Source organism: Lithobates pipiens, unplaced genomic scaffold, assembly GCF_037356315.1.
Source record: "Lithobates pipiens isolate NorthernLeopardFrog02 unplaced genomic scaffold, aLitPip1_a1.2 Scaffold_28, whole genome shotgun sequence".
In the NCBI taxonomy this organism is placed as follows: domain Eukaryota; kingdom Metazoa; phylum Chordata; class Amphibia; order Anura; family Ranidae; genus Lithobates; species Lithobates pipiens.
Genome location: NW_027507789.1, coordinates 228,436,997 through 228,509,085, shown reverse-complemented (window position 1 = coordinate 228,509,085; position 72,089 = coordinate 228,436,997). Strand labels below are relative to the sequence as shown.

The 72,089-nt window shown below is 49.8% G+C and overlaps 3 protein-coding genes across 3 annotated transcripts in view; 1 reads left to right on the top strand and 2 right to left on the bottom strand.

The window, feature by feature from the left end:
* Positions 1–14,544: 14,544 nt before the first annotated feature.
* On the bottom strand, positions 14,545–49,502 carry APOH (apolipoprotein H). The gene is made up of 8 exons (XM_077460659.1): positions 49,388–49,502; positions 41,790–41,966; positions 38,282–38,378; positions 33,650–33,726; positions 29,712–29,900; positions 17,899–18,078; positions 17,482–17,679; positions 14,545–14,832 (listed from the first exon to the last, which is right to left on the bottom strand). The coding sequence occupies exons 1-8, from the start codon at positions 49,449–49,451 to the stop codon at positions 14,759–14,761; spliced, it is 1,056 nt and encodes a 351-aa protein (XP_077316785.1). The 5' UTR covers positions 49,452–49,502; the 3' UTR covers positions 14,545–14,758.
* LOC143934958 (uncharacterized) lies at positions 34,903–38,253 on the bottom strand. Its single transcript, XM_077458503.1, has 2 exons — positions 38,248–38,253; positions 34,903–36,038 (listed from the first exon to the last, which is right to left on the bottom strand). Exons 1-2 carry the CDS (start codon positions 38,251–38,253, stop codon positions 35,040–35,042), a joined length of 1,005 nt encoding a protein of 334 aa, XP_077314629.1. The 3' UTR covers positions 34,903–35,039.
* A 14,829-nt stretch (positions 49,503–64,331) lies between the features above and the next one.
* The window catches only part of PRKCA (protein kinase C alpha), a gene marked incomplete in the record, with an annotated part of 355,905 nt that continues 348,147 nt past the window's right edge, over positions 64,332–72,089 (top strand). The window contains 1 exon segment of the mRNA XM_077460653.1: positions 64,332–64,573. Coding sequence (XP_077316779.1) covers positions 64,401–64,573 — 173 coding nt within the window.

The following is a 72,089-nucleotide window of genomic DNA, read 5'->3' as shown; positions in this document are numbered from 1 at the left end:
TCCGAAAATTTGAAAACCCAAAAATTATGAAAATCTAATAATAGCTAATAACTATCTAATAATAACTATTAAATTGTAGCTATTGGAATTTCCTTTCAAATTTGGCTGTTAGTGAAACGTAACGAATACGAATTTATCCGAAGATACGAATTATCAGAAATAACGAATGCCGCATCTAAACTAATGAAACGTAACAAATTAATAATAATAAATAATAATAATAATAAAAACTATTTATTATTATTATTATTATTTATTATTATTCATTCATTGCGTTCCATTCCTTTTAGATGCGGCATTCGTTATTTCGGATATTTCTTAACTTCGGTTAAATCCGTATTCGTTACGTTTCACTAACAGCCAAATTTCAGTACCTAGAATTTAATAGTTATTATTAGCTAGTAACTAATTAGCTAATAATAACTATTAAATACATTTTATAGTTATTATGTCGGATTTTTGAATTTTCGGATTTTCGTTCTTTCACACTTTTGCATTCACTTTCTTATTTTCAAAATTGATAGATGTTAAGGATATTTTCGTTTTTTTTTTTTTTTCTTTCAAAACATAATAGTCACAGAAATTTATGGAAGAAGGGAGTGGGGATAGAGGGAGAGGAATCCCCACCTTACACATACTATATATTGAAATTAAGAAAAATAGTCACGGGGAAGAGGAAATAGTAAGGTCAAGATAGGATTTATAAGGTGATAATATAGGTCACAGGGTTGTAGAAAACATGTCCCCTCCCCCTTTCTTTTTCTTTTTTTTTCTCTTTTTCTTCTTTCTTCCTCTTTATTCTGGAGGTATAGTAGGGATTGATCCAGTCGGGTACCCAATGTAAACTCTTTTTTTTTTTTTCTCGTTTTTATATGAATTCTGAAAATATTGAATATTATTATGAATGTTATGTAAAGTGATTTGTAAAAGTATGTATAAGAACATTTTTAATACTATTTGTAAATGTGGAAAATTAAATTAAAATAAAAAAATAAAAATAAAAACTTTCTTATTTTCTGATTTTCTAATTTCCCAATTTTTGAATTTCCGAATTTTCAGATTCAGAATTTTCGAATTTATCTTTTTTTTTTTTTTTTTTTCTTGAAATAACGGATTTTGATCATAACGAATGACCCAAAAAAAAAAAAAAATAACAAAGCAAAAAAACGAAAACGAACAAATTTTTTGGCAGTGCACATGTCTACGACAGATGGAGGTTGGATGATGTGTGGGGACCAGAAGACACCTCCACACCTTCACCGCCACTTTCACTGAGCCCCTCCGTGCCAAGCTGATTGTATCTAATAAATGGTTGTCTGTCCTCTATCCGGATAAAGATTTGGAATTAGGAACTCTACGGAAAGCTGGGACATGAGAGGGTGCTTATCTGACCGGTGGCCACCAGAAGACATATCCACACAACTGGTTGGAAATCTTTAATAGCAGTCCTTGCCCCCCCCCCCCTCCCCCCCATTCCGCCATTCTCCCCACTTCACTCCATGGACCTATTTTTATTTTTTTTTAGACAGGCCCAATGCCTATCTCCATGTCTGACACTGTGGTCATAGACCTCTCCCTCCGATGTCTTCAGCCTCGGTGACATCTCCGATCTTCTCTGGTTGACCCAACAGACTTTGAGAACCCTTCTGGGTGACAGTCACAAGAGAAAGCTGGAATTTCGTTTTTCTTTCTTTTTTGTTTTTTGTTTAATAAATAACTTTTTGTTGGGCAACCAGTTGTATTACCTATAGTTCTTTTGTTCGTTTTTATGTTTATTTTTTTCACTAAAATAATAAACTCCAGTTGATAATGAAGTAATCAGCTTATAAAAACAATTTGCACATTTGTTTTGTGCGGAAAAACAAACAAAAAAAACAAACAAATGTTATTTGACTATTTCCTATGCAGGTCAAATGTTTTTCATTGATTTAAAATTGAAAACACCACATTTGGCCACTAGATGGCACTCAGTGTCACAGGAAATTTATTTTTGCCCCATTCGTGCAGGACGCATGTATATGCACTCTCACTGCGTGAATGGCTACGCAATGTCTCAAATAAATCAACCCCTCCTATAGAGTGGGACGGAGACTTCCGTAGAACCCAACTCCACATAAAAATAATTTTAACACATCCTGCCCGATGTAAAGCTGAGCCCCCCTCCCCCACCATCCAGGTCCCACACTGACTCCAAGTCCTCTTGCAGGCAATCCACTTCTGCTTGTTAACCCCTTCTTCTCCATTAGTCTGACCTCACCTCTCTTCAGGACCCTAAGAGGACCCCTCTGCCAGGCAGCCAAGGGGAATGTAATTGTTCACGTCACTCAGGCAGTGATGCGGACACCTGGAAGAAGGACTGGATGATCACATGACCCCCGGTTTCAGGTAAGTGAGGATGGGGAAATGGGGTTTATAGAGTTTTTGGTTTTGTTTTTTGTTAACCCAATGATATAATAGAGGGGGGAGGGGAGGCTGTACTGGGAGAGACTTACATTTATTCTAGAGTTAGGGGTGAGTCTTAGGGTAACACTAAATCTAGTCTAAGGCTAACCCTAACCCTAACCCTAAGGGTATACATTTATTCTGAAGTTAGGGTTGGGGGTTAGTTTTAGGGCAACCCTAACCCTAGCCTTAGGCTACATCTAACCCTAACTTTATAGGGCTACATTTATTCTAGAGTTAGGGTAACCCTAACTCTAGCCTAAGGCTACCCCTAATACTAACCCTAAGAGGATACATTTATTCTGAAGTTAGGGTTAAGGTTGGGGTTAGTCTTCGGGTAACCCTAACCCTAGTCTAAGGCTAACTCCAACCCTAATCCTAACCCTAATGGGCTATATTTATTCGGTAGTTAGAGTTAAGGTAACCCTAGACTGAGGCTGACCCCAAACCTAACCCTAAAGGGTTACATTTATTCTGGAGTTAGGGTTGGGATAACCCTAACCCTAGCCTAAGGCTACCCCTAACTCTAATCCTAACCCTAATGGGATACATTTTTTCTGTAGTTAGGGTTGGGGTTAGTCTTAGGGTAACCCTAACCTTAGCCTGAGGCTGACCCCAACCCTTTGGTGTTACATTTATTGTAGAGTTAGGGTAACCCTAAACCTTGTCTAAGGCTAACCCTAATCCTAACTAGGGTGTCCTAGCCCAAGTATAACTCTAATCCTAACCCTAACCCTAGACTGAGGCTGACCCCAACCCTGAGGGATTACATTTATTCTAGAGTTAGGGTAACCCTAACCCTAGCCTAAGGCTACCCCTAATACTAACCCTAAGAGGATACATTTATTCTGAAGTTAGGGTTAGGATTGGGGTTAGTTTTAGGGTAACCCTAACCCTAGTCTATTGCTAACCCTAATCCTAATGGGCTACATTTATTCTGTAGTTAGAGTTAGGGTAACCCTAGACTGAGGCTGACCCCAAACCTAACCCTAAAGGGTTACATTTATTCTGGAGTTAGGGTTAGGGTAACCCTAACCCTAGCCTAAGGCTACCCCTAACTCTAATCCTAACCCTAATGGGATACATTTTTTCTGTAGTTAGGGTTGGAGTTAGTCTTAGGGTAACCCTAACCTTAGCCTGAGGCTGACCCCAACTCTTTGGGGTTACATTTATTGTAGAGTTAGGGTAACCCTAAACCTTGTCTAAGGCTAACCCTAATCCTAACCCTGAGGGGTTACATTTATTCTGGGGTTACGGGTAAGTCTTAGGGTAACCCTAACCCATGTCTAAGGCTACCCCTAACCCTAAGGGGTTACATTTATTATGGAGCTAGGGTAAGGCTGACCCCAACCCTAATGGATTACATTTATTTTAGGGTTAGGGGAAAATCTTAAGGTAACCCTAACCTTTGTCTAAGGCTACCCATAACCCTAAGGGGTTACATTTATTCTAGAGTTAGGGTAACCCTAACCCTAACCCTAGCCTACGGCTACCCCTAACTCTAATCCTAACCCTAAGGGGATACATTTATTCTGGAGTTGGAGTTAGGGTTGGGGTTAGTCTTAGGGTAACCCTAACCTTAGCCTGAGGCTGACCCCAACCCTGTGGGGTTACATTTATTATAGAGTTAGGGTAACCCTAAACCTAGTCTAAGACTAACCCTAATCCTAACCCTGAGGGGTTACATTTATTCTAGGGTTAGGGGTAAGTCTTAGGGTAACCCTAACCCTAGCCTAAGGCTAACCTTAAACCTAAGGGGTTACATTTATTCTGGAATTAGGGTATCCTAGCCTAAGGATAACTCTAATCCTAACCCTATCCCTAGACTGAGGCTGACCCCAACCCTGAGGGGTTACATTTATTCTAGAATTAGGCTAACACTAACCCTAAGGGGATACATATATTCTGAAGTTAGGGTAACCCCAACCCTAATCCTAAAGGGTTATATTTATTCTGGAATTGTGTTTTTCAATAGCTGATAAATGCAATACACAATTTTGCCACCAGATGTCCTCGTAGCACCATACAGCATCTTCATAGCACCATACAAATCCATCCCGCCACTCAGAGGCGTCTTGTATAGTTCCTTGCCATGAGTTTGAAAATGATCCTTCTTTGTGGGTAACAAATCTTACTCATATTTATTTTATGTGTATGGTGACGGACAGTTTGATGTCACCAGGAGTGGAGTGGGGGGTGGGGGTGGGGGAGGGGAGGGGGTATGAATGATGAGTGAAGTGCTTCTCTGGCTAAATGTTTAATAAAATCCTAATAACTAGAGAGGATCTCCGTCTGGGGGGGTCGTCCTGCTGCTCTGACCACAGACATTCTTCCATAGGCAATGCTGCTTTTCGGGGGAATTGGGCTTGTGGGAATAAAGAGTCATTTATGTTCTACAAAGCAATGGAAGAATAGAGAGAAACGTTTGTTCCCGTCCCAGACACGGCGGAGGGAGATTAGAACCGCCATCGTTTTTTTTTTTTTATAACTGTTGGCATCTCCCTCACTCCACACCATAATCGGTGTCACCGAAACAGGAAATGAGGGAAATCCTCCCCAACGTGGACACCGACAGCAATACAATCCTGGGAGGATCCAGCCCTTCCCCCCACCACCCTTCATGAAAAAAAAAAAAAGGTTTGGCTGGAATCAGTCGTGTCCAACCTGCAGCCACAAACAAAATCATTTTTCTGATACAAACTGATACTTGTATAAATATCACAATAAAGGGTAAAAAAATATCAAATAAAAACAAAATGCAATCTAGATATACAATTGTGACACAAGTCGCATTGTAACTGAATATTATTAAAAATTCCCTTTCCTTCTCAGTCTGTCATTTTCTGTAAAATGCAATATGACCACCAGGAGGTGCTCTATACACAGATGGTATACAGAACGCTCCCCCCAGATATACAATATGACCACCGGGAGGCGCTCTATACACAGATGGTATACAGAACGCTCCCCCCAGATATACAATATGACCACCGGGAGGCGCTCTATACACAGATGGTATACAGAACGCTCCCCCCAGATATACAATATGACCACCGGGAGGCGCTCTGTACACAGGTGGTATACAGTGGTGGGGTACCACCACTGCCCGCCAGCAGGGGGGGCCCAGGCAGTAGGGTGAATTGGATATGGACAGGGAGTGTGATCGGTGTGGCGGGGCAATTACTGGAACCAATCCCCCCCCCCCCCCGTATGGCTCTCTGCAGCAGTTAAAAGCTGGCCTCTCCCTCCTGCTGGATTTCAGCCGTTACAGAGAGAGCAATAAAACAGATCAGTTCCAGTAATTGCCCCCCCCCACCATCACCATACAACAGATTAGTTCCAGTAATTGTTGCCCCCCCCACCATCACCATACAACAGATCAGTTCCAGTAATTGCCCCCCCCTCACCATACAACAGATCAGTTCCAGTAATTCCGCCCCCCCACCATCACCATACAACAGATCAGTTCCAGTAATTGCCCCCCCCCACCCTCACCATACCACAGATCAGTTCCGGTAACTGCCCCCCCCCCCACCATCGCCATACAACAGATCAGTTTAAGTAATTGCCCCCCCCCACCCTCACCATACAACAGACCAGTTCCGGTATTTGCCCCCCCACCTTCGCCATGCAACAGATCAGTTCCAGTAATTGCCCCCACCCTCACCATACAACAGATCAGTTCCAGTAATTGCCCCCCCCACCCTCACCATACAACAGATCAGTTCCATTAATTGCCCCCCCCACCCTCACCATACAACAGATCAGTTCCAGTAGTTGCCCCCCCACCATCACCATACAACAGCTCAGTTCCAGTAATTGCCCCCCCACCCTCACCATACAGCAGATCAGTTCCAGTAATTGCCCCCCCCCCCCACCATCACCATACAACAGATCAGTTCCAGTAATTGCTGTTGACGGCACCAGGCTTCCGATTTTCATGAAGGAAATTGCCCCAAGTGTCCCATAAGTCGTTCGAGAACCGGAACAAATCCCAGCGATTCCGGGGTGTATTGTGTTCCTCCTCACTTTCCCTGAGGGTTGCCATTAGGTGTTCCATCTGCTGTATGTCCTTCACCCCGGCGAACCACCAAAGGCGGAGAGCGTTGCCTCCACATGCTGATCATGATACATTAGTGTGATGGTCAGTGAGAAGAAGGGTCCTTACACTTGTGGTCATTGGGAAGAATGGTCCTCACACTTGTGGTCATTGGGATGAATGGTCCTTACACTTGTGGTCATTGGGAAGAATGGTCCTTACACTTGTGGTCATTGGGAAGAATGGTCCTTACACTTGTGGTCATTGGGAAGAATGGTCCTTACACTTGTGGTCATTGGGAAGAATGGTCCTTACACTTGTGGTCATTGGGAAGAATCACCTCCTTACACTTGTGGTCATTGGGAAGAATGGTCCTTACACTTGTGGTCATTGGGAAGAATGGTCCTTACACTTGTGGTCATTGGGAAGAATGGTCCTTACACTTGTGGTCAGTGGGAAGAATCACCTCCTTACACTTGTGGTCATTGGGAAGAATGGTCCTTACACTTGTGGTCATTGGGAAGAATGGTCCTTACACTTGTGGTCATTGGGAAGAATGGTCCTCACACTTGTGGTCATTGGGAAGAATGGTCCTTACACTTGTGGTCAGTGGGAAGAATCACCTCCTTACACTTGTGGTCATTGGGAAGAATGGTCCTTACACTTGTGGTCATTGGGAAGAATGGTCCTTACACTTGTGGTCAGTGGGAAGAATCACCTCCTTACACTTGTGGTCATTGGGAAGAATGGTCCTTACACTTGTGGTCATTGGGAAGAATGGTCCTTACACTTGTGGTCATTGGGAAGAATGGTCCTTACACTTGTGGTCATTGGGATGAATGGTCCTTACACTTGTGGACATTGGGAAGAATGGTCCTTACACTTGTGGTCAGTGGGAAGAATCACCTCCTTACACTTGTGGTCATTGGGAAGAATGGTCCTTACACTTGTGGTCAGTGGGAAGAATGGTCCTTACACTTGTGGTCATTGGGAAGAATGGTCCTCACACTTGTGGTCATTGGGAAGAATGGGCCTTACACTTGTGGTCATTGGGAAGAATGGTCCTTACACTTGTGGTCATTGGGAAGAATGGTCCTTACACTTGTGGTCAGTGGGAAGAATCACCTCCTTACACTTGTGGTCATTGGGAAGAATGGTCCTTACACTTGTGGTCAGTGAGAAGAATGGTCCTTACACTTGTGGTCAGTGAGAAGAATGGTCCTTACACTTGTGGTCAGTGAGAAGAATGGTCCTTACACTTGTGGTCATTGGGAAGAATGGTCCTCACACTTGTGGTCATTGGGAAGAATGGGCCTTACACTTGTGGTCATTGGGAAGAATGGTCCTTACACTTGTGGTCATTGGGAAGAATGGTCCTTACACTTGTGGTCATTGGGAAGAATGGTCCTTACACTTGTGGTCAGTGGGAAGAATCACCTCCTTACACTTGTGGTCATTGGGAAGAATGGTCCTTACACTTGTGGTCAGTGGGAAGAATGGTCCTTACACTTGTGGTCATTGGGAAGAATGGTCCTCACACTTGTAGCCATTGGGAAGAATGGGCCTTACACTTGTGGTTATTGAGAAGAATGGTCCTTACACTTGTGGTCATTGGGAAGAATGGTCCTCACACTTGTAGCCATTGGGAAGAATGGGCCTTACACTTGTGGTCATTGGGAAGAATGGTCCTCACACTTGTGGTCATTGAGAAGAATGGTCCTTACACTTGTGGTCAGTGAGAAGAATGGTCCTTACACTTGTGGTCATTGGGAAGAATGGTCCTTACACTTGTGGTCATTGGGAAGAATGGTCCTCACACCTGTGGTCATTGGGAAGAATGGTCCTTACACTTGTGGTCATTGGGAAGAATGGTCCTTACACTTGTGGTCATTGGGAAGAACGGTCCTTACACTTGTGGTCATTGGGAAGAATGGTCCTTACACTTGTGGTCAGTGACAAGAATAGTCCTTACACTTGTTGTCATTGGATAAGACTTACCTCCTTACAGATAGCTAAAAAGATCAATGGCGTCAGTGGGAGCTTATCTGAGAGGCAGAAATTGACCAATGCTGAAGAAACCCCTACAACCTCTGGAGGAACCTTAGGGATCCACGGAACCCTGGTTGGGAATCACTGCTTTAGTGGCTTTAGCAAACTGTGGGTGTGGGCGAATTTGCTCTTGTTGACATCCTCGCCCCTTCCTCCCAGTGATGCCAAACCTTCCCCCAGACAGCCCCCAGACAGCTCCTGAACAGCAACAGATTTGTGTGTGACTAGCTTGGTTACTTGGGGAGCCACGGTCCGGTCTGAATAATGTGTCCGGGTTTCAGCCTGCCTGAAACCCGAACACACGATTCAAAACCCGGACTGTCCGGGTGAATCACGGACAGGTGGCAAACCTATCTGACATTCCCAGAAGATGTGAAGTAATGTGCCAGTCTGGGTACCACACCTCCAGCATCAAAGAGCTATGTCCTGGGAATGGTGACGCTAGCACCGATGGGGTCCTGTACCAGTGCGTCAGGATCTTGAATGTGATCTCCTGATATTTGCTGCACAGGGATGACTTATACGTGAATCAAAGGATACGATTCTTTTGATCTTTCGTGAACATGATGTTGAGGTCTCTCTCCCGTTTCCTCAGTTACGGGGGATCATGTTGAGATGTGGCTGTCAGTAGAATATTATAAGAACAGGATAGAGGTTTCCGTACAGGCTCATCTCCTAGGCATAGATCCTCAAACGGCGTGGATTGTTAACGAAAGCAGCCATGATCTGGGAGGGATCGAAGAACGTGTGATAGTTATGAGATCTTCCTCTAACGAAACATCACACGATCCGCTTGAGTGCTTTCGTCATATACCTCTTCCACCCAGTCTGAATACAGATATCAGATATTCCAACCCCTGACAACCACACAACAAGGCAATACTCGTTTGGTAGCTGAACATGGGCAGTTTATTGAAAACAAAGGTACGTGGGTAATACTCTGGACAATCCGCCCCTTTGCATTCCGGACGGGGTAGACTGTCCAATCAGCAGTGAGAGCTGTTGGAAGAATTCGCCCCCCCCCCCCCACCAATCTCACAGCTAATCTACATACACATCCCATAATATCTAAGGCAATCAGACACATTAGAACATTGGAATACAGCCACACCTCAAACGACCCAGCAAAGAGTACACAACAAAATGAGACAATATACAATATATATATATATATATACACAGCATTCCAGTGTGGCTATACAGTGAATCAGATTAGTACAGATCAGACTGGATTTCTCACCCCTATTAGAGAGAAACAGGGTGACTTAGACATAGGAGGTGCATGGGGAGCTGAAACAAGGGATTCTGGGTTCTACGGGCCCCCCCCCTGCTCAAAGTGACTCGGTTACTCTTCCACTTGCCCAAAATGGAGAAAAATGGGGAATTAAGGGTGGGGTATAAGCTTGAGGGGTTAATCCACTCAGAGGACCCAAGAAAGGAAGAAGCTCTAACCAATCTCCTGTCAGGCTGATGCCAGGAAGCCCTGTCGGAGATCCCGGGTATAAAGTCTGGGCGGCCGATAATAGGCGTTAATGGAGAGGGAAAACCGTCCGTCTCGGCTATCCTCAAGTATCTGCGGAGCTCATGTAAGGCGGGTTCAATGAATGGGTGTGGAGAGGAAAATCATGAGGACCTGAACCCACTCCAGTATGAAGAGAAGCGGGGAAAGCGGGCGCCCTTGTCTCGTGCCGTTACTTATCGCGAAGGAGTTGGAAGCTATTCCATTTGTCTTGACCTTTGCTGTAGGGGTTGAGTAGACAGAGATCCAAGATAGGATGGTTTTCAGCATCCCAATATGCCAAAAGGTCCAATTCACCCCCTCTAACTCTTTTTCTGCATCTGTAGATAACAGGATGAATGGGGAATTAAAATGTTCGGCCCTTGCTATAACATCAATAGTCCCGATCGCATTGTCCCGCGCTTCTCTGCTGCGGATAAACCCAGCCTGACCCAAGGGGATTATACGCTGGAGGATTGACCCCAGGATTTTCGTGAACAGCTTAAGGTCCCAATTAAGCAGGGAGACGGGCCTATAGCGGGCACAGAGGACTGGGTCCTTCCCGGGCTTGGGGATTACAGTGATGCTTGCCCGTAGAATGTCTGTTGGCATGTTGTGGTTGTCTAGAATTGCATTAAAGGCGGTGACAAAATGGGTTGCTAGTCGTGTTTGGAAGGTTTTGTAATAAGAAATTGAAAAACCGTCAGGGCCATGGGCTTTCCCCTTGGGGGACCCCGCCAGGGCACTCGTGAGTTCATCCTTGGATATAGATTTCGATAGCAACTCTACTTCCTCCGCACTAAGAGAGGGCTGGTTAGCGGCCCCAAGGTAGGCATCTATTGTCTCCAACCTATCTGGGGGTTGGTCCATAGGAGTGTTGGAGTCAGGGCCGTTTTTAAGGCAGGACAAAAGGGGCAGCTGCCCTTTGCCCTGTCATTGTTGTGGGGCCCAAAGCAGCTGCCTCATACTTGCCAACTATCCAGGTTTAAATTCCCTTGTCCCTTGAGGTTTTAGTCCTGTGCTGTGTCCCAATATCTCAGTGTGAAATGCTGCTACTAACGCTGCCCAGCTCTGCCCTATTGTTGTGTACAGACGACTCACCTGCAGACCCTGTGCTTACATGTAAATTACCGGCATTCGTATGTAAATATCAGCAGCATTCATATGTAAATATCAGCGGCTGGCGGCATTGATATGAATATCATGCTCCCCTGAGGTCATATCCACAGTAATCTCTAGAAACCTATCAACAAGCAGAAATCATGTGCTGTAACCTCTAGCAACTAATTAGTGAGCTGTAACGTGTGCTGTAAGCTCTAGCAACCAGTCAGTGAGCGGTAATGATACACTGTAACCTCTAGCAACCAGTCAGTGAGCTGTAATGATACACTGTAAGCTCTAGCAACCAGTCAGTGAGCGGTAATGATACACTGTAACCTCTAGCAACCAGTCAGTGAGCGGTAATGATACACTGTAACCTCTAGCAACCAGTCAGTGAGCTGTAATGATACACTGTAACCTCTAGCAACCAGTCAGTGAGCGGTAATGATACACTGTAACCTCTGGCAACCAATCACAATAGCTGCCTTAACCGATTCAGTAAACTGATTTTGAGTCTAACTGCTAATTATTGTATGTCTCAGAGCAGGTGGAGAGCGAAACTGCATGGGGGGGGGGCCCAAGAAAAGCTTTGCGCGGGGTCCAATCAATATTAAAGACGGCCCTGGTTGGAGTGCAGGTTGTAAAGTGCCTCGTAGAAGGCGTGGAAGGACTCTGCTATCTCCGGGGACTTATGGATTTTGGTGCCCGCAGGAGTGGACAATGATGGAATGTATGCCAAGTTACGTTGGGTTCGAATGGCGTTCACTAATGTAGGGTTCTGCGTCAATAGCTTGTTTTTGGCTTGAAATAAGGAGTGTTCCCTGACTTGTTCCCGTGGTTTGGTTTCTTCTGCCTCTAGGTCCTTGTCTGGGTGAGTTTTATGTCGCCTTTCGCAGTAGCCGTGGAGTTTGGAGCGCAGTCCGGACCGTGTTTTTCGCTCTCTCAACCTTGAGTCTGTGACCATGTTTAATAATCATTCCTCTAGTACGGCACTTATGTGCGGAGCATATAGAAAGAGGGCTCCCGTTCCTGTAAGACAATTAGGCCCCTTTCACACTGAGGCGTTTTTCAGGCGCTACAGCGCTAAAAGTAGCGCCTGTGTAGCGCCTGAAAAAAGCGTCTCCTTTCACTCCACCGTGAAAGCCGGAGGGGCTCTCACACTGGAGCGGTGCGCTGGCGGGACGGAAAAAAAAAAAAACCTGCTAGCCGCATCTTTGGAGCGGTGAAGGAGCGATGTATTCACCGCTCCTACCCATTGAAATCAATGGGGCAGTGCGGCTATACCGCCGGCAAAGCGCCCCTGCAGCAGCACTTTGCGAGCGGTTTTAACCCTTTTTCGGCCGCTAGCGGGGGGTAAAACAGCCCCGCTAGTGGCTGAATACCGCTGCTAAAAGAACCGACGCCGCTCCCCGCCCCAGTGTGAAAGGGGCCTTACTGACCATTAATATAAGGGGGGTCCTTCTTCCACTGACCAATAATATAAGGGGTCCTTATCCTACTAACCATTAATATAAGGGTCCTTCTCCTACTGACCATTAATATAAGGGTCCTTTGTTCACTGACCATTAATATAAGGGGTCCTTCTTCCACTGACCAATAATATAAGGGGTCCTTCTCATACTGACCATTAATATAAGGGGTCCTTCTCATACTGATCATTAATATAAGGGGTCCTTCTTCCACTGACCAATAATATAAGGGGTCCTTCTCATACTGACCATTAATATAAGGGGTCCTTCTCCTACTGACCATTAATATAAGGGGTCCTTCTTCCACTGACCAATAATATAAGGGGTCCTTCTCATACTGACCATTAATATAAGGGGTCCTTCTCCTACTGACCATTAATATAAGGGGTCCTTCTTCCACTGACCAATAATATAAGGGGTCCTTCTCATACTGACCATTAATATAAGGGGTCCTTCTCATGCTGATCATTAATATAAGGGGTCCTTCTCATACTGATCATTATTATAAAGGGTCCTTCTTCCACTGACCAATAATATAAGGGGTCCTTATCCTACTAACCATTAATATAAGGGTCCTTCTCCTACTGACCATTAATATAAGGGTCCTTTGCTCACTGACCATTAATATAAGGGGTCCTTCTTCCACTGACCAATAATATAAGGGGTCCTTCTCATACTGACCATTAATATAAGGGGTCCTTCTCATGCTGATCATTAATATAAGGGGTCCTTCTCATACTGATCATTAATATAAGGGGTCCTTCTTCCACTGACCAATAATATAAGGGGTCCTACTCATACTGACCATTAATATAAGGGGTCCTTCTCATACTGATCATTAATATAAGGGGTCCTTCTCATACTGATCATTAATATAAGGGGTCCTTCTCATACTGATCATTAATATAAGGGGTCCTTCTTCCACTGACCAATAATATAAGGGGTCCTACTCATACTGACCATTAATATAAGGGGTCCTTCTTCCACTGACCAATAATATAAGGGGTCCTACTCATACTGACCATTAATATAAGGAGTCCTTCTCCTACTGACCATTAATATAAGGGGTCCTTCTTCCACTGACCATTAATATAAGGGGTCCTTCTCCTACTGACCATTAATATAAGGGGTCCTTCTTCCACTGACCAATAATATAAGGGGTCCTTCTCATACTGACCATTAATATAAGGGGTCCTTCTTCCACTGACCAATAATATAAGGGGTCCTTCTCCTACTGACCATTAATATAGGGCACCTTCTCCCATTGGCCACCAAGATAATGGACCACTACATTGACTACCAACATTAGAAGGTACTTTTCCACTGACCACCAATATAAGGGTCACTTCAATTTTCAATGTTGGGTTTTCTTTTGTAGCTATTATTATTATTATTATTATTATCATTATTATTATCATTATTATTATCATTATTATTATCATTATTATTATTATTATCATTATTATTATCATTATTATTATCATTATTATTATTATTATCATTATTATTATCATTATTATCAATATTATTATTATCATTATTATTATTATCATTATTATTATTATTATTATCATTATCATCATTATTATTATTATTATTATTATCATTATTATTATTATGATTTTGTCCCATTTCAGAATTGCTATTACTTTCTTATAGAGGATGAGAGAGTTGGGAGGAGCTGCTCTGGGCGTCTCCTACATCCAGTACATTCTATATACTTTTACGGACTAGAGATGTAATATATTAGGAAGGTTCCCCAAGACATGAAAATGATTTCCAGGGTTCCTGTGTAATAAAACGCTTGTCATAGTGGACCCCCCCCCAATGTTTTTGCCCCCCTGATGAAGATTGAATACACTTTGCGTAATACAAGCGGGGATCTCCTTTAAGGGATCAGCACTGAGCGTTTTGCGGTTCGGAGAGACGAGGCGAGACTCGTGGGAGCGCAGGAAACTGATGTTTATTTACTTTTTTTTGTACACAAACACATAAAACGGAACCCCCAGCGAGGAGGGTGATTGGCAACCGTTCTGGAAAACAAGGAAACCGCCGCACTTTGAAGCTCCATCCAGAAATGTAAACCGACAATTAATAAAAAATGCATTTTACTGAAAGTTTTCTGAGCGGCTTTGTGTTCCCAGCAATGGCGGAATGTAATTACTGCTCCGCCTCCTGAGCGCAGGGGGTCATCTTAGACGGATCGGTGGAAAACAGTGAAAAGGTCCCCGGCTCTGGAAGAAAGGGAAAAAAGAAATATTCAGAGAATGTAAAGAAGTCCATTAATTTCCACGGCAGAGGGAAGACGGAGAATCGGCGCAATAATGACTGCACGCTCGCCAATAATGACTGCGCGCTCGCCAATAATGACTGCGCGCTGGCCAATAATGACTGCGTGCTCGCCAATAATGGCTGCACGCTCGTCAATAATGGCTGCACGCTCGTCAATAATGGCTGCACGCTCGTCAATAATGGCTGCACGGTCTCCAATAATGGCTGCACGCTCGTCAATAATGGCTGCACGGTCTCCAATAATGGCTGCACGCTCGTCAATAATGGCTGCACGGTCTCCAATAATGACTGCACGCTCTCCGATAATGACTGCGCGCTCTCCGATAATGACTGCGCGCTCGCCCATAATGACTGCGCGCTCGCCAATAATGGCTGCGCGCTCGCCAATAATGGCTGCGCGCTCGCCAATAATGGCTGCGCGCTCGCCAATAATGACTGCGCGCTCGCCAATAATGACTGCGCGCTCGCCAATAATGACTGCGCGCTCGCCAATAATGACTGCGCGCTCGCCAATAATGACTGCGCGCTCGCCAATAATGGCCCATTAGCAGCTTTCTGACACAAACGTACATCAGCTCTGCCGGCCGCTTAATTGTCTTCTACATCCATTATTTATATCAGCGCCGCGCTCTTCACTCTCCCGACCATTTCAGAGCCGTCTCCACCAATCATCACTAAATGACTTGTGGTCAGAATAATGGGAGGCGGCCGGAGATTGATGGAGGTGTTTAGAGGCACTTCAATATCTGCAGACTGGAGGAATGGCCCATATCCTCACTCCCTTCTTCTTTCCTCCCCTGGCCTCTTCCCACCTGTTCCTCTCCCATCTCCTCTCCTTTCCTTTTACTTTTCCCCCTCTCCCCTCTTCCTCTACCATGTCCTCTACTCTCCTTTCTTCTCTTGGCATCTCTTTCCCTCCTCTCCACTCATTTCTTCCTCTGGCCTATCATCCCCTCTTACTCTCCCATGTCCTCTCCTTTCTTTTTCTCCCCTGACTTCTCCTCCTCTTTTATGTCCCCTCTTCTCACCTGTTCCTCTCCCATGTCCCCTCCTCCGCTTTTCTCCCCTAACCTCTCCTCCTCTCTCATGTCTTCTCCTCCTGACTTCTTCTGCTCTCTTCCTCTCCCATGTCCTCCTCTTTTCTTTCTTCTCCCCTCTTCTCACCTCTTCCTCTCCCATGTCCCCCTCCTTGCTTTTTCTCCCCTGACCTCTCCTCCTCTCTGCTTCTTCCATGTTCTCTCCTTTTCTTTCCTCCTCTACCCTCTCTTTCTTTCTTGCCTTTCCATGTTCTCTCCCTTCTCCCCTACTCCCCTCTTTCTCTCCTATGTCCTCTTCTTTTCTCACCTCTTCCTCTTCCATCTCCTCTCCTCTCAACATTTCCTCCCCGTTCCTCTCCCTTGTCCTCGTCTCTCTTTCTTTGTCTTATCCTCTCTCCTATTCTCCTCTCTACTCCCCACTTTCCCTCTCAGCTGTCCTCTCCTCTCTTCACCCCACTGACACTCTCTCTTCCCTTCTCCTCATTTCTACCCACATCTACCCCTATCCTCCCTCCTCTCCTCCAACCTCCTTCCTCACTCCTTCATCTTTTCATCTAATATCTAATTTTCTCCCCTTACTCTCCTCCTCTACACTCTTCACTTCTCCTCTCTCTTTCTGTACTCTTCTCACCTCATTTACTATATTTTTCTAAACTCCATCCCTTCTCCTCTATTTTCTTTCTCTGTTCCAGTTCTCTTCTCTCCTCTCCTTTACTCTCCTCTCCTACACCCTCTTCTCCTCCCCTCCTCTCATCTGCGTCACTCTCCTCCTCTCCTTTCATCTCCTTCAATCTCCTCTCTTCTCATCCTCATCTGCTTTAATCTCCTCTCTTCTCATCTCCTTCACTCTCCTCTCCACCCCTCCTTTCATTTCCTTTACTCTCTTCTCCTCTCCTCCCCCCTCATCTTCTTCTCTCTCCTCTCCTCCCTCCACTCCTCCCCTTCACTCTCCTCTCCTTCCCCACTGTCATCTCCTTTGTTCTCGTCTCCTCCCCTCCTTTTATCTTCTCCACTCTCCTCTCTGCTGCTCCTTTCATCTCCTTCACTCTTCTCTGCCCTGTCATCTCCTTCACTCTCTTCCTCTCCCCTCCTCTCATCTTCACTCTCCTCTCCCCCTGTAATCTCCTTCACTCTCTTCTCCTCCCCTCCTCTCATCTTCACTCTCCTCTCCCCCTGTCATCTCCTTCACTCTCTTCTCCTCCCCTCCTCTCATCTCCTTCACTCTCTTCTCCTCCCCTCCTCTCATCTTCACTCTCCTCTCCCCCTGTCATCTCCTTCACTCTCTTCTCCTCCCCTCCTCTCATCTTCACTCTCCTCTCCCCCTGTCATCTCCTTCACTCTCTTCTCCTCTCATCTTCACTCTCCTCTCCCCCTGTCATTTCCTTCACTCTCCTCTCCTCTTCTCTCCTCCTCTCATCTCCCTCACTCTCTTCCCCTCCTTTTATCTCCTTCACCCCCTCCCCCCCCCCTTACTTCTTTCACTCTCCTCTATTCCCTGCCTCTCATCTCCTAAGCTCCTGTTCTCCTCTCCCCCCAGGTTGTTGAGTTACTCACTCTTGTAGCAGGCGGGTACGGTAAAGTTGCCCCCCTGGCACTGGCTCTGTACCGTGTAGGCGCACTTTTGTTCCTTATTCTTGCAGAAATAGGTCAGGATGTCTCCATGCTGAATCTGCTGACCTGCGATTTCATCCACCCGCGTCCTCCTTCCGTTATGGAGGACGGTGGCCTTGGGCGTGGTCACGTGACACGGAGCTGGAAGGTTTTAGAAAGCAATATTGAGTTCTCCCCCATGAAGTAAAACCCCCTGAAGACCCCAGACAATCCAGACTGAGCATGTAAGGAGAGGTCCCCCTCAATGAGAACCACATGTCCCAGAGATCAGGGGCTCCTCAGATACAATCAGCTGAAAACAGTGTGGCCCCACCCCCTTCCCCTACGGAGACACATAGGGCCACGTGTAGGAAATCTTACCTCTACAGGCGGGCTTCGGGGACCATTCCCCGTCTTTGTCACAGTAGGATATTCGGGGGCCGTCCAAGGCGTAGGGCGGGTTACAGCCGTAGCTCACCGATTCTTTATAGTTGTACTTCCGGTAGAGAGCAAAACTCATGTAGCCGTTGGTTATCTCAGTGGGACGATTACATTTCACATCTGTGGAAGCAGGAGAGAGAAAGAGACGCAAACGGGTCCATTTATAAACATCCGCTGTACAAATAACTCAAGCACCAACTCTCCTCTCAACAAGAGTAGTGATGGACGAACTTCCGACGGGACGTTTCGCGAACGCGAAATGCGAACGGACCCAAACGTTCGCGAAACCGACCGTTCGCCGCGGGCCCCATTGACTTCAATGGGAGGCGAACTTTGCAAACCTTCATGTCGAATTTGCGGCCACGTGGTAATTATTAGGGGGTAAAACGTAGTCCCACCATCTGGACAATGACATAATACATGTATGAGGTGAATTTGGGATCGATAACTACAAGCATTTTTATTTTATTTGGGAAATTGTTCTAACAATTCAGGACTATGGAGCTAATGAAGGCAATGGAGGAGAGGGAAGGTCAGGGACCAGGGTAGGCAAAGAAGAGGGTGCAGGAGATGATCACCAGCAGCGTGACATACCGGAATGACACATGCACCGTGATAGAGGCATCTGACAGCAGCACCGTAATACAGAGCACTGACAGCAGCACCGTGACATACAGCGCTGACAGCAGCACCGTGACATACAGCGCTGACAGCAGCACCGTGACATACAGCGCTGACAGCAGCACCGTGACATACAGCGCTGACAGCAGCACCGTGACATACAGCGCTGACAGCAGCACCGTGACATACAGCGCTGACAGCAGCACCGTGACATACAGCGCTGACAGCAGCACCGTGACATACAGCGCTGACAGCAGCACCGTGACATACAGCGCTGACAGCAGCACCGTGACATACAGCGCTGACAGCAGCACCGTGACATACAGCACTGACAGCAGCACCGTAAGCAGCCCCAGGAGGAAGTCAGCACAGCACAGGGATGGTGTGATCCCCTCATAATAAGAACCCCCAGGAGGAAGTCAGCACAGCACAGGGATAGTGTGATCCCTTCATAATAAGAACCCCCAGGAGGAAGTCAGCACAGCACAGGGATATCATAAGCAGCCCCAGTAGAAATATGACACCGCTCAACCTCTTCAAAGAGGAGGGTAGGGGCATATAGTACGGTGTGCTTTTTTGGGTCAAGGAAGTGAGCCAAATGAATTAAGAAGGTCTGTGTGCTTGATTAAAAAAATAGTTTATAGACATATACATGGTCTACTGGTCACATGTGTTGAATTCCTCCGAGATCCATGCCTCATTCATTTTTAGAAATGTGAGGTAGTTAACACTGTGGTGAGCTAGGCGAGTACGCTTATCGGTCACAATCCCCCCTGCTGCGCTGAACGTCCTTTCGGACAGGACACTGGATGAGGGGCAAGCCAACAGTTCGATTGCAAATTGGGCAAGCTCTGGCCAGAGGTCAAGCCTGCCCACCCAGTAGTCTAGGGGTTCATCACTCCTCAGAGCGTCCACATCGGCCGTTAACCCAATGTAGTCGGACACCTGACGGTCTAGGCGTTCCCTGATGCTGGATCCGGATGACACCTGTCGATGGGTCGGCTGAAAGAATGACCTCATATCCGAAGTCACCAACACATCTTCAAACCGGCCTCTTCTTGCAGGCGCTGTTGGATTGGTACCCGCAAATCCTTCTCTGGGAGTGGGAATTGCTCCTCTGCCAGCGCACGCAAAAGCAGAATGCAGCATTTCTCGAAGCAAGGCCTGGAAGTGCTGCATTCTGACAGCCCTCTGCGACGGCGGTAACATTTCCGCCATTTTGTGTTTGTACCGGGGGTCTAAGTACGTTGCCACCCAGTACTGGTCCTTGACCCTCATGCTTTTTATACGGGGGTCCCTATTAAAACACTGGAGCATGAAGGCCCCCATTTGCACTAAAGTGGAAGCGGTGTGGTGGCCTGGCTCCTGCTCATCATCCAGGATAATGTCGTCCTCTTCATTCTCCTCTCCCCATCCTCGCACAACAGGGATCCCAGAAAGGTTTAAAGCATGCTCTTCTTGCTCCTGCTCATCCGCCCCGGCACCATCCTCCTCTGACTCCTCATCAGACTCCTGTTGTTGACTTGTCTCAGATAGAGTAGCCCCCCCTGGGAATTCATCCAGCATTGCGACTTCCTCATCTTCCCGCTCCTGCTCCTCCACAGCCTGATCAATGACACGACGCAATGCACGCTCCAGAAAGAAGGCATAAGGTACCATGTCACTGATGGCGCCATGGCTGCGACTGACCAGTTTGGTGATCTCCTCAAATGGCCGCAGAAGTCTGCATGTGTCGCGCATGAGCAGCCACTGGCGCGGTGAAAAAAAACCCAGCTCCCCAGAACCGTTTCTTTCGCAGAGTTCATACAGGTAGACGTTAACTGCACGTTTCTGCTGGAGCAGCCTATCAAGCATATAGAAGGTTGAGTTCCATCGCGTCGGGCAATCGCAAATAAGACGTCTGACCGGCAGATGGTGTCGCCGCTGAATGTCAGCAAGGCGAGCCATGGCCGTGTAAGATCTTCTGAAATGGGCCGAGATTTTCCTTGCCTGCCGCAAGATGTCCTGGACCCCAGGGTATTTGACAAGGAATCGCTGCACGACCAAGTTTAAGACGTGTGCCATGCACGGCACGTGCGTGATTTTGCCCTGTTTCAATGCGCTAAGCAGATTGGCACCGTTGTCACACACCACTTTACCAACTGTCAAATTGAGCGGTGTTAGCCACTCATCTGCCTGTGAACGCAAAGCTGAAAGGAGTGCCGGGCCAGTGTGGCTCTTTGCTTCCAGGCACAACAGACGCAGCACGGCATGGCAACGTCTCACCTGGCATGTGGAATAGGTTCTGGGGAGCTTGGGCGGTGCAGTGGAAGAGACGCTAGCAGCGGAAAAGGAGGAGGCAGCTGAGGAGGAGAGGGAGGAGGATGGAGTAGGAGGAGGAGAAGAAGAGTCAGGCCTGCATGCAATCCGTGGCGGTAAAACCAAATCTACACGGGTGCCACGGGTTACATGCTTGACGGCCGTCAGAAGGTTCACCCAGTGGGCAGTAAAACTGATATACCTTCCCTGCCCGTGTTTGCTAGACCACGTGTCTGTGGTCAGATGTATCTTGGCACCGACACTGTGTGCCAGAGATACATTCACTTGCCGCTGAACATGGCCATATAGCTCTGGGATGCCCTTCTCTGAGAAATACTTCCTTCCTGGGACCTTCCATTGTGGTGTTCCAATGGCCACAAATTTGCGAAAGGCCTCCGAGTCCACCAGTTTATATGGCAGTAGTTGGCGGGCTATGAGTTCTGACAAGCCAGCCGCCAACCGTTGGGCAAGAGGGTTATCCGGCATCATCATTTTTTTACGCTCAAACATTAGGCCCACGGAAGCCTGCCTTTTTGCAGAAAAATGTGAGCTTGGCGTGATGGAAGGTGGAGTGGAGGACAATTGTGAGGAGAGAGGAGAAGGAGAAGTAGAAGACGAGGCTGGACGGTGAGAGCCTGCAGTGTGGCTTTGTGTGTTCCGTTGCTCCCACTGGGCTCGGTGATGGCTGCTCATGTGCCTTCTTAAGGCGGTCGTCCCTAGGTGAGTATTGGGCTTACCGCGACTAACGCGTTGACTGCAAAGATTGCAGATGGCAACGCTATTGTCAGCAGCGGACACGTTAAAAAAAGCCCACACTGCGGAGCCATGTGCCGGTGTCCTGGGAGCGCCAGATGTGACCGTACATGGTCGATGACTCGCTCCTGATACATTTGCAGTCTGCTTTGTCCCTGCTGTGCAATGTAAGTCATTGCTGCTTCTCCTCCCTATCTGCTGGTCCATATCTCCCTCTGAACTCCCCTCCTCTTCCTCTCTTGTGGGCACCCACGTGACATCACTAGACACGTCATCATCAACGTCACCTTCCCCACCGCTATAAGTAGAGATCTCGGAGTAGGCAGCAACACCGGGGACCAACCTCCTCCTTGGGCTGATCTGGGTACTGGCGTCAGACTGCTGAGTAGCGCTTGTTGCTACCTCCTCTTCCTGATCCAATACCAAGAGTGGCTGCGCATCAGAAATGTCCTCTTGATATGGATCGGAAAATAATTCCAGTGACTCAAGCGGAAGGTATGTGGTGGTGGTGGTGGTGGTCGTGTTGTTGGTGGTAGTGTCTTTGGGGGTGCACATAGCAGAGAGTGAAGAAGAGGGTGCAGATCGAGAGGATGAGGAGGGTGCAGAAGAGTAAGGCTGAGCGAGCCACTCAACCAAGTCTGGTGCATCCTTTAAAGTAATTGAACGCACCTTCTGCAACTTCCCACTTTGGCTCAAGCCTGTTGCTCCTGCCCTACCCCTACCACCCCTGCGGAAGGGCCTGCCTCTTCCTCTGCATGTCATTTTTTAAATGACCCTGTGACAAAACTCTTAGTCCCTATACCGCTGAAGGACTGCTGCAGTATAGGTGAGCGGTCAGCAGTGGTGCACGTCAACCCTATCTATTGTGGACCTATAGCGGTCCTTACAGAACAGCAGACTGTACCGCACTCAAGCCTATGTACCGTAGCACCCTATACCAAGTTACCAGTCCTTATAAGAACTTTTGTGGACCAAGCAGGTTGTGTATTAGTGTTTAGCAGACTGTACGTCAGTCCCTATACCGCTGAAGGACTGCTGCAGTATAGGGCAGCGGTCAGCAGTGGTGCACGTCAACCCTATCTATTGTGGACCGATAGCGGTCCTTACAGAACAGCAGACTGTACCGCACTCAAGCCTATGTACCGTAGCACCCTATACCAAGTTACCAGTCCTTATAAGAACTTTTGTGGACCAAGCAGGTTGTGTATTAGTGTTTAGCAGACTGTACGTCAGTCCCTATACCGCTGAAGGACTGCTGCAGTATAGGGCAGCGGTCAGCAGTGGTGCACGTCAACCCTATCTATTGTGGACCGATAGCGGTCCTTACAGAACAGCAGACTGTACCGCACTCAAGCCTATGTACCGTAGCACCCTATACCAAGTTACCAGTCCTTATAAGAACTTTTGTGGAACAAGCAGGTTGTGTATTAGTGTTTAGCAGACTGTACGTCAGTCCCTATACCGCTGAAGGACTGCTGCAGTATAGGTGAGCGGTCAGCAGTGGTGCACGTCAACCCTATCTATTGTGGACCGATAGCGGTCCTTACAGAACAGCAGACTGTACCGCACTCAAGCCTATGTACCGTAGCACCCTATACCAAGTTACCAGTCCTTATAAGAACTTTTGTGGAACAAGCAGGTTGTGTGTTAGTGATTAGCAGACTGTACGTCAGTCCCTATACCGCTGAAGGACTGCTGCAGTATAGGTGAGCGGTCAGCAGTGGTGCACGTCAACCCTATCTATTGTGGACCGATAGCGGTCCTTACAGAACAGCAGACTGTACCGCACTCAAGCCTATGTACCGTAGCACCCTATACCAAGTTACCAGTCCTTATAAGAACTTTTGTGGAACAAGCAGGTTGTGTATTAGTGTTTAGCAGACTGTACGTCAGTCCCTATACCGCTGAAGGACTGCTGCAGTATAGGTGAGCGGTCAGCAGTGGTGCACGTCAACCCTATCTATTGTGGACCGATAGCGGTCCTTACAGAACAGCAGACTGTACCGCACTCAAGCCTATGTACCGTAGCACCCTATACCAAGTTACCAGTCCTTATAAGAACTTTTGTGGAACAAGCAGGTTGTGTATTAGTGTTTAGCAGACTGTACGTCAGTCCCTATACCGCTGAAGGACTGCTGCAGTATAGGTGAGCGGTCAGCAGTGGTGCACGTCAACCCTATCTATTGTGGACCGATAGCGGTCCTTACAGAACAGCAGACTGTACCGCACTCAAGCCTATGTACCGTAGCACCCTATACCAAGTTACCAGTCCTTATAAGAACTTTTGTGGACCAAGCAGGTTGTGTATTAGTTTTTAGCAGACTGTACGTCAGTCCCTATACCGCTGAAGGACTGCTGCAGTATAGGGCAGCGGTCAGCAGTGGTGCACGTCAACCCTATCTATTGTGGACCGATAGCGGTCCTTACAGAACAGCAGACTGTACCGCACTCAAGCCTATGTACCGTAGCACCCTATACCAAGTTACCAGTCCTTATAAGAACTTTTGTGGAACAAGCAGGTTGTGTGTTAGTGATTAGCAGACTGTACGTCAGTCCCTATACCGCTGAAGGACTGCTGCAGTATAGGGCAGCGGTCAGCAGTGGTGCACGTCAACCCTATCTATTGTGGACCGATAGCGGTCCTTACAGAACAGCAGACTGTACCGCACTCAAGCCTATGTACCGTAGCACCCTATACCAAGTTACCAGTCCTTATAAGAACTTTTGTGGACCAAGCAGGTTGTGTATTAGTGTTTAGCAGACTGTACGTCAGTCCCTATACCGCTGAAGGACTGCTGCAGTATAGGGCAGCGGTCAGCAGTGGTGCACGTCAACCCTATCTATTGTGGACCGATAGCGGTCCTTACAGAACAGCAGACTGTACCGCACTCAAGCCTATGTACCGTAGCACCCTATACCAAGTTACCAGTCCTTATAAGAACTTTTGTGGAACAAGCAGGTTGTGTGTTAGTGATTAGCAGACTGTACGTCAGTCCCTATACCGCTGAAGGACTGCTGCAGTATAGGTGAGCGGTCAGCAGTGGTGCACGTCAACCCTATCTATTGTGGACCGATAGCGGTCCTTACAGAACAGCAGACTGTACCGCACTCAAGCCTATGTACCGTAGCACCCTATACCAAGTTACCAGTCCTTATAAGAACTTTTGTGGACCAAGCAGGTTGTGTATTAGTGTTTAGCAGACTGTACGTCAGTCCCTATACCGCTGAAGGACTGCTGCAGTATAGGGCAGCGGTCAGCAGTGGTGCACGTCAACCCTATCTATTGTGGACCGATAGCGGTCCTTACAGAACAGCAGACTGTACCGCACTCAAGCCTATGTACCGTAGCACCCTATACCAAGTTACCAGTCCTTATAAGAACTTTTGTGGACCAAGCAGGTTGTGTATTAGTTTTTAGCAGACTGTACGTCAGTCCCTATACCGCTGAAGGACTGCTGCAGTATAGGGCAGCGGTCAGCAGTGGTGCACGTCAACCCTATCTATTGTGGACCGATAGCGGTCCTTACAGAACAGCAGACTGTACCGCACTCAAGCCTATGTACCGTAGCACCCTATACCAAGTTACCAGTCCTTATAAGAACTTTTGTGGAACAAGCAGGTTGTGTGTTAGTGATTAGCAGACTGTACGTCAGTCCCTATACCGCTGAAGGACTGCTGCAGTATAGGGCAGCGGTCAGCAGTGGTGCACGTCAACCCTATCTATTGTGGACCGATAGCGGTCCTTACAGAACAGCAGACTGTACCGCACTCAAGCCTATGTACCGTAGCACCCTATACCAAGTTACCAGTCCTTATAAGAACTTTTGTGGACCAAGCAGGTTGTGTATTAGTGTTTAGCAGACTGTACGTCAGTCCCTATACCGCTGAAGGACTGCTGCAGTATAGGGCAGCGGTCAGCAGTGGTGCACGTCAACCCTATCTATTGTGGACCGATAGCGGTCCTTACAGAACAGCAGACTGTACCGCACTCAAGCCTATGTACCGTAGCACCCTATACCAAGTTACCAGTCCTTATAAGAACTTTTGTGGAACAAGCAGGTTGTGTGTTAGTGATTAGCAGACTGTACGTCAGTCCCTATACCGCTGAAGGACTGCTGCAGTATAGGTGAGCGGTCAGCAGTGGTGCACGTCAACCCTATCTATTGTGGACCGATAGCGGTCCTTACAGAACAGCAGACTGTACCGCACTCAAGCCTATGTACCGTAGCACCCTATACCAAGTTACCAGTCCTTATAAGAACTTTTGTGGACCAAGCAGGTTGTGTATTAGTGTTTAGCAGACTGTACGTCAGTCCCTATACCGCTGAAGGACTGCTGCAGTATAGGGCAGCGGTCAGCAGTGGTGCACGTCAACCCTATCTATTGTGGACCGATAGCGGTCCTTACAGAACAGCAGACTGTACCGCACTCAAGCCTATGTACCGTAGCACCCTATACCAAGTTACCAGTCCTTATAAGAACTTTTGTGGAACAAGCAGGTTGTGTATTAGTGTTTAGCAGACTGTACGTCAGTCCCTATACCGCTGAAGGACTGCTGCAGTATAGGGCAGCGGTCAGCAGTGGTGCACGTCAACCCTATCTATTGTGGACCGATAGCGGTCCTTACAGAACAGCAGACTGTACCGCACTCAAGCCTATGTACCGTAGCACCCTATACCAAGTTACCAGTCCTTATAAGAACTTTTGTGGAACAAGCAGGTTGTGTGTTAGTGATTAGCAGACTGTACGTCAGTCCCTATACCGCTGAAGGACTGCTGCAGTATAGGTGAGCGGTCAGCAGTGGTGCACGTCAACCCTATCTATTGTGGACCGATAGCGGTCCTTACAGAACAGCAGACTGTACCGCACTCAAGCCTATGTACCGTAGCACCCTATACCAAGTTACCAGTCCTTATAAGAACTTTTGTGGAACAAGCAGGTTGTGTATTAGTGTTTAGCAGACTGTACGTCAGTCCCTATACCGCTGAAGGACTGCTGCAGTATAGGTGAGCGGTCAGCAGTGGTGCACGTCAACCCTATCTATTGTGGACCGATAGCGGTCCTTACAGAACAGCAGACTGTACCGCACTCAAGCCTATGTACCGTAGCACCCTATACCAAGTTACCAGTCCTTATAAGAACTTTTGTGGACCAAGCAGGTTGTGTATTAGTTTTTAGCAGACTGTACGTCAGTCCCTATACCGCTGAAGGACTGCTGCAGTATAGGGCAGCGGTCAGCAGTGGTGCACGTCAACCCTATCTATTGTGGACCGATAGCGGTCCTTACAGAACAGCAGACTGTACCGCACTCAAGCCTATGTACCGTAGCACCCTATACCAAGTTACCAGTCCTTATAAGAACTTTTGTGGAACAAGCAGGTTGTGTGTTAGTGATTAGCAGACTGTACGTCAGTCCCTATACCGCTGAAGGACTGCTGCAGTATAGGGCAGCGGTCAGCAGTGGTGCACGTCAACCCTATCTATTGTGGACCGATAGCGGTCCTTACAGAACCGCAGACTGTACCGCACTCAAGCCTATGTACCGTAGCACCCTATACCAAGTTACCAGTCCTTATAAGAACTTTTGTGGAACAAGTGAGTTGTGAATGTTTAGCAGACTGCAGCAGAAGGGCAGCAGTCAAGTATAATATCCTTTCTATATTTGGAAGAAAGAATATTATACATGTACAAGCCTATTACTGTACCACTGATACCAGTCCTGAAAAGAACCTTTGTGGAACTAATAATAACAGCAAGTCTTTAAAATTACCCTCACTGCCTGACAACACTGCTTCCTTCCTGTCCCTATACAAATTGGCAAAAAAAGAGAACGATTAGTGGTTACTGGAACAGCTCTTTTGTGGACCTTGATAGTAACAGCTAATGATGATGATGATGATGATGATGATGAAAGACTAATCTGGCTGTCCCTGTAGCATACACCGTCCTTTCCCTTTCTCTAAACTAACAAAAGACACTCAGGCTGCTGCAAGAATCAGCAGCACAGCAAACCTATCAACACCTAACACCTATACCAGTCCTGAAAAGAACTTTTGTGTACCAAATAGCTAGTGGTTTATCTCTCCCTACTCCACACAGGAACCTGTCCCTATCTTAACAGAAGAAAGAATGTAAAATGGCCACCGGATCGGGTGTATTTATAGGTTAGGGGGAATGTACAAGTGTCCATGTGCTGTCATGTCTCAATTGGCTGTCCTGTATCACATGATAAACGTGTCACCAAAGGTTAAAGTTCTTGTATACATTAAACACGTAAGTCCGCCGCGGCGAACGACGGAAAAAGGCGTTCGAACGTGCGGACCGCGAATGTCGGAAATTCGCCGCGAAACGACCGCCGGGCGAACCGTTCGGCCATCACTAAACAAGAGTTCCTTATTTAGCCTTATATTTTTATTTCCTATGTTTGCCGGCTCCACCCAGTGGCCAAAATGCTGTATTTTCCTGATTAAGGGAGCTTCAGGAGAATACTGCATTATGGCCAATAGGTGGCGCTGCCAATCACGAATCCCGGCAATCCAGACTGAACATGTAAGCAGAGGTCAGCCTCAATGAAAACCGCATGTCATAGAGATATATTGCCTTATATCGGGGGTCTCAAACTAGTGGCCCACCAGGTGTTGCAGAACTACAAGTCCCATCATGCCTCTGCCCGAGGGAGTCATGCTTGTAACTGTCAGCCTTGCAATGCCTCCTGGGACTTGTAGTCTTGTAATAGCTGGAGGGCCACCAGTTTGAGACCCCCCTGCCTTATATGGTTATTTCCTATGTTTGCTGGCTCCACCCAGTGGACAAAATGCAGTATTTTCCTGATTTAGGCAGCTTCAGGAGAATGCTGCATTATGGCCACTAGGTGGAGCTGCCAATCACAAATCCCGACAATCCAGACTGAACATGTAAGCCGAGGTCACCCTCAATGAAAACTGCATGTCATACAGCTATATACCTTATATAGGTTGTTTCCTATATTTTCTGGCTCCACCCAGTGGACAAAATGCAGCATTTTCCTGATTAAGGGAATTTCAGGAGAACACTGCTTAATGGCCACTAGGTGGGGCTGCCAATCATGAAGCCAGACGATCCAGTCTGAACGTGTAAGCAGAGGTCACCCTCAATGAAAACCGCATGTCATATTGATATATGCCTTATATAGGTTGTTTCCTATGTTTTCTGGCTCCATATAGTGGCCAAACTGCAGTATTTTCCTGATTAAGGGAATTTCAGGAAAATACTGTGTTATGGCCACTAGGTGGTGCTGCCGATCACAAATCCTTACAATCCAGACTGAACATGTAAACATTAAAGCAGAGGTGTACATGTATATGGCACAAGCACTAGCTCACCTGTCACCAATAAGCCTTTATTTTGCCTTAGATGGTTATTTCCTATGTTTTCTGTCTCCATCTTGTGGCCAAAATGCAATATTTTCCTGATTAAGGGAGCATCAGGAGAATACTGCATTATGGCCACTAGGTGGAGCTGCGAATCACGAATCCCGACAATCCAGACTGAACATGTGAGTGTGCAAGTAGAGGTCAACCTCAATGAAAACTGCATGTCATAGAGATATATGCCTTATATGTTTATTTCCTATGTTTTCTGGCTCCATCTAGTGGCCAAAATGCAGTATTTTCCTGATTAAGGGAATTTCAGGAGAACACTGCTTAATGGCCACTAGGTGGAGCTGCGAATCACGAATCCTGACAATCCTGACAGACTGAACATGAAAGCAGAGGTCAGCTTCAATAAAAAAACGCATGTCATAGAGATATATACCTTATATTGGTTGTTTCCTATGTTTTCTGGCTCCATCTAGTGGCCAAAATGCAGTACTTTCCCGATTAAGGGGATTTCAGGAAAATACTGCATTATGGCCACTAGGTGGAGCTGCCAATCATAGGAGTTTTATATATATTGGGCAAAACGCAGGATTTGGCATTATTCTGGTATTTCACAATACGCACGACAAGCAAAAACGACATTTTTATAGAGAATTCTGTCTGAAGAGCGATGCCCTCCGTCCCTTTCCGGGACCGTTCGCCTCTGACTGGCACGCTTCTTACCCCGACACTCAGGGGCGGCGCTCCAGGTCCCGTTCTCGGTACAGGTGACGTTCTCGTTTCCGATGAGGACGAGGTTCTGCAGACAGCGATAGGTCACCGCGTCCTGGTAGATGGAAACGTTCTTCCCCCGCGGCGCGTAGTGTTCAATCGCGGCAGATTTTGGTAGCGGAGGATGAGGACAGGTCACCACTGGAGGAGAGGAGGATATTCCCAGAATTATTCACCTGTATTTCCTCTAAAGAACATAAAACATTCACAAAGTATTTGAGAAAAGCTTCGGGGGGTTTAGTGTGATGGAGGTTCCCTCTTCACTCCTATAAATAAAGAACACCGGGGGGTGGGGGTGGGGGTGGGGGACTAAATTGTAGAGCTTTTCATTGCATATACATTCGTTCTGTGTGAATGTGGACCAAAATGAATGCTTTACAGGCTATTTTCTCTCTAGTGCGAATGGACTCATTCATAGAAAGCAGAAAAATACTGCACTGTGGCCACTAGAGGGCGCTGATGGTCACAGGAAATAAATATTTATTGGCTGTGATCGTCGGCTCCATCTAGTGGCCATAATGTGTTCCTCTTACTCTACAAAGACATATTAGTGAGCTGAAGGCAAAGATCTCAATGAGCCCGTCTGCCCAGGGACTTATTTACAGACTCCCTGGCTGTAGAACCCAGCCTGCCAGGCCATTTCATGTGATCCTTGCACTCTCCTGCAGCTGCGCCACTCCCCTCATTTCTGTTCCCACCTTGTCTTAGTAGTCGGTGGCAGAGAGGAGGACAGAACTCCTCTGCCAGATACTGCTTCTCTCTGTTCAGCTGCAGCACACCCCTGTCTGTGCCTCTCCCAGTCTCAGCATTCAGCAACAGCGAGGAGGACGGAACTCCTGTGCCAGATCCTGCATCTCTCTGTGCAGCCATGGAGAGGCTCACCCCTGCCCTCCTTTGTCTCAGCAGTCAGCAGCAGAGAGGAGGACAGAACTCCTCATACAGATCCTGAACCTCTCTGTGCAGCCGCAGCACACCCCTGTCTCTGCCTCTCCTGGTCTCAGTATTCAGCAACAGAGAGGAGGACAGAAATCCTGTCCCAGATCCTGCACTTCTCTGTGCAGCTGCGGAGAGGCTTGTCTCTGCCCCCCTTCTCAGCAGTTGGCAGCAGAGAGGATGACAGAGCTCCTCCTACTGATCCTGCACCTCTCTGTGCAGCCGCAGCTCCCCCTCGTCTCCGTCTTGCCTGTTCTCAGCATTCCGCAACAGTCAGAGAGGACAGAACTCCTGTGCCAGATCCTGCACTTCTCTGTGCAGCCGCGGAGAGGGGCTCATTTCTGCCCCCTCACATCTCAGCAGTCAGTAGCATAGAGGAGGACAGAACTCATCCTACAGATCCTGCACCTCCCTGTGCAGCCACAGAGAGGCTCATCTATTACCCCCCCCCCCCCCCACTCCCCAGTCTCAGCAATTGGCAGCAGAGAGGAAAGACCTCCTCCTACAGGTCCTGCACTTCTCATTGTAGCCGCAGCACAAATCTGTTTCTGCCTCCCCTGGTCTCAGCATTCAGCTGACTCCAACCCTCCTCTGCTCCTCCTCCAGACCCTGCACTTTCTGCTTCCCAGCTCCGCCCCCCATGTTCTTCCTGGCAGCAGCACAAGGTAACGGGGGTGCAATATAATGTAAGGGAGGATGGGGGGCTATTGACTTCTGATGGAGGGGGGCTATTGACTTCTGATGGAGGGGGGCTGTTGACTTCTGATGGGGGGGCTCTTGACTTCTGGTGGGGGAGGGGGGTTCTTGACTTCTGATGGGGGGGCTCTTGACTTCTGATGGAGGGAGGCTCTTGACTTCTGATGGAGGGGGGGCTCTTGACTTTTGATGGAGGGGGGCTCTTGACTTCTGATGGAGGGGGTCTCTTGACTTCTGATGGGGAGGCACTTGACTTCTGATAGAGGGGGGGGCTTTTGACTTCTGATGGGGGGGGGCTCTTGACTTCTGATGGAGGGGGGCTCTTGACTTCTGATGGAGGGGGGGCTCTTGACTTTTGATGGAGGGGGGCTCTTGACTTCTGATGGGGGGGCTATTGACTTCTGATGGAGGGGGGGGGCTCTTGACTTTTGATGGAGGGGGGCTCTTGACTTCTGATGGAGGGGGGCTCTTGACTTCTGATGGGGGGGGCTCTTGACTTCTGATGGAGGGGGCTCTTGACTTCTGATGGGGGGGCTCTTGACTTCTGATGGAGGGGGGCTCTTGACTTCTGATGGAGGGGGGGCTCTTGACTTTTGATGGAGGGGGGCTCTTGACTTCTGATGGGGGGGCTCTTGACTTCTGATGGAGGGGGGGCTGTTGACTTCTGATGGGGGGCTGTTGACTTCTGATGGGGGGGCTCTTGACTTTTGATGGAGGGGGGCTCTTGACTTTTGATAGAGGGGGGCTCTTGACTTCTGATGGAGGGGGGCTCTTGACTTTTGATGGAGGGGGGCTCTTAACTTCTTATGGAGGTGGGCTGTTGACTTCTGATGGAGGGGGCTCTTGACTTCTGATGGAGGGGGGGCTCTTGACTGCTGATGGAGGGGGCTCTTGACTTCTAATGGAGGGGGGGCTGTTGACTTCTGATGGGGGGTTGTTGACTTCTGATGGGGGGGCTCTTGACTTCTGATGGAGGGGGGCTCTTGACTTCTGATGGAGGAGGGCTCTTGACTTCTGATGGAGGGGGGGCTCTTGACTTTTGATGTAGGGGGGCTCTTGACTCCTGATGGAGGGGGGCTCTTGACGTCTGATGGAGGGGGGCTCTTGACTTCTGATGGAGGGGGGGCTCTTGTCTCCTGATGGAGGGGGGGCTCTTGACTCCTGATGGGGGGCTCTTGACGTCTGATGGAGGGGGGCTCTTGACTTCTGATGGAGGGGGGCTCTTGACTCCTGATGGAGGGGGGGCTCTTGACGTCTGATGGAGGGGGGCTCTTGACTTCTGATGGAGGGGGGGCTCTTGTCTCCTGATGGAGGGGGGGCTCTTGACTCCTGATGGGGGGCACTTGACTTCTGATGGGGGGGGGCTCTTGACTTCTTATGGAGGGGGGCTTTTAAATTCTGATGGAGGGGGGCTTTTGACTTCTGATGGGGGAGGGGGGCTCATAACTTGTAATGGGGGGCTCTTGACTTCTGAAGGAGGGGGGGCTCTTGACTTCTGATGGAGGGCGCCTCTTGACTTCTGATGGAGGGGCTCTTGACTTCTGATGGAGGGCGCCTCTTGACTTCTGATGGAGGGCGCCTCTTGACTTCTGATGGAGGGGCTCTTGACTTCTGATGGAGGAGGGGGGACTTTGGCTTCTGATGGAGGGGGGCTCTTAACACTGGAGGATGTAAGGGAGGGGGTGGGATGCTCTGGACATCTAGTCTTACAGATACAACCGGCCCTGTAAGGGCGACCAAAATGCTGATGTGACCCGCAATGAAATTGAGTTTGGCACCCCCTGCTGGAGAACATCCTCTGAACCCTGTAAATCCACCAGGGAGATTCCCAACTCCGCCCATTAAAGTGCCTCTGCACTCAAATATTGCACCTAATGCAGTTTATCGAGGTCCACCATCGGTCCCTCGGATGGAAAGGACTTCTGCAATCTAAAGGAAGTCCCTCCCGAGGAGAAGGATCGGCAAGAGGCTGTAGTCCCGCTCTGAGGCCCCCGGAAAAGTCCCCTGTGATCTGGCTACAGATGAAAGGGGACATGTCAAGTTGCATGACAAGTCGCACCCCATGTACGGAATTCAAATCGGTCAATAAATCCTCGACCAATCTGAATTTGAAGCGTTTTGAAGATTTGGAATTTGTTTGAAAAAAAAAAAAATCGCATCAAAGTCACATTTTAGGGCACTTTAGGGGAGTGTGAATGGGCCCTTTAGCGCAGTTGCAGCGTTTGCTGGAGAACATACGCTGATATCTTCTCAGGATTTACCTTCACAGACCGGCATCTTCTGGCTCCATTTCCCACTTTCCAGACACTCGCTCTCATTGGCTCCGTGCAGGGTGTACCTGAGAGGGGGGAGGGGACACAGCAAAACGCAGCCAATCAGGAGCAATATTTCAGCGTTGGGTGTCACAGCAGTATTATAGATGTTCTGTGTCTGGCCCGATATTCTATTCAGCGTGATCCGATGCCGTCCATTGTCTTCTAGATACAATGTTACCTCTGATACTACCAGATTCCGATAAGCCCCCGCCCCCTCCCCCATCCGCCTGCCATGCAGACCCCCACAACTACCGGCCAGGGTTGTGGGGAAGAGGCCCTTGTTCCCCATTAACATTAGCAGCACAGTTCCTCTGATTCTGGAAAGCCTGGGTGCTGATTGGACACCACACTAGTAACTAATCAGGTACAGAGGAGAATAATGACATTTCCCAGCACCAATAATCATTATTTATTGATAGATTATTGGTCACATCATCTCACAATCCCAATGACGTCATCTTCAATCATCATCAATCATCATCAATCAAAGGATGAAATGAAACAATGTCTGCAAAAAACGTTTCCATCCTGTCTGATCATCTCCCGATCGATCCGGCCTCAGATCGATTGACTAGTCAGTGGAAAGTGCCCTGACAAGGATCTATTGATCTGTGGAATTGATCGGAGGGGAATATGGAAGAATCAGACTGAACGGCGGCCACAGACATGATCAAATGTCTGTTTAAATCAGCTGAATACTTTCCAGGGGCCATCAAAGCTAAAGGCCTTCAATGTCGCAGCTGTTTTCTTTTTTTTTTAGCAGCCACAGCCTGAATAGAAAAGTCCTGTCACCTGCCAGCATGGTGTAGTGAAGGTCCCTTTGCTCTCTGTGAGGAAGCAGTGGTCATTCTGCAGAGGTCTGACCGCCTCCTGCTGATTCAGAGTGAGAGCTCTCCAATCAGCAGAAAGCATAAGCTTTGATCATTGGAGAGCTCTAGCTATGACTCAGTAGGGGGAGTGACTGGCCTCTGCAGAGAGACCACTGCTTCCACGCAGAGAGCAAGGGACCTTTTTTACACCGTGCTGGCAGGTGACAGGCTTTTCCATTTTGGCTTGGGGTTCACTTTAATGGAAACGTAAGCCTGGAGCTTTCCACTTTTAATCCCTGCCCCCTCCCCATTCATGAGAACCACCCCAATCATTAAAAAAAAAAAACCTTTGCATACCTTTTTTCTGTAGCCTTCTAGCTGTTCTGGGGATATTTGGGAGCTTACTTTTCTTTTTCAGTGACGCTGGGTGGTGGGCATTGGTCCTGGACTGAGCAGCGCTCATATGACGGAGGAGTACTGCTCAGTCCTGGAGTACTGTGAGCCCAGCCCAGGTCATTTGGTGCCCCCTAGGGAGGGAATCTACACAGCAGGCTGGATTTACAGGTATGGGGCAGAATGACAGACTGCCCCCCTGCCTGAAGAGGACCAGTGGCACGAGGAGGAACCCAGGGACAGTGCTGGACTGAGGAGGAAGCCGGGGGGATTGCACTGTAATGAGGAGGAAGTCGGGGACGGTACTGGAATGAGGAGGAAGCCAGAGATGGCACTGGACTGAGGAGGAAGTCGGGACGGCACTGGACTGAGGAGGAAGCCGGGGATGGCACTGGACTGAGAAGAAAGCCGGGGATAGCACTGGACTGAGGAGGAAGCCGGGGATGGCACTGGACTGAGGAGGAAGCCGGGGATGGCACTGGACTGAGGATGAAGCCGGGGATGGCACTGGACTGAGGAGGAAGCCGGGGATGGCACTGGACTGAGGAGGAAGCCGGGGATGGCACTGGACTGAGGAGGAAGCCGGGAATGGCACTGGACTGAGGATGAAGCTGGGGATGGCACTGGACTGAGGAGGAAGCCGGGGACAGCACTGGACTGAGGATGAAGCCGGGGACGGCACTGGACTGAGGAGTAAGCCGGGGACGGCACTGTACTGAGGAGGAAGCTGGGGACGGCACTGGACTGAGGAGGAAGTCAGGGATGGCACTGGACTGAGGAGGAAGCGGGGGAAGGCAGTGGACTGAGGAGGAAGCCGGAGACGGCACTGGACTGAGGAGGAAGCCAGGGACGGCACTGGACTGAGGAGGAAGCCAGGGATGGCACTGGACTGAGGAGAAAGCCGGGGACGGCACTGGACTGAGGAGAAAGCCGGGGACAGCACTGGACTGAGGAGGAAGCCGGGGATGGCACTGGACTGAGGAGGAAGCCGGGGATGGCACTGGACTGAGGATGAAGCCAGGGATGGCACTGGACTGAGGAGGAAGCCGGGGACGGCACTGGACTGAGGAGGAAGCTAGGGATGGCACTGGATTGAGGAGGAAGCCGGGGACGGCACTGGACTGAGGAGGAAGCTAGGGACGGCACTGGGCTGAGGAGTAAGCCAGGGACGGGACTGTACTGAGGAGGAAGCTGGGGACGGCACTGGACTGAGGAGGAAGCCGGGGACGGCACTGGACTGAGGAGGAAGCCGGGGACGGCACTGGACTGAGGAGGAAGTCAGGGATAGCACTGGACTGAGGAGGAAGCGGGGGACGGCAGTGGACTGAGGAGGAAGTCAGGGATGGAACTGGACTGAGGAGGAAGCCAGGGACGGCACTGGACTGAGGAGAAAGCCGGGGACGGCACTGGACTGAGGAGAAAGCCGGGGACGGCACTGGACTGAGGATGAAGCCGGGGATGGCACTGGACTGAGGAGGAAGCCGGGGATGGCACTGGACTGATGATGAAGTCGGAGATGGCACTGGACTGAGGAGGAAGCCGGGGACGGCACTGGACTGAGGAGGAAGTCGGAGATGGCACTGGACTGAGGAGGAAGCCGGGGATGGCACTGGACTGAGGAGGAAGCCGGAGATGGCACTGGACTGAGGAGGAAGCCGGGGACGGCACTGGACTGAGGAGGAAGTCGGAGATGGCACTGGACTGAGGAGGAAGCCAGAGATGGCACTGGACTGAGGAGGAAGCCGGGGATGGCACTGGACTGAGGAGGAAGCCGGGGACGGCACTGGACTGATGATGAAGTCGGAGACGGCACTGGACTGAGGAGGAAGCCGGAGATGGTACTGGACTGAGGAGGAAGCCGGGGACGGCACTGGACTGAGGAGGAAGCCGGAGATGGCACTGGACTGAGGAGGAAGCCGGGGACGGCACTGGACTGAGGAGGAAGCCGGGGATGGCACTGGACTGAGGAGGAAGTCAGGGATGGCACTGGACTGAGGAGGAAGCGGGGGAAGGCAGTGGACTGAGGAGGAAGCCGGAGACGGCACTGGACTGAGGAGGAAGCCGGGGACGGCACTGGACTGAGGAGGAAGCCAGGGATGGCACTGGACTGAGGAGAAAGCCGGGGACGGCACTGGACTGAGGAGGAAGCCGGGGATGGCACTGGACTGAGGAGGAAGCCGGGGATGGCACTGGACTGAGGAGGAAGCCGGGGACGGCACTGGACTGAGGAGGAAGCTAGGGATGGCACTGGATTGAGGAGGAAGCCGGGGACGGCACTGGACTGAGGAGGAAGCTAGGGACGGCACTGGGCTGAGGAGTAAGCCAGGGACGGGACTGTACTGAGGAGGAAGCTGGGGACGGCACTGGACTGAGGAGGAAGCCGGGGACGGCACTGGACTGAGGAGGAAGCCGGGGACGGCACTGGACTGAGGAGGAAGTCAGGGATAGCACTGGACTGAGGAGGAAGCGGGGGACGGCAGTGGACTGAGGAGGAAGTCAGGGATGGAACTGGACTGAGGAGGAAGCCAGGGACGGCACTGGACTGAGGAGAAAGCCGGGGACGGCACTGGACTGAGGAGAAAGCCGGGGACGGCACTGGACTGAGGATGAAGCCGGGGATGGCACTGGACTGATGATGAAGTCGGAGATGGCACTGGACTGAGGAGGAAGCCGGGGATGGCACTGGACTGATGATGAAGTCGGAGATGGCACTGGACTGAGGAGGAAGCCGGGGACGGCACTGGACTGAGGAGGAAGTCGGAGATGGCACTGGACTGAGGAGGAAGCCGGGGATGGCACTGGACTGAGGAGGAAGCCGGAGATGGCACTGGACTGAGGAGGAAGCCGGGGACGGCACTGGACAGAGGAGGAAGTCGGAGATGGCACTGGACTGAGGAGGAAGCCGGGGACGGCACTGGACTGAGGAGGAAGCCGGAGATGGCACTGGACTGAGGAGGAAGCCGGGGATGGCACTGGACTGAGGAGGAAGCCGGGGACGGCACTGGACTGATGATGAAGTCGGAGACGGCACTGGACTGAGGAGGAAGCCGGAGATGGTACTGGACTGAGGAGGAAGCCGGGGACGGCACTGGACTGAGGAGGAAGCCGGAGATGGCACTGGACTGAGGAGGAAGCCGGGGACGGCACTGGACTGAGGAGGAAGCCGGGGATGGCACTGGACTGAGGAGGAAGCCGGGGACGGCACTGGACTGATGATGAAGTCGGAGATGGCACTGGACTGAGGAGGAAGCCGGGGATGGCACTGGACTGAGGAGGAAGACGGGGACTGCACTGGACTGAGGAGGAAGTCCCTGTGATGTCACTCCCCCATTATTACATCACACACATGAAGATCAGCCCCTGTGATGTCACTCACCCTTTATTACAGGAGAACCAGATGACGCTCTCATAGGTCAGCTGCTTATAATGGGCCTGTCCGTTGTCCAGAGGGCCGGGTTTGGGGCACTGCTTGGCTGCCAACACAGAAACAGGACATCAGACTGGAAATTCCATCGTACACACCGGATTGGCTACTTCTGACGCATGCAAATAAGAGGGGCGGAGACAGATAATGAGTCACATGGAGCTAAGAGGGATAACGCAGGCTCTGTGTATATGTAAATAAGGGGGAGGGGACAGACTCAGTGTATATGTAAATAAGGGGGAAGGGACAGACTCTGTGTATATGTAAATGAGTGGGAGGGGACAAGGGCTTAGTTATAGTTAATTAAAAGAGTGGAGACAGATCCTGCACCCTGTATGTAAATGAGGGGGAGGAGACAGATCCCGCACCCTGTATGTAAATGAGGGGGTGGAGACAGATCCCACACCCTGTATGTAAATGAGGGGGAGGAGACAGACCCCGCCCCCTCTATGTAAATGAGGAGGAGGGGACAGAACCCACACCCTGTATGTAAATGAGAGGGAGGAGACAGATCCCGCACCCTGTATGTAAATGAGAGGGAGGAGACAGATCCCGCACCCTGTATGTAAATGAGAGGGAGGAGACAGATCCCGCACCCTGTATGTAAATGAAGGGGAGGACACAGATCCTGCCCCCTTTATGTAAATGAGGAAGAGGAGACAGATCCCACACCCTGTATGTAAATGAGGGGGAGGAGAGAAATCCCGTTCCCTGTATGTAAATGAGGAAGAGGAGACAGATCCCGTCCCCTGTATGTAAATGAGGGGGAGGAGACAGATCCCACACCCTGTATGTAAATGATGGGGAGGAGACAAATCCCGCACCCTGTATGTAAATGAGGCGGAGGAGACAGATCCCGCACCCTGTATGTAAATAAGGGGGAGGAGACAGACCCCGCCCCTCTATGTAAACGAGGAGGAGGAGACAGATCCCACACCCTGTATGTAAATGAGGGGGAGGAGACAGATCCCACACCCTGTATGTAAATGAGGCGGAGGAGACAGATCCCGCACCCTGTATGTAAATGAGGGGGAGGAGACAGATCCCGCACCCTGTATGTAAATGAAGGGGAGGAGACAGATCCTGCACCCTGTATGTAAATGAGGAGGAGGAGACAGATCCCGCACCATGCGTGTAAATGAGGGGGAGGAGTCAGATCCCGCACCCTGCATGTAAATGAGGGGGAGGAGACAGATCCCGCACCATGTGTGTAAATGAGGGGGAGGAGACAGATCCCGCACCCTGTATGTAAATGAGGGGGAGGAGACAGACCCCGTCCCCTCTATGTAAACGAGGAGGAGGAGACAGATCCCGTCCCCTGTATGTAAATGAGGGGGAGGAGACAGATCCCACACCCTGTATGTAAATGAGGAGGAGGAGACAGATCCCACACCCTGTATGTAAATGAGGCGGAGGAGACAGATCTCGCACCCTGTATGTAAATTAGGGGGAGGAGACAGATCCCGCACCCTGTATGTAAATGAAGGGGAGGAGACAGATCCTGCACCCTGTATGTAAATGAGGAGGAGGAGACAGATCCCGCACCATGCGTGTAAATGAGGGGGAGGAGTCAGATCCCGCACCCTGCATGTAAATGAGGGGGAGGAGACAGATCCCGCACTCTGTATGTAAATGAAGGGGAGGAGACAGATCCCGCACCCTGTATGTAAATGAGGAGGAGGAGACAGATCCCGCACCATGTGTGTAAATGAGGGGGAGGAGACAGATCCCGCACCCTGCATGTAAATGAGGAGGAGGAGACAGATCCCGCACCATGTGTGTAAATGAGGGGGAGGAGACAGATCCCGCACCCTGTATGTAAATGAGGGGGAGGAGACAGACCCCGCCCCCTCTATGTAAATGAGGAGGAGGAGACAGATCCCACACCCTGTATGTAAATGAGGCGGAGGAGACAGATCCCGCACCCTGTATGTAAATGAGGGGGAGGAGACAGACCCCGTCCCCTCTATGTAAACGAGGAGGAGGAGACAGATCCCGTCTCCTGTATGTAAATGAGGGGGAGGAGACAGATCCCACACCCTGTATGTAAATGAGGGGGAGGAGACAGATCCCACACCCTGTATGTAAATGATGGGGAGGAGACAAATCCCGCACCCTGTATGTAAATGAGGCGGAGGAGACAGATCCCGCACCCTGTATGTAAATTAGGGGGAGGAGACAGATCCCGCACCCTGTATGTAAATGAAGGGGAGGAGACAGATCCCGCACCCTGTATGTAAATGAGGAGGAGGAGACAGATCCCGCACCATGTGTGTAAATGAGGGGGAGGAGACAGATCCCGCACCCTGTATGTAAATGAGGGGGAGGAGACAGACCCCGCCCCCTCTATGTAAATGAGGAGGAGGAGACAGATCCCACACCCTGTATGTAAATGAGGGGGAGGAGACAGACCCCGTCCCCTCTATGTAAACGAGGAGGAGGAGACAGATCCCGTCCCCTGTATGTAAATGAGGGGGAGGAGACAGATCCCACACCCTGTATGTAAATGAGGGGGAGGAGACAGATCCCACACCCTGTATGTAAATGATGGGGAGGAGACAAATCCCGCACCCTGTATGTAAATGAGGCGGAGGAGACAGATCCCGCACCCTGTATGTAAATTAGGGGGAGGAGACAGATCCCGCACCCTGTATGTAAATGAAGGGGAGGAGACAGATCCCGCACCCTGTATGTAAATGAGGAGGAGGAGACAGATCCCGCACCATGTGTGTAAATGAGGGGGAGGAGTCAGATCCCGCACCCTGCATGTAAATGAGGGGGAGGAGACAGATCCCGCACCCTGTATGTAAATGAGGAGGAGGAGACAGATCCCGCACCCTGTGTGTAAATGAGGGGGAGGAGACAGATCCCGCACCCTGCATGTAAATGAGGGGGAGGAGACAGATCCCGCAACCTGTGTGTAAATGAGGGGGAGGAGACAGATCCCGCACCCTGCATGTAAATGAGGGGGAGGAGACAGATCCCGCACCCTGTATGTAAATGAGGGGGAGGAGACAGACCCCGCCCCCTCTATGTAAATGGGGAGGAGGAGACAGATCCCACACCCTGTATGTAAATGAGGGGGAGGAGACAGATCCCGCACCCTGTATGTAAATGAAGGGGAGGAGACAGATCCCACACCCTGTATGTAAATGAGGGGGATGAGACAGATCCCACACCCTGTATGTAAATGAGGGTGAGGAGACAGATCCCGCACCCTGTATGTAAATGAGGGGGAGGAGACAGATCCCACACCCTTATGTAAATGAAGGGGAGGAGACAGATCCCACACCCTGTATGTAAATGAAGGGGAGGAGACAGATCTCACACCCTGTATGTAAATGAGGGGGATGAGACAGATGCCGCACCCTCTATGTAAATGAAGGGGAGGAGACAGATCCCGCACCCTGTGTGATAATATCGGGGTCCCCCTGTAGGGGGTGCGGACGGTTGGACTCACCTTTACACTTCAGGGTGGCGTGCTCCCAGTTCCCGTGGATTGAACACACGGCTTTATCATTCCCGGTTTCTCTCTCATATCCCGGAATACAGGAATAGGTCACCACATCCCGGGGCTCATACACCACCTTCCCGGGTCTCAGCACTGCAGACTGGATCTCCCGGGGCCTGGTACACACTGCAACCAATGAGAAATCATCACTCCACCCAAAACTCAGATCTCAGCATTTCATGCATAGCAGACACTTCAAAGACATGATAGATTCTTACCATTTATTTCCTGGACTGAGAAATGACACAGTCATGTAAATCCTGGTGCCTGTGCAGTTCTTTGCTGTGTTCACAAATGTCTGACACAGGTCAGCCCCTGCTTGCAGCCTCTCACCTTGTGATTTGTTACAAAGTTTCGATCTACAATCTGATCACTGGGGGAGGGGAGACTGAGGAAATGACCCCTCCTCCTTCTACAAAGTTACAATGTACAGTCTGATCATGGGGGGGGGGAGAGAGGAAATGACTCCTCCTCCTTTTACAAAGTTACAATGTACAGTCTGATCACGGGGGGGGGGATTCTTCTTTCTATCTGCAGTAGACTTGTGACATGATCTTCTTATTGATAAAGGGTGATCAATGATCTTGTTCTGTAGATTGGGACATGTCGGATAATTCATACTGACAGGTCCTCTTTGAGGCCATAATTGTAGATTTGTTTCTGGGAGGAAATCCAGAATTAGATGACAGATATGAGTTTTGTATGAAATGTGGAGCTCTGTGGAGGAAGATTGCAGTAAATCTGGAAATCATTTCCCTGGCTGCCGTCATTCTGTGATTGGTATCAGCGTGGTGCTGGAGCGGAGGGGCCCCTTCTCCCCGGGGGGCCCCAATTACTCTGAGATCCCTTCCAGACGTTTCATAGGGGTGCAAAGCAACTGTCAGGCTGAGGAGGGCGCTAAGTGTACTACCTGATCAGTATCCTGGGTGGTTTTATATAGGAGACCCCTCTCAGTATGACATGGGGGGGGGGTCAGATACATTGCAGTGAGAAGGATTGATGATGACATGGGGGGGGGGACCACCGGCCAACAATGGGGGGGTCTACAGCAGGGGAGTGTGCAGACAGGAGGAGGAGGGGACCAGCTATGGCCACTAGAATCAGATCACACCCCTCTGATCGCTGTGTCCCGATCGATATCTCTGTGCGGATTAAATATTAACTTGACTTTTCTTGTGAAAAAAAAATATTAACTTGAGTGCAAAACTGATTTGGCCTTTTTTGGTTTGATCCATTCGTAGGTCCTTCTCTCCGTCTGCGACCTTCCCTGACCCGAGACAGCCGGGACTCTGATGTGAGTCGAAAATCCCCCTCTGGGGGGCAATCTGCATGAATTTATAGCCACCAGGGGGCAGTAACAGCATTCTGGTGTCCCCTACCCCCCCCCCCCCATCTGTGTGTAGACCATATGAATATATAGTATGGGCAGTACCATCTTTCTGGGGTCTCTACCCCTTCCTGTATAGCCCATAGTCTATATAGTATTTGCAGAAGTATCATTGTGGTGTCTCTACCCCCTCCCCCCCCCGCACTTTGTATAGTCCATAGGAATCCCATAGGGGGCAGTACCAGCATTGCACTGTCTCCACTCCTCTTGTATAGTCAATGGGAAACCCATAGGGGGCAGTATTAGGATTGTGGTGTCTCTATCCCCTCATGTATAGGCCATAAATATCCCCTAGGGGGCAGTAGTAGAATTGTGGTGTCCCTAACAAACCACCCTTCCTCCCCCCTTGCATAGGCCATAGGAATCCCCTAGGGGGCAGTAGTAGCATTGTGCTGTCTCCACCCCTCTCATATAATAATCCCCTAGAGGGTAGTACCGGCACTGTGGTGTCTCTGCCCTCTCTTGTATAAGCCATAGAAATCCCCCAGGGGGTAGTGCCAGCATTGCAGTGTCTCTTCCCCCTTTTGTATAGTGCATGGGAGTCTCCCCGGGGGCAGTACCATCATTGTGGTGTCTCTACTCCTCTCACATGGTCCATAGTAATCTGCTAGGAGCAGTGCCAACATTCTGATTCTCTACCACCCCCTCTAGTATAGTCCATAGGAATCCCCTAGGGGGCAGTAGTAGCATTGTGCTGTCTCCACCCCTCTCATATAGTCCATAGGAATCCCCTAGGGGGCAGTAGTAGCATTGTGTTGTCTCCACCCCTCTCATATAGTCCATAGGAATCCCATAGGGGGAAGTACCGGCACTGTGGTGTCTCTGCCCTCTCTTGTATAAGCCATAGCAATCCCCTAGGGGGCAGTGCCAGCATTGCAGTGTCTCTTACCCCTCTTGTATAGTGCATGGGAGTCTCCCCGGGGGTGGTACCATCATTGTGGTATCTCTACTCCTCTCACATAGTCCATCGTAATTTGCTAGGAGCAGCGCCAACATTCGGATTCTCTACCACCCCCTCTAGTATAGTCCATAGGAAACCCCTAGGGGGGGTGGTACCACTATTGTGGTGTCTCCACTCCCAATGTATAGTCCATAGGAATCCCATAGGGGGCACTAACATTACAGTACTGACATTATGATGTTCTCAGCCTCCCATTGTATACTCCATAAGTATCCCCTAGGGCAGGGGTAGGCAACCTCGGCCCTCCAGCTGCTTTAAAACTACAAGTCCCATAAGACATTGCAAGTCCATGACCATCGCAGGCATGAATCCTAGAGGCAGAGGCACAATGGGATTTGTAGTTTCACCACAACTGGGTGGCTGGAGTAGCCTACTAGGTGGTGGTACCAAAATTGTACTATCATATACGCCATACATATACCTAGAGGGCAGGTACCATAACTATGTAGTCTCCACCCACTGCTTATACTCCATTCAAATCTCAAATCACTTAGGGGGCAGTTCCAGCAATTGTGTTGTCTCTGCCCCCGAATATAAGAATCACAGTGGGGGGGCAGTACCAGCAACTGTGTTTTCCCAACTCCTGCATATACACCAAAGAAATCCCCTTGTGGGCAGTACCAGCAATTGTGTTGTCTCCGCCCCCGAATATAAACCAAATGGATCCTCTTTGGGGGCTGTACCAGGATTGTGCTTTTCCTAACCCTACATATAAAAAACACCAAAGAAATCCCCTTATGGGCAGTGCCAGCTTTGTGTTGTCTCCACCCCCCAAATGCACCAAAGCAATCCCCTAGGGGGCAGAACCAGAACTGGATTAATCCACCAGAGTTTTCTCTATAGGAATCGCCTGAGGATGAATTTCTCCATGTCCAACAGATGAAGTCCCAGCAAGGACTGACACACACTGCCACTCCACCCACAACTAAACACTAAGGCCCCATTCACACTTGTGCGACTTGTGTGCAACTTTGTAAAGCACAAACAATTACAGTCTGCTTTTTGACCCCTGTCCCAGTCCATCCCTTCTGCAGAAAAGTCCCTCCCCCAAGGAAATTGTCCATCCATCTCTCTTCCTGGTGTCCCTTCTGCAAGAGAAATGAGCTCTAACCCAAACCTTCACCTAACACTAACGCTAACCTAACCCTAACTCTAACCCAAACCTGCCATAACCCTAACACTTGCCCTAACCCCTAACACTTGCCATAACCACAACCCTAGCAATAACCCTAACCCCTAACCTTAGTCATAACTCTAACCCTATCCATAACCATAACACTTGCCCTAGCCCCTAACCCTAGTCATAACCCTAACCCTACCCATAACCCTAATGCTTTCCCTAACTCTTACCCTAGCCATAATCCTAACACTTGTCCTAACCTTAGCCATTACCATAACCCTAGCTATAGCCCAAACCCCTAGGCATAACGCTAACCCTAGCCATAACCCAACCCTGATAATAACCCTAACCCTAGCCATAACACTAACCCTAGCCCCTAACCCTAGCCATAACCCTAACTCTTGCCATAGCCCTAACCCTAGTCATAACCCTAATCCCCAACCCTAGCCATAGCCCTAACCCTAGTAATAACTCTAACCCCTAACCCTAGCCATAATCTTAACCCAAATAATATCCATAACCCTAGTCATAACCCTAGCCATAACCCTAACAATTGCTCTAATGCTAACCCTAGCCATAACCCTAAAATTTGCACTAACCCCTAACCCTAAGCATAACCCTAACCCTAGGCCCTAAATCTATCCATAACCCTAACACTAGCCCTAACCCTTAACCCTATCAACAACCATAATGCTTGCCCTAACTCTAACCCTAGCCATAACCCTAATCCTAGTAATAACCCTAACCATAACCCTAACTCTTGCCATAATCTTAACCCTAGTCATAACCCTAACCTTAGTAATAACTCTAACCCCTAACCCTAGTCATAACCCTAACCCTAGCCATAACCCTAACACTAGCCCTAACCCCTAACCCTAGCCATAACCCTAATGCTTTCCCTAACTCTTACCCTAGCCATAACCCTAACACTTGTCCTAACCTTAGCCATTACCATAACCCTAGCTATAGCCCAAACCCCTAGGCATAACCCTAACCTGATAATAACCCTAACCCTAGCCATAACACTAACCCTAGCCCCTAACCCTAGCCATAACCCTAACTCTTGCCAAAGCCCGAACCCTAGTCATAACCCTAATCCCCAACCCTAGCCATAGCCCTAACTTTAGTAATAACTGTAACCCCTAACCTAACCCTAAGCATAACCCTAACCCTAGCCCCTAAACCTAGCCATAATCCTAACACTAGCCCTAACCCCTAACCCTATCAACAATCCTAATGCTTGCCTTAACTCTAACCCTAGCAATAACCATAACCCTAGCCATAACCCAAAGTCCTAGGCATAACCCTAACCCTAGCCATAACCCTAACCTTAGTAATAAGTCTAACCCCTAACCCTAGTAATAACCCTAATCATAACCCTAACCCTAGTCATAACCCTAACTCTTGCCATAGACCTAACCCTAGTCATAACCCTAACCTTAGTCCCTAAACCTAGCCATAACCCTAATACTAGCCCTAATCCCTAACCCTAGCAATAACTCTATTCCCTAACCCTATTCATAACCCTAATCCCTAACCCTATCCATAATCACTGAAGCAGGTAAAGGAATATGTGTTATCATTGGTCAAAGCCAAAGCCGCACTCATCCAGAAATCACATCAAGGCGCACTGTAAAGTCGCAATGGAAATCGCACTATTTTGAAGTTGCTTAAGTGTAAATGGAGTCTGAAAGTTCTGGGTGGAACCCTGCTCTGTGCCCCCATCCCCCAAACATGGCCGTGGCCGATATTTCGCATTTCAGCCGAGAACTCGCAGACTTTGACTCCGCCGTGTTTCACAATCTGACCCCGGGACATGATCACCTCTGAGCTCCAGGGAGGTTTGTCCAGCGTTCTCGGAGAGGGAGGATGGGGATGATGGAACCCTCATCTCTGTCCGGGTCCTCTGTGTCCGATCGTCCCAAATACCCAACAAAGCTCACGTCACAGACAGACCTTCGCCACCATAATGGGGGGCACTCTGCTGGGCACCAGGGAACAAATCCTTTAATATCGCCGTCCATCAGAGAGGTGAAGCCACTGTCACTCTTCTTCCTGTATCAGGGTGACAACACTAGGCCACATCTTCTCAATGATCAGCAGCGTTGTCACCCTGCTATGTGCGCTCCTTCAGTCTCATAGACCTGATAGGCAGTCTGACCACCAACCAAAGGAGCTCCCTGATAATGGTGACAACGCTGCTGAGAATTGGGACATTGGCTTAGTGTTGTCACCCTGCAACAGGAAGTGGTGCTATTGGCAGGATCTCCGGATAAGAAAGTTTGTAACAGATTTACAAAAAACAATTTGCTTAAGAATTCTGTATACAGTGAGGCACGGTGCCGAGCATGCTGGGAAATAGATCTTAGGTTCACATATGGGCCCCTGGGACTGTAAACTAACCCACTGAGACCAAAAAGACCGTACAACCCCCACCTCATCCAATCTCGGCCCTGTATCTGTCCTCCTGGCTACATGGCTGATTTTCCCGAAGGAGAAAGACTCCCATTTTCTGAACCTACAAGTTCTTCTCCACATAGCTGGCTCCTGACACATGCCTGAACTCTGTGTGCTGCTCCACGTCCATAGACATCACAGGGGATCCTGTGCCACTCCCTCCTGCCCTCCACTCCTCTCTCATTAACAGACCACACCCACTGCCGGTCTCCACCCGCTGGAGTATATGTCATAAGAATACACTAGGGGGCAGTATTGTGGAGGAAGTCTTATTTGGAGTTTCAGCTGTTGGGCCGAGCATGATTGGGATTTCAGAGTAATACAATTTTGATGAGGTATTTCACAATGTGCGCCACGTCATCCAATCAGATGTTTATGTGTCTAATGTGTGGAGGCTCTCTATTGGCTGTTTTATCCTTATTGGAGGATCATTATCATTATTGGACTCACGCTATTGGCTGGTTTATCCTTATTACTGATTTGCTATTGGCTGTTTTATCATTATTGGAGGCTCACTATCTTTATTGGAGGCTCGCAATTGGCTGTTTTATCATTAATGGAGGCTCACTATTGGTTGTTATATTAATATTGGAGGCTCATTATTGGCTGTTTTATCTTTATTTGATTTGCTATTGGCTGCTTTATCATTATTGGAGGCTTGCTATTGGCTGTTTTATTAATATTAGAGGCTCGGTATTGGCTGTTTTATCATGATTGGAGGATCATTATCACGATTGGAGGCTCACTATTGGCTGCTTTATCATTATTGGAGGCTCGCTATTGGCTGCTTTATCATTATTGGAGGCTCGATATTGGCTGCTTTATCATTATTGGAGGCTCGTTATTGGCTGTTTTATCATGATTGGAGGATCATTATCACGATTGGAGGCTCACTATTGGCTGCTTTATCATTACTGGAGGCTCGCTATTGGCTGCTTTATCATTACTGGAGGCTCGCTATTGGCTGTTTTATTATGATTAGAGGATCATTTAATTATTGGAGGCTTGCTATTGGCTGTTTTATTAATATTGGAGGCTCACTATTGGCTGCCTTATCGTGATTGGAGGCTCGCTATTGGCTAATTTATCATTATTGGAGGCTCATAATTGACTGTTTTATTATGATTGGAGGATCATTTAATTATTGGAGGCTCACTATTGGCTTTTTATTGATATTGGAGGCTCACTATTGGCTTTTTATTGATATTGGAGGCTCACTATTGGCTGCTTTATCATGATTGGAGGCTCATTATTGGCTGTTTTATTAATATTAGAGGCTCGGTATTGGCTGTTTTATTAATATTAGAGGCTCGGTATTGGCTGTTTTATCATTATTAGAGGCTCGCTATTGGCTCGTTTATTAATATTAGAGGCTCGCTATTGGCTGTTTTATCATAATTAGAGGCTCGCTATTGGCTGTTTTATCATAATTAGAGGCTCGGTATTGGCTGTTTTATCATGATTAGAGGATCACTATTGGCTACTTTATGATTATTAGAGGCTCACTATTGGCTGCTTTTATGTGTATAATGAAGATTTCCCACCCTTATCCCGGGGGGTTACCCCCATTACCCTATAATCCTCAGGAGGGCCAATCACAAAGCATTATGGGAAGGCCGTACCTTTTCCTGCTGTAGCACAATGTAGCAGACACAGCCCAGCGATCAGCGTGGTCAGTCGCAGCATTTTGTCCGGCAGTCACAGCGGGACGCTCTCTCCACTTTGGAAGGATTTCTGTGAACATTAACCAGAATTCCCGGCGGAGGGACAAGCGGCTCCTCGGGCTGACCCCGGAGTTACTGTTTAATCAAATGTTTAATTATTAAATCAGAAGATAAAAAAAAATATATTTTTTCTAAATTGTCGCTCTTTTTTTGCTTATAGCGCAAAAAACAAAAACCGCAGAGATGATCAAATACCACCAAAAGAAAGCTCTATTTGTGGGGAAAAAAAGGACAATTTTATTTGCGTACAGGGACGCACGGCCGCACAATTGTCAGTTCAAGTAACGCAGTGATGTATCGCAAAAAATGGCCTGGTCATAAAGGGGGGGGTAAACTATCTGGAGGTGAAGGGGTTAATTGAAGAAGCTGAAGTTAGAAGCTGATTAGCTACCATGCACAGCTGTACCACATTCTGTGTGCTCCAGTTTTACTAAATCTCCCCCCATTGTGTGCTATACACCGGGCTGTCTTTAGCACAGGGCAAAAGGGGGCAGCTGCCCCCAGGCCCAGTCATTGTTGTGGGGCCCAAAGCAGCTGCCCCCTTTGAGCCTGCAAATAGTTGATAAGGGAGTCCAATCAATATTAAAGATGGCAGGGCCATCTTTAGCACAGGGCAAAAGGGGCAGCTGCCCTGGGCCCAGTCATTGTTGTGGTTTCCAAAGAAGCTGCCCCTTGAGCCCGAAAATAGTTGATAAGTGAATTCGGGAGGGCCAAAGAAATTTTTTGGCCCAGGATCCAATCAATATTAAAGACAGCAGGGCCGTCTTTAGCATAGGGCAGAAGGGGCAGCTGCCCCCGGGCCTAGTCATTGTTGTGGGGCCCAAGGCAGCTGCCCCCTTTGAGCCCGCAAATAGTTGATAAGTGGATTCGGGAGGGCCCAAGAAAAAATGTTTGGCCCAGGGTCCAATCAATATTAAAGACGGCTGGGCCATCTTTAGCACAGGGCAAAAGGGGCAACTACCCCCAGGCAGAGTCATCGTTGTGGGGCCCAAAGCAGCTGCCTCCTTTAAGCCTGTAAATAGTTGATAAGTGGATTCGGCAGGGCCCAAGAAAATGTTTGGCCCAGGGTCCAATCAATATTAAAGATGGCAGGGCCGTCTTTAGGACACGGGGCAAAAGGGGAAGCTGCTCTGGGCCCAGTCATTGTTGTGGGGCCCAAAGCAGCTGCCCCATTTAAGCCTGTAAATAGTTGATAAGTGGACTCATGAGGGCCCAAGAAAATTTTTGGGGCAGGATCCAATCAATATTAAAGACGGCAGGGCCGCCTTAAGCACAGGGCAAAAAGGGCAGCTATCCCTGGGCCCAGTCATTGTTGTGGGGCCCAAAGCAGCTGCCCCCTTTAAGCCTGTAAATAGTTGATAAGTGGATTCGGGAGGGCACAAGAAAATGTTTGGCCCAGGGTCTTGGAGGATTTGGTTGTTTGCATGCAGAGCAGAGCTCAGTCATCGAACGTCCATGGCTTTGGACGGCTACAGTTATTATCACTTCTTATAGAACATCCATATTAAAGTGGATGAAAGCCCTGATCTCCTGCAGCCCCTTTGCAGCCACTCATTGGTGTGCGCAGCCAATTGCATTAGGGTGTGCACCCCAGAACACGAACACATGTGTGTATATCAGCAGGGCAATTGGGCAGTGTCAGTGCAACAAAGATTGGTGTCAGTAGGACAGTGTCAGTAATTTTTTTATTTTTTTTTGCAATTCTTTTTAATGTTTTTTACATTAGATTACTATGCTTCAGTTAAGATTGAAGACAGGAGCGATCAGTACAGATCACTCACTGTGTTCACTCAGAAAAGGAAGGAGCCGGTAAATGAAACATTTACCAGCCCCTTCCCCTGCTCCTGAAAGGAGAGAAGGCAAGCTGGCAGCACTGCAGAGGGGAGAGAGGAAGCAGGGGGAATCGGCACCACGCAGGACGTATAGGGTGTGCCCCGGCACACCCGGCACACCCTGTGCACACCCCCTCTGCAGCCACTTCCCTTCCCGGGGAAGGCTGCACGGCATTCCTCCCGGCTGGGTTTCCCTGGCGGTGACAGCAGTGGTCCACCTCTGTGTAATTTGCATTGAGACAGGAAGCCCCGTCATGTGACAAGGTGACAACGCAGGGGGGGGGAAATTGGGAGATGGGGAACGGAGCGTTGTCACCTGATAACATGAAGTAAACTGAAGGGCTGTCGTTGGCGGGATCACCAGGAATTATTATAATGACTGAAATGACATTTAAAGTTTCTCTAGGATTTTAATGTTCGGGTTTCCAGGTGCTGTGCCCCCCCCCCCCCCAAAATATGGTTTCTACCCGACAATGTCACCACGACTGGGTGATGGCGGCGACCTGCTTTCTGTTTGGATAGGACGGCCGCCTGATAGAAGAGGAAGATCATTATCTGAGGATGAGTCAGAGGCTCGTGTGATTTTATTTTTTCTTTCCGTCTGGAAAATAACAATTTATCCGTTTGGCGGCGGAGACGCACGCTGCGCCGGGGGCACACAATGGAGGCCTTCTTCACAAAACCGCCCAGAAATAAAAGGCGGCAGAGCGGACAATGCAGATCTCCGACCTCAATGGAAGTGGCCTTTTCTGAGGCTCCCGCTGGGACCCCCCCCTCCTCCGCCCCCGGGGGGGGAGGGGGGGGTCGGCCGCCTTTTGTGAACATTAAATGCATTTAATAAATCATCGGCCTCTTTATGCGCACGTCTCAGAGCGCGGGAGAGGAATCAAGAGATCGACGATTGATCGCCCGGCGCCGCGTCCTGTCAATGCTGCGGGATGTAATGTCTGGAAGGGCATGCTGGGCGTTGTAGTTCTCACCGCGTATAATTGTGTTACAGGGGAAAAAAAGTATTTGACCCCCCTGCTGATTTCGTACGTTTGCCCGCTGACAAAGAAACGATCGGTCTATAATTTTATTGGTCGGTTTATTATAACAGTGAGAGAATAACAACAAAAAATATTCAGAAATACGCATTTCATAAAAGTTTAAAAATTGATTTGCATTTAAATGAGTGAAATAAGTATTTGATCCCCGATCAATCGGTAAGATTTCTGGCTCCCAGGTGTCGTCTATACAGGTAACATGCTGAGATTAGGAGCACTCTCTTAAAGGGAGTGCTCCGAAACTCAGCTTGTTACCTGTATAAAAGACACCTGTCCACAGAAGCAATCAGATTCCAATCTCTCCACCATGGAGACCAAAGATCTGTCCAAGGATGTCGGGGAGAAGATTGGAGACCTACACAAGGCTGGAATGGGCTACAAGACCATCGCCAAGCGGCTTGGTGAGAGGAGACAACAGTTGGTGGGATTATTATTCACAAATGGAAGAGACACAAAATAACAATCGATCTCCTCGGTCTGGGGCTCCATGGAAGATCTCACCTCGTGGAGGATCAATGATCAGGAGAACGGTGAGGAATCCGCCCAGAACTACACCGGAGAATCTTCTCCATGATCTCAGCTGGGACCATAGTCACCAAGAGAACAATCGGTAACACACAACACCATGAGGGACTGAAATCCTGCAGAGCCCGCAAGATCCCCCCGCTCAGGAAATCACATGTACAGGTCCCCCCGCTCAGGAAATCACATGTACAGGTCCCCCCGCTCAGGAAATCACATGTACAGGTCTCCCCGCTCAGGAAATCACATGTACAGGTCCCCCCGCTCAGGAAATCACATGTACGGGTCCCCCCGCTCAGGAAATCACATGTACAGGTCCGTCTGAAGATCACTAATGAACATCGAATGATTCCGAGGAGAACCGGGGGAAGGGTTGGGGTCAGAGGAGACCAAAATCCAGATCTTTGGCTTCAACTCAACTCACCGTGTTTGGAGGAAGAGGAATGCCGCCTATGACCGCAAGAACACCATCCCCCACCATCATCCATGGAGGACCTATGACCGCAAGAACACCATCCCCCACCATCATCCATGGAGGACCTATGACCGCAAGAACACCATCCCCCACCGTCATACATGGAGGACCTATGACCCCAAGAACACCATCCCCCACCGTCATACATGGAGGACCTATGACCCCAAGAACACCATCCCCCACCGTAATACATGGAGGACCTATGACCCCCAAGAACACCATCCCCCACCGTCATACATGGAGGACCTATGACCCCAAGAACACCATCCCCCACCGTCATACATGGAGGACCTATGACCCCAAGAACACCATCCCCCACCGTCATACATGGAGGACCTATGACCCCAAGAACACCATCCCCCACCGTAATACATGGAGGACCTATGACCCCCAAGAACACCATCCCCCACCATCATACATGGAGGACCTATGACCCCAAGAACACCATCCCCCACCGTCATACATGGAGGACCTATGACCCCAAGAACACCATCCCCCACCGTCATACATGGAGGAACTATGACCCCAAGAACACCATCCCCCACCGTCATACATGGAGGACCTATGACCCCAAGAACACCATCCCCCACCGTCATACATGGAGGACCTATGACCCCAAGAACACCATCCCCCACCATCATACATGGAGCACCTATGACCCCCAAGAACACCATCCCCCACCATCATACATGGAAGTCCTATGACCCCAAGAACACCATCCGCCACCAACAAACACGGAGGTGGAAATAATATGCTTTGGGGGTGTTTTTCTGTTAAAGAGACAGGACAGCTTCACTGCATCAAAGGGGACGATGGACGGGGCCACGTACCATCAAATCTTGGGTGAGAACCTCCTTCCCTCAGCCAGGGCATTGAAAATGGGTCGTGGATGGGTCTTCCAGCATGACAATGACCCAAAACACACGGCCAAGGGAACAAGGATTAAGGTCCTGGAGTGGCCTAGCCAGTCTCTAGACCAGCCATTCTCAAGCAGGGTTCCTTCAGAGGTGGCTAGGGGTTCCTTGAGCTGTGGCTGATTTACCTCCTGTTTGATGGTGCCTACATAGTTCTGAGCCAATGCCACTTGGAGAAGCCCGCGGTATGACATCAATGATCTTTATTGCTCTCTGTAAGGGGGCCATTCTTACCACCACTGTAAAAAAGGGCATTCTTCTCACTGAACACCAAAGTAAGGGGCATTGTTCCCACTGACCCCAACAATGAATGGGTTTTATCAGGGTTTCCCCGCGACCTGAAAATCATTTTAAGGGTTCCCCTGGGGTAAAAAGGTTGAGAAAGGCTGCTCTAGACCTTAATCCTATAGAAACTATGTGATTACGTCAGCCTTGTAACCTTAATGACTTGGAGAGGATCTGTAAAGAAGAGTGGGAGAAAACCCCTCCTGAGATGTGTGCAAATCTGATCACCACCTACAAGAAACGTCTGACCTCTGTGATCGCCAACAAGGGTTTCTCCACCAACTACTAAAGTAGAAAAGATGTAGCTGGATAGCCGCACTCTGAATTATTCAACTTTATTTCAAAAATGTAATTAAAATCATAGCATCTAGGCTGGTAAACAGAACACGGTGTGAAACACGTCAGCGGCTGTTCAGTTAGTCTGTTTACCAGCCTAGATGCTATGATTTTAATTACATTTTTTATATAAAGTTGAATAATTCGGAGTGCGGCTATCCAGCTACATCTTTTCTACTTCAGTTCCTGTTGCAAACAGAGCCAGCACCCTGTGGGACTGTGGAGACAGCTGTTTTGGGAGAAGTCATTACCTTAGAGCAGTAATTCTTTGTATTTATATCCACCAACCACTAAGTCATGTTTTGCAAAGGGGTCAAATACTTATTTCACTCATTAAAATGCGAATCAATTTATAACTTTTTTGGAATGCGTTTTTCTGGATATTTTTTGTTGTTATTCCGGCTCTCACTGTTATAATAAACCGACCAATAAAATTATAGGCCGATCGTTTCTTTGTCAGTGGGAAAATTGTACAAAACCAGCAGCCGTTCCAATAAATTTTCCCTCATTGTAGGTATATCGATGAGGTAGATGACGTATCCTCGGCTATCACTACCTTCTATATTTCCACATCTCATCTCACTCTCTTCCTTCATTGGCTGCCAAAGTTTTATATCCGGAAAATGTTTTCTATTTTCAGAAGGCGATCGATGATTGCTCACAGATGTTTCTTGGTGAGAAACCTCGATCTGCCGAAATTAGAAACAAATGAAGATTAATAGAACTAGTTACTGGTAGAATTAGATGAACGTCTGTTGCAGCTCAGGCGGCATCACATTTCGGGAAGGGTTTGCTACAGTCTTTGTGTATCAGAGAGCCCGCTGCCTGAAATCCTGGGCAGCCGACTGAGACAGAATTTGCATCTCGGGGACAGTTTTCTGCTCACTTCCTCACATTCTCTCACTACTTGCAATTCTTTGGGAAGGGAAAAGCAGCTTCGAGCAGGTGAAATGCACCAGCAAAGAATTCTAAGGTCCCATTTATGTCAATGAGTTGTAGGAACATGCGCTTTACTGCAATGCATGACAACAAGTATCACACGCCTTCCTATGTCATTCATTTTCAATGGCACCCCGGTGCACTAAAGCTGGTACTGGCTCTAGGCAAACTAGGCAGCCGCCTAGGGCGCAGCCACAGCCGCTGGTTTCCCTACTCACTGGAGGCAGGTAGGATAGTGGCCTTTGGGGGGGGGTCTCCTGGGACACTGCTGGTCTCCTCCCCTACCTCCTCCTTTGACTCCATCTAAGGGGTTGGGGACCTGGTGATAGCACCCCCTCTCCGGCAAAACAGAGGTGGGGACTGGTGAAGATGTTGCGGGTGACGAGAGGGGTGAGCCATAGATCCTTCCGGCTCCTCCGCCACGCCAATACCTTTAGGGGCATCCCACAAAGCCCCAGACCACTCCTCAAGCTCCTCACAAGGGGCTGAAGGCCCACTCACTCCTCGGTGGGTAGGGCTGATGGCTGTACCTCCGATGGTCCTAGAGAACCACTTCCCTCTGCTGGGTGTGCTGCTGTAGGTGTCGGTGCCTCAATCACCACCACGGCTGGTACCTCCAATGCAGGCTCTCAACAGATCTATACCCCTGCTGGCACTGTGGGAACGCTTAACCCCATGGTCCATGGGGGAGCCCTGGTGGCTGCTATCCTCCTCCTCCTCCACCAGGTCTGGGAAGTCCGGGTGTTGCTCTGCAGATGATGTGGCCATGGTGGTGACCTTAGCAGCAATGGTCCATAGTGTATTGTGTCTGTGACTGTGGTGGTTCCTCAGTGGGTAGGGCAGACAGCTGTGCCTCCGATGGTCCTAGAGAACCACTTCCTTCTGCTGGGTGTGCTACTCTAGGTAGTGGTGCCTCAAAATTGCCTCTACAGATGGTATCTCTGATGAAGGCTTTCAACAGATCTCGACCCCTACTGGCACTGAGAGAGTGTTCAATCCCATGGTCCATGGGGGAGCCCTGGTGGGTGCCATCATCCTCCTCCACCACCAGGTCTGCAGATGTCATGGCGATGGTGATGACCTTAGCAGCAATGGTCCATAGTGCATTGTGTCTGTGACTGTGGTGGTTCCTCAGTGGGTAGGGCAGACAGCTGTGCCTCCGATGGTCCTAGAGAACCACTTCCCTCTGCTGGGTGTGCTGCTGTAGGTGTCGGTGCCTCTATCACCACCACGGCTGGTAACTCCAATGCAGGCTCTCAACAGATCTTGACCCCTGCTAGAACTGGGGGAGCGCTTAACCCCGTGGTCCATCGAGGAGCTCTGGTGGGTGCTATCCTCCTCCTCCTCCACCAGGTCTGGGAAGTCCGGGTGTTGCTCTGCAGATAATGTGGCGATGGTGATGACCTTAGCAGCAATGGTCCATAGTGCATTGTGTCTGTGACTGTGGTGGTTCCTCAGTGGGTAGGGCAGACAGTTGTACCTCCGATGGTCCTAGAGCACCACTTCCTTCTGCTGGGTGTGCTACTCTAGGTAGCGGTGCCTCAAAATTGCCTCTACAGATGGTATCTCTGATGAAGGCTTTCGACAGATCTCGACCCCTGCTGGCACTGAGGGAGTGTTCAACCCCATGGTCCATGGGGGAGCCCTGGTGGGTGCCATCATCCTCCTCCACCACCAGGTCTGGAGAGCCACCACCAGGTCTGCAGATGTCATGGCGATGGTGATGACCATCGCCAAGCGTGGATGTCAATGGGAGTGTGTCCTCCGGTGAAAGAATGACCCCCCCCCCCCAGCACGGTAAACACCAACGATCACCAACGTAGATTAAAAGGAGAAGAAGGAGCTCTTCATGGTGTAGAATCTAAAAATTGTTAAAAAACTCGATCTCCCCAGTAAAAAAAAAAAACACTCAGCAATGCCAATTGCGTTTCACCTGCGCCCCACATAGCGGAAGTGACGTGTCACGCACTGTACGATTTGACGCGTTTCGTCAGCAGTTGTATTGGCCCTTGATGGTATCAGACAAAACGCGTTGCACCGTATAGTGCGTGATACGTCACTTCCGCTATTTGGAGCGGAGGTGGAACGCAATTGGCGTAGCTGTGTGATTTTTTACTGGGGAGATCAAGATTTTTAATTGTAATGCTACTTCATGGTCCATGGGGGAGCCCTGGTGGGTGCTATCATCCTCCTGCACCAGGCCTGGAGATCCACCACCAGGTCTGCAGATGTCATGGCCATGGTGACGACCTCAGCAGCAATGGTCTATAGTGCATTGTGTCTTGGCAGGGTACCAGCGGGTAGTCACACGTAGCTTATCAGTGCCACCTATCAGTACAGCTCATCAGTGCCACCTGTCAGTGCCAGTGTCACCTATCAGGGTAGCTCATGACTGCCAGTGTCACCTATCAGTGTCACCTATCAGTGCAGTTCATCAGTGCCACCTATCAGTGGAACTCATCAGTGCCACCTATCCGTGCCAGTGTCACCTATCAGTGCCACCTATCAGTGCAGCTCATCAGTGCCACCTGTCAGTGCTAGTATCATCTATTAGTGCCCATCAGTGCAGCTCATCAGTGTTAGTGCTGGCTCATCAGTTCTGCCTTATCAGTGCCCATAAAGTGCAGTCCAACAGTGCAGCTCATTAGCCCTGCCTACCAGTGCTGCCTATCAGTGCCCAACAGTGCTGCCTATCAGCGCCCATCAGTGCTGCCTATCAGTGCAGCTCATTAGTGCTGCCTATCAGTGCAGCTCATTAGTGCTGCCTATCAGTGCAGCTCATTAGTGCTGCCTATCAGTGCCAATTAGTGCAGCTCATCAGTGCCAATCCATAATTTGTTAATTGAAAGATTAAAGAGCTTGACTGTTAGCTGTTTTTTTTTTGTTAAGGTTTTGCGAAAGATGGGTTTCAGATGTTTTGAAAGGGGCGCAAGTTTCAGTGCTTGCCACAGGTGCCATTTTCACTAGATACGCCCAACCCTTGCCCCGGGGTGTGCTACGCCATGTGCTAAGAAGGTACCTGGGCAGAAATGCTCCAGAGCCAGCGCTGTGTACATCCATAGACACACACAGCACTGCTCCCTTCTCACAGCAGCAGGAGCCCACGGCTTCCTTGTCCTCCGTGTCTCCTGTGGGACATGGAAGTTAGTGGAGGGGGGCTGCAGCCACGACAGAAGTCAGGTGAAGTGATGAGGAATGGGGGAGGGGTGGTAGGTCAGAGGTCAGGTAATGGGAAGTTTATTCTCTTAATGCAGAGAATACATTAATGGAAAAGACATTTCGACTTTAGAACCACTTTCACTCAACGCACATTAATGCATCACAGCAAAACCACACCGCACCATAGAGAGGAGCCTTCAGTGATCCGAGACCCTCCACACCGGCCCCTCCCATACCCCTCCGAGACCCTCCACACCGGCCCCTCCCATACCCCTCCGAGACCCTCCACACCGGCCCCTCCCATACCCCTCCGAGACCCTCCACACCAGCCCCTCCCATACCCCTCCGAGACCCTCCACACCGGCCCCTCCCATACCCCTTTCGAGACCCTCCACACCGGCCCCTCCCATACCCCTCCGAGACCCTCCACACCGGCCCCTCCCATACCCCTCCGAGACCCTCCACACCGGCCCCTCCCATACCCCTCCGAGACCCTCCACACCAGCCCCTCCCATACCCCTCCGAGACCCTCCACACCGGCCCCTCCCATACCCCTCCGTGACCCTCCACCCTGGCCCCTCCCATACCCCTCCGAGACCCTCCACACCGGCCCCTCCCATACCCCTCCGAGACCCTCCACACCAGCCCCTCCCATACCCCTCCGAGACCCTCCACACCGGCCCCTCCCATACCCCTCCGTGACCCTCCACACCGGCCCCTCCCATACCCCTCCGAGACCCTCCACACCGGCCCCTCCCATACCCCTTTCGAGACCCTCCACACCGGCCCCTCCCATACCCCTCCGAGACCCTCCACACCGGCCCCTCCCATACCCCTCCGAGACCCTCCACACCGGCCCCTCCCATACCCCTCCGAGACCCTCCACACCAGCCCCTCCCATACCCCTCCGAGACCCTCCACACCGGCCCCTCCCATACCCCTCCGAGACCCTCCACACCGGCCCCTCCCATACCCCTCCGAGACCCTCCACACCGCCCCCTCCCATACCCCTCCGAGACCCTCCACACCGGCCCCTCCCATACCCCTCCGAGACCCTCCACACCGGCCCCTCCCATACCCCTCCGAGACCCTCCACACCGGCCCCTCCCATACCCCTCCGAGACCCTCCACACCGCCCCCTCCCATACCCCTCCGAGACCCTCCACACCGGCCCCTCCCATACCCCTCCGAGACCCTCCACACCGCCCCCTCCCATACCCCTCCGAGACCCTCCACACCGGCCCCTCCCATACCCCTCCGAGACCCTCCACACCGGCCCCTCCCATACCCCTCCGAGACCCTCCACACCGGCCCCTCCCATACCCCTCCGAGACCCTCCACACCGGCCCCTCCCATACCCCTCCGAGACCCTCCACACCGGCCCCTCCCATACCCCTCCGAGACCCTCCACACCGCCCCCTCCCATACCCCTCCGAGACCCTCCACACCGGCCCCTCCCATACCCCTCCGAGACCCTCCACACCGGCCCCTCCCATACCCCTCCGAGACCCTCCACACCGGCCCCTCCCATACCCCTCCGAGACCCTCCACACCGGCCCCTCCCATACCCCTCCGAGACCCTCCACACCGGCCCCTCCCATACCCCTCCGAGACCCTCCACACCGGCCCCTCCCATACCCCTCCGAGACCCTCCACACCGGCCCCTCCCATACCCCTCCGAGACCCTCCATACCGGCCCCTCTCATTCCATACTCCTCCGAGACCCTCCATACCGGCCCCTCTCATTCCATACCCCTCCGAGACCCTCCATACTGGCCCCTCTCATTCCATACTCCTCCGAGACCCTCCATACCGGCCCCTCTTATTCCATGCCCCTCCGAGACCCTCCATACTGGCCCCTCTCATTCCACACCCTTCCGAGACCCTCCACACCGGCCCCTCTCATTCTACACCCCTCCAAGACCCTCCACACCGGCCCCTCTCATTCCATACCCCTCCAAGACCCTCCAAAAACGGCCCCTCTCATTCCACACCCCTCCGAGACCCTCCACACCGGCCCCTCCCACACCCCTCCGAGACCCTCCACATCGGCCCCTCCCATTCTACACCCCTCCGAGACCCTCCACACCGGCCCCTCCCACACCCCTCCGAGACCATCCATACCGGCCCCTCTCATTCCATACTCCTCCGAGACCCTCCATACCGGCCCCTCTCATTCCATACCCCTCCGAGACCCTCCATACTGGCCCCTCTCATTCCATACTCCTCCGAGACCCTCCATACCGGCCCCTCTCATTCCATGCCCCTCCGAGACCCTCCATACTGGCCCCTCTCATTCCACACCCTTCCGAGACCCTCCACACCGGCCCCTCTCATTCTACACCCCTCCAAGACCCTCCACACCGGCCCCTCTCATTCCATACCCCTCCAAGACCCTCCATACCGGCCCCTCTCATTCTACACCCCTCCGAGACCCTCCACACCGGCCCCTCTCATTCTACACCCCTCCAAGACCCTCCACACCGGCCCCTCTCATTCCATACCCCTCCAAGACCCTCCATACCGGCCCCTCTCATTCCACACCCCTCCGAGACCCTCCACACCGGCCCCTCCCACACCCCTCCGAGACCCTCCACACCGGCCCCTCCCATTCTACACCCCTCCGAGACCCTCCACACCGGCCCCTCCCACACCCCTCCGAGACCCTCCACACCGGCCCCTCCCATTCTACACCCCTCCGAGACCCTCCACACCGGCCCCTCCCATTCTACACCCCTCCGAGACCCTCCACACCGGCCCCTCCCATTCTACACCCCTCCGAGACCCTCCACACCGGCCCCTCCCACACCCCTCCGAGACCCTCCACACCGGCCCCTCCCACACCCCTCCGAGACCCTCCACACCGGCCCCTCTCATTCCACACCCCTCCGAGACCCTCCACACCGGCCCCTCCCATTCTACACCCCTCCGAGACCCTCCACACCGGCCCCTCTCATTCCACACCCCTCCGAGACCCTCCACACCGGCCCCTCCCACACCCCTCCGAGACCCTCCACACCGGCCCCTCTCATTCCACACCCCTCCGAGACCCTCCACACCGGCCCCTCTCATTCCACACCCCTCCGAGACCCTCCACACCGGCCCCTCTCATTCCACACCCCTCCGAGACCCTCCACACCGGCCCCTCTCATTCCATACTCCTCCGAGACCCTCCACACCGGCCCCTCTCATTCCACACCCCTCCGAGACCCTCCACACTGGCCTCTCTCATTCTACACTCAATATTCATGAGCAAACATCAATGGTCGGGGTATTTGCCATTGGTGGAGTTCTACTTTAGAATCCATAAATGAACCTCCGACCTCATAATACATCTGTCTTATACCCGCCCCCGGCTCGTCCTCAGCCCCGCCCCGCTCTGTGATAGGAATCATACAAATTATTCTTTAGATTGTAAAACATTGTTGCCAAATCTGTGCTGGATTGTTACAGATTATTATAGAATTTACCGGAGTGATAGAATTGGGTATATACAGTATATGGGTCAATACACTCACCGGACACTTTATTAGGTACACCTGTTCAATGACTCGGTAACACAAATTGCTAATCAGCCAATCACATGGCAGCAACTCAATGCATTTAGTCATCTAGACGTGGTGAAGACGACTTGCTGAAGTTCAAACCGTTCATCAGAATGGGGGAAGAAAGGGGATCTCGGTGACTTTGAACGTGGTATGGTGGTTGGTGGCAGACAAGCCGGTCTGAGGATTTCTGGGATTTTCACACACAACCATCTCTCTGGATTACAGAGAATGGTGAGAAAAAGAGAAAATATCCAGTGAGCGGCAATTGTGTGATGGAAAATGCCTTGCTGAGGTCAGAGGAGAATGGGCAAACTGATTCCAGATGATAGAAAGACAACAGGAAATCCAATAACCTCTCGTTACACCCCCAACATTCAGATGGTGGGGTCAGAATTTGGCGCATGGATCCATCCTGCCTTGTATCACCGGCTCAGGCTGGTGGTGGGGGTGTAATGGTGTGGGGGATGGGGTATCACCGGTTCAGGCTGGTGGTGGGGGTGTAATGGTGTGGGGGATGGGTTATCACTGGTTCAGGCTGGTGGTGGGGGTGTAATGGTGTGGGGGATGGGGTATCACCGGTTCAGGCTGGTGGTGGGGGTGTAATGGTGTGGGGGATGGGGTATCACAGGTTCAGACTGGTGGTGGGGGTTGGGGTATCACTGATTCAGGCTGGTGGTGGGGGTGTAATGGTGTGGGGGATGGGTGTCCCCATCTTCTGATGGCTCCTTCCAGCAGGATAATGCTCCATGTCACAAAGCTCCAATCATCTCCCCGCTGGACAATGAGGTCCCTGTCCTCCAATGGCCTCCACACTCTCCACATCTCATCCAATAGAGCACCTTTGGGATGTGGTGGAACGGGAGATTTGGCATCATGGATGTGCAGCCGACAAATCTGCAGCGACTGTGTGATGTCATCAGGTCACTATGGAGGAAAATCTCTGAGGAACGTTTCCAACACCTTGTTGTATCTCTGCCACCAAGAATGGAGGCCAAAGGGGGTCCAACCCGGGACTAGCAAGGGGGACCTAATAAAGTGGCCGGTGGGTGTATATATTATACTGTATATGAGTATATAATTGGGCAAATAAAGTATATGAGTGATATATATGTATGGATAATAAATGGGTATATATAATATATATAGGTATATAATTGTATATATTGGGTATACATAGTAGATGAAAGTGTGTGTATGTATATATATATATAGATATACAATTGTGTATATACTGTATATTGGTGTATATATGGGTATATACAGTAGATGAGTATATATGGGTATATAATTGTGTATATGGGTATATATAGTAGATGGTTATATATAATAGATGGGTATATACAGTAGATGGGTATATATAGTAGATGGGAATATATAGTAAATGGGTATATACAGTAGATGGGTATACGTAGTAGATGTGTATACATAGTAGATGAGTACATGGCTGGGCCCCTCCCCCCCTGGACGATCAGAGGTGACACACACACGTCTGTTGGTTACAGGTGATAAGAGGATTCGGCTCGGTCTAATCACTGTGTGTCAGTACCGCTTTATAGCCGATAGATGGCGCTGATCTGCCTCTGACCATCTACAGAGCGGGAGGCGCAATACTGTAATGCGGCCGCTAGGTGTCGCTCTCTCCCTGGTGGTGATCCGGCCGTATTGCACGGAGCGGCAGGCGCAGTACTCCAGTCCGACCGCCAGGTGGCGCCGTTGTAGCGGCCGGGTTCCCCGGGCTGTAGTTCGGGGCGGCGGCCGGCAGGTGTCGGTGTGGGTCGGGTCTGTGGGCGGGTGTGAGGCGGTCGGTCGGGTGTGAGGACGGAGCCGGGTGTCAGTGTGAGGACGGAGCCCGGACATGGCCGATGTCTTCCCGAGCAGCGAGTCCGGATCCGTCCATGACGGGGCCAACCGCTTCGCCCGCAAAGGGGCGCTCCGCCAGAAGAACGTGCACGAGGTGAAGAACCACAAATTTATCGCCCGATTCTTCAAACAGCCGACATTCTGCTCGCACTGTACCGACTTCATCTGGTGAGTGATTACCCCCCCTCCCCCCACTATATATACCCCCCTCCATGTGTATATACCCCCTCCATGTATATATACCCCCTACCCAACAATATATACCCCCCAATATATATATATATATATATATATATAGACAGCCGACATTCTGCTCGCACTGTACCGACTTCATCTGGTGAGTGATTACCCCCCCTCCCCCCACTATATATACCCCCCTCCATGTATCTATACCCCCTCCATGTATATATACCCCCTACCCAACAATATATACCCCCCAATATATATATATATATATATATATAGACAGCCGACATTCTGCTCGCACTGTACCGACTTCATCTGGTGAGTGATTACCCCCCCTCCCCCCACTATATATACCCCCCTCCATGTATATATACCCCCCTCCATGTATATATACCCCCTACCCAACAATATATACCCCCCAATATATATATATATATATATATATATATATATATATATATATATATACACATACAGACAGCCGACATTCTGCTCGCACTGTACCGACTTCATCTGGTGAGTGATTACCCCCTTCCCCCAATATAAATACCCCCCCACCCCCCAATATTTACCCCCCCTCCATATATATGTACCCCTCACCCTCCAATATATACAGACAGCCGACATTCTGCTCGCACTGCACCGACTTCATCTGGTGAGTGATTACCCCCCCCCCCCCCCACACTATATATATATATATATATATATATATATATATATATATATATTACACCCCCCAATATTTACCCCCCCCCTCCAATATATATACCCCCTCCATGTATATATACACAAACAGCCAACATTCTGCTCGCACTGTACCGACATCTGGTGAGTGATTCCCCCCTATATATACCCCCTCCATGTATATATACCCCTCTACCCCCCCAATATATATACATAGACAGCCAACGTTATGCTCGCACTGTACCGACTTCATCTGGTGAGTGATTACCCCCCCACTATATATACCCCCTCCCCCCAATATATATACCCCCTTCTTGTATATATACACCCCCTCCATGTGTGTATATATATACCCCCCCTCCCCCCAATATATATATATCCCCTCCATGTATATATACCCCCCAATATATATACATAGCCGACATTCTGCTCGCACTGTACCAACTTCATCTGGTGAGTGATTACCCCCCCACTATATATATATATATATATATATATATATATATATATATATATTACCCCAATATATATATATATATATATATACACACACACACAGCCGACTTTCTGCTCGCACTGCACCGACTTCATCTGGTGAGTGATTACCCCCTACTATATACCCCCCTCCATGTATATGTACCCCCTCAATATATATGTACCCCCTCCATATATTTATACCCCACAATATATACACAGACAGCCGACATTCTGCTCGCACTGTACCGAATTCATCTGGTGAGTGATTCCCCCCCCCCCCCAATATATACCCCCATATAATATATATATCTCGAGCGAGCACGCCAGCGCCGACATTCTACTCGCACTGTACTGACTTCATCTGGTGAGTGATTCCCCCAACCCCCCACTATATATACCCCTTCCCCTATATATATATATATATATATACACACACACACATAGCTGACATTCTGCTTGCACTGTTCTGACTTCATCTGGTGAGTGATCCCCCCCTCCCCCCAATATATATATATATATATATATATATATATATATATATATATATCGCAATACGTATAATATATACCCCCCATATATATATATATATATATACAAACAGCTGACATTATGCTCACATTGTACCGACTTCATATGGTGAGTGCTCCAGCGTATATAGATATAGAATAGTATCACCTGTATACGGTGTATATAGAGTGGCGTCACCTGTATACGGTGTATATAGAGTGGCGTCACCTGTATACGGTGTAAACATAGTGATCTGTGTGCTGACCCTCCATTCTGTGTATACACCACTATATATCTCCTGTGTACATTTTTTTTTTTATATATATATACACATACACACACTGTCACCTGTATACACTGTCAGTGATATAGATGGTCTCCCTGTATACAGCATCTAGATATACATTGTACACTGACCCCCCCCCCGACCCTATAGTCTGTATACATTCCTCCCCTCTCTGTGTATACATCTCCTGACCAGACATTGTATTCTGTATCCGTCTTCTATGACCCGCTACACCCCCACTACCTGACCTCTGTGTACCCCTCCGCCATGTCACCCCACATACCAGAGCCATGTATACTACAAACCTGTACACGTCTATCCTTCTGTATGTATACACCTGTACACGTCTGTCCTTCTGTATGTATACACCTGTACACGTCTGTCCTTCTGTATGTATACACCTGTACACGTCTGTCCTCCTGTATGTATACACCTGTACACGTCTGTCCTTCTGTATGTATACACCTGTACACGTCTGTCCTCCTGTATGTATACACCTGTACACGTCTGTCCTCCTGTATGTATACACCTGTACACGTCTGTCCTCCTGTATGTATACACCTGTACACGTCTGTCCTCCTGTATGTATACACCTGTACACGTCTGTCCTCCTGTATGTATACACCTGTACACGTCTGTCCTCCTGTATGTATACACCTGTACACGTCTGTCCTCCTGTATGTATACACCTGTACACGTCTGTCCTTCTGTATGTATACACCTGTACACGTCTGTCCTCCTGTATGTTTACACCTGTACACGTCTGTCCTCCTGTATGTATACACCTGTACACGTCTGTCCTTCTGTATGTATACACCTGTACACGTCTGTCCTCCTGTATGTATACACCTGTACACGTCTGTCCTTCTGTATGTATACACCTGTACACGTCTGTCCTTCTGTATGTATACACCTGTACACGTCTGTCCTCCTGTATGTATACACCTGTACACGTCTGTCCTCCTGTATGTATACACCTGTACACGTCTGTCCTCCTGTATGTATACACCTGTACACGTCTGTCCTCCTGTATGTATACACCTGTACACGTCTGTCCTCCTGTATGTATACACCTGTACACGTCTGTCCTCCTGTATGTATACACCTGTACACGTCTGTCCTCCTGTATGTATACACCTGTACACGTCTGTCCTCCTGTATGTATACACCTGTACACGTCTGTCCTCCTGTATGTATACACCTGTACACGTCTGTCCTCCTGTATGTATACACCTGTACACGTCTGTCCTCCTGTATGTATACACCTGTACACGTCTGTCCTCCTGTATGTATACACCTGTACACGTCTGTCCTCCTGTATGTATACACCTGTACACGTCTGTCCTCCTGTATGTATACACCTGTACACGTCTGTCCTCCTGTATGTATACACCTGTACACGTCTGTCCTCCTGTATGTATACACCTGTACACGTCTGTCCTCCTGTATGTATACACCTGTACACGTCTGTCCTCCTGTATGTATACACCTGTACACGTCTGTCCTCCTGTATGTATACACCTGTACACGTCTGTCCTCCTGTATGTATACACCTGTACACGTCTGTCCTTCTGTATGTATACACCTGTACACGTCTGTCCTCCTGTATGTATACACCTGTACACGTCTGTCCTCCTGTATGTATACACCTGTACACGTCTGTCCTCCTGTATGTATACACCTGTACACGTCTGTCCTTCTGTATGTATACACCTGTACACGTCTGTCCTCCTGTATGTATACACCTGTACACGTCTGTCCTCCTGTATGTATACACCTGTACACGTCTGTCCTTCTGTATGTATACACCTGTACACGTCTGTCCTCCTGTATGTATACACCTGTACACGTCTGTCCTCCTGTATGTATACACCTGTACACGTCTGTCCTCCTGTATGTATACACCTGTACACGTCTGTCCTCCTGTATGTATACACCTGTACACGTCTGTCCTTCTGTATGTATACACCTGTACACGTCTGTCCTCCTGTATGTATACACCTGTACACGTCTGTCCTCCTGTATGTATACACCTGTACACGTCTGTCCTCCTGTATGTATACACCTGTACACGTCTGTCCTCCTGTATGTATACACCTGTACACGTCTGTCCTCCTGTATGTATACACCTGTACACGTCTGTCCTCCTGTATGTATACACCTGTACACGTCTGTCCTCCTGTATGTATACACCTGTACACGTCTGTCCTCCTGTATGTATACACCTGTACACGTCTGTCCTCCTGTATGTATACACCTGTACACGTCTGTCCTCCTGTATGTATACACCTGTACACGTCTGTCCTCCTGTATGTATACACCTGTACACGTCTGTCCTCCTGTATGTATACACCTGTACACGTCTGTCCTCCTGTATGTATACACCTGTACACGTCTGTCCTCCTGTATGTATACACCTGTACACGTCTGTCCTCCTGTATGTATACACCTGTACACGTCTGTCCTCCTGTATGTATACACCTGTACACGTCTGTCCTCCTGTATGTATACACCTGTACACGTCTGTCCTCCTGTATGCACCTGTACACGTCTGTCCTCCTGTATGCACCTGTACACGCCTGTCCTCCTGTATGCACCTGTACACGTCTGTCCTCCTGTATGCACCTGTACACGTCTGTCCTCCTGTATGTATACACCTGTACACGTCTGTCCTCCTGTATGTATACACCTGTACACGTCTGTCCTCCTGTATGTATACACCTGTACACGTCTGTCCTCCTGTATGTATACACCTGTACACGTCTGTCCTCCTGTATGTATACACCTGTACACGTCTGTCCTCCTGTATGTATACACCTGTACACGTCTGTCCTCCTGTATGTATACACCTGTACACGTCTGTCCTCCTGTATGTATACACCTGTACACGTCTGTCCTCCTGTATGTATACACCTGTACACGTCTGTCCTCCTGTATGTATACACCTGTACACGTCTGTCCTCCTGTATGTATACACCTGTACACGTCTGTCCTCCTGTATGCACCTGTACACGTCTGTCCTCCTGTATGTATACACCTGTACACGTCTGTCCTCCTGTATGTATACACCTGTACACGTCTGTCCTCCTGTATGTATACACCTGTACACGTCTGTCCTCCTGTATGTATACACCTGTACACGTCTGTCCTCCTGTATGTATACACCTGTACACGTCTGTCCTTCTGTATGTATACACCTGTACACGTCTGTCCTCCTGTATGTATACACCTGTACACGTCTGTCCTCCTGTATGTATACACCTGTACACGTCTGTCCTCCTGTATGTATACACCTGTACACGTCTGTCCTCCTGTATGTATACACCTGTACACGTCTGTCCTTCTGTATGTATACACCTGTACACGTCTGTCCTTCTGTATGTATACACCTGTACACGTCTGTCCTCTTGTATGTATACACCTGTACACGTCTGTCCTTCTGTATGTATACACCTGTACACGTCTGTCCTCCTGTATGTATACACCTGTACACGTCTGTCCTTCTGTATGTATACACCTGTACACGTCTGTCCTCCTGTATGTATACACCTGTACACGTCTGTCCTCCTGTATGTATACACCTGTACACGTCTGTCCTCCTGTATGTATACACCTGTACACGTCTGTCCTCCTGTATGTATACACCTGTACACGTCTGTCCTCCTGTATGTATACACCTGTACACGTCTGTCCTCCTGTATGTATACACCTGTACACGTCTGTCCTCCTGTATGTATACACCTGTACACGTCTGTCCTTCTGTATGTATACACCTGTACACGTCTGTCCTCCTGTATGTATACACCTGTACACGTCTGTCCTCCTGTATGTATACACCTGTACACGTCTATCCTTCTGTCTGTATACACCTGTACACATCTGTCCTTCTGTATGTATACACCTGTACACGTCTATTCTGTATGTATACACCTGTACACGTCTATCCTTCTGTATGTATACACCTGTACACGTCTATCCTTCTGTCTGTATACACCTGTACACGTCTGTCCTTCTGTATGTATACACCTGTACACGTCTATCCTTCTGTATGTATACACCTGTACACGTCTGTCCTTCTGTCTGAGTCCTGAAACATGTTACAAATCATTAGCATGTACACTTGTGTAGGTATTTACCTGTGCGTTGTACCTGGGGGCGGAGCCATGCTGCCTGCCATTGGATTGTACACCTGTGCCTGGAATCTCTGACCCCCATCCCCCGGGGCAGGTCACATTCACATTGGTGAATATTTCGGTCCCATCACAGGTGGGAATGTTGTGTGTATCCTCATTGTAGTGATCGGTATTCCTGACATACGTGACACACGCCTTCCCGGGACGCGCTGCGCGGTTCTCTGCGCTCTCACTGAGTATACAGAAGGAGGGAAAAGTCAGAGAAGAGTCACATTGTATCGGCAATGAGAATGCGATCTGATTGGGGGAAAAGCGGGGATCATTGTTCATGTTGTGTCCCCCGTGTGGAATGCCCTCCCCCCCAGGAAAGGGTTAATCCTCCGTCTCTTGCCACACGTGTGTTTCGGTGACCTCATATTTCCACGCTGCCTGTGGTGTTGTGTTTGGTGGATGTCGGTCGCCTGTGTCACCCGAGACATGCGGGATCCTCCCTCACACATTCCACCTCACCGCTTCCTCCCTTTATCTGATTGTTAGCTCTGCAGGCTAGGCAGGCCTGATACACCTATTAGGATTAGATTGAAAACACTCTGCCTGGACAGTTGGGGAGGAACTACAAGTCCCAGCACTGCCCTCTGGCTGGAGAGTAACTACAAGTCCCAGCAGTGCATTGTAAGGGCGAGGCACTACAAGTCCCAGCACTGCATCCAAAGTGGTGAGGCACTACAAGTCCCAGCACTGCATCCTAAGGGTGAGGCACCACAAGTCCCAGCACTGCATCCAAAGTGGTGAGGCACTACAAGTCCCAGCACTGCATCCTAAGGGTGAGGCACTACAAGTCCCAGCACTGCATCCAAAGTGGCGAGGCACTACAAGTCCCAGCACTGCATCCTAAGGGTGAGGCACCACAAGTCCCAGCACTGCATCCAAAGTGGTGAGGCACTACAAGTCCCAGCACTGCATCCTAAGGGTGAGGCACTACAAGTCCCAGCACTGCATCCAAAGTGGTGAGGCACTACAAGTCCCAGCACTGCATCCTAAGGGTGAGGCACCACAAGTCCCAGCACTGCATCCTAAGGGTGAGGCACTACAAGTCCCAGCACTGCATCCAAAGTGGTGAGGCACCACAAGTCCCAGCACTGCATCCTAAGGGTGAGGCACCACAAGTCCCAGCACTGCATCCTAAGGGTGAGGCACCACAAGTCCCAGCACTGCATCCTAAGGGTGAGGCACCACAAGTCCCAGCACTGCATCCTAAGGGTGAGGCACCACAAGTCCCAGCACTGCATCCTAAGGGTGAGGCACCACAAGTCCCAGCACTGCATCCTAAGGGTGAGGCACCACAAGTCCCAGCACTGCATCCTAAGGGCGAGGCACTACAAGTCCCAGCACTGCATCCTAAGGGCGAGGC

Bases quoted from the DNA above. Each gene is read 5' to 3' on its own strand.
- APOH (XM_077460659.1), bottom strand. From the start codon at position 49,451: ATGCTGCGACTGACCACGCTGATCGCTGGGCTGTGTCTGCTACATTGT. The intron at 41,967-49,387 runs GTACGGCCTTCC...CATTGGTTGCAG, and splicing joins TTGTGCTACAGCAGGAAAAG to TGTGTACCAGGCCCCGGGAG. The intron at 14,833-17,481 runs GTGAGTAACTCA...CCTTTCTTCCAG, and splicing joins CGTACCCGCCTGCTACAAGA to AGCCGGGGACCTTTTCACTG.